The sequence below is a fragment of the Euphorbia lathyris genome, chromosome 10, assembly GCF_963576675.1.
Source record: "Euphorbia lathyris chromosome 10, ddEupLath1.1, whole genome shotgun sequence".
Classification (NCBI taxonomy): domain Eukaryota; kingdom Viridiplantae; phylum Streptophyta; class Magnoliopsida; order Malpighiales; family Euphorbiaceae; genus Euphorbia; species Euphorbia lathyris.
This window is the reverse complement of record NC_088919.1, coordinates 26,077,675-26,149,763: the sequence shown is the minus strand read 5'-3', so window position 1 is coordinate 26,149,763 and position 72,089 is coordinate 26,077,675. Positions and strand designations below refer to the sequence as shown.

At 39.1% G+C, this 72,089-nt stretch overlaps 1 protein-coding gene and 1 non-coding gene across 4 annotated transcripts; both read right to left on the bottom strand.

Moving 5' to 3' along the window:
- Positions 1-18,110: 18,110 nt before the first annotated feature.
- Positions 18,111-51,299, bottom strand: LOC136209400 (cyclin-J18). 3 transcript variants are annotated; one of them, XM_066000854.1, is made up of 9 exons: positions 51,159-51,296; positions 50,991-51,067; positions 50,426-50,525; positions 50,246-50,344; positions 50,141-50,158; positions 49,999-50,069; positions 49,738-49,864; positions 49,576-49,636; positions 18,111-18,576 (listed from the first exon to the last, which is right to left on the bottom strand). In XM_066000854.1, the coding sequence occupies exons 1-9, from the start codon at positions 51,228-51,230 to the stop codon at positions 18,497-18,499; spliced, it is 705 nt and encodes a 234-aa protein (XP_065856926.1). In that variant the 5' UTR covers positions 51,231-51,296; the 3' UTR covers positions 18,111-18,496. The 3 variants fall into 3 exon arrangements, with proteins under 3 accessions (XP_065856926.1, XP_065856924.1, XP_065856925.1); XM_066000852.1 differs by lacking the exon at positions 18,111-18,576 and adding an exon at positions 48,522-48,934 and having other exon boundaries at positions 51,159-51,298; XM_066000853.1 differs by lacking the exons at positions 18,111-18,576; positions 50,141-50,158 and adding an exon at positions 48,522-48,934 and having other exon boundaries at positions 51,159-51,299.
- A 16,952-nt stretch (positions 51,300-68,251) lies between these two features.
- LOC136210268 (small nucleolar RNA R71) lies at positions 68,252-68,358 on the bottom strand. The gene has a single exon (XR_010677973.1). It is a non-coding gene; the product is annotated as a small nucleolar RNA R71 (small nucleolar RNA).
- Between the last annotated feature and the right edge of the window lie 3,731 nt (positions 68,359-72,089).

The window sequence follows — 72,089 nt, the reverse complement described above, 5'->3', positions numbered from 1 at the left end:
CAGTTAGGATGATCATGGATTTAGCCCGTAGTTATAAGCCTAATTTAATTTTTCTTTGTGAAACAAAAATTCAAGAAAGCAAATTAGAAGTTTTAAAAAAGAAGTTGGCCTTCGCTGGTTGCTTAAGTGTGGACTCCATAGGTAGAAGCGGTGGCCTGGGCCTGTTGTGGCAGGATATTATGATGGTCTAAATATTAAACTTTAGTAAATATTATATTGATGCTAATGTTTTCCTTGGGTCTATGCATCATTGGAGATTGACTGGTTACCATGGTAATCCAGATAGATCTAGAAGACAAGAGTCCTGGAATATTCTTTGTGATCTTTCTTCTTTATCAGATGATCCTTGTTGTTGCATGTGCGATTTTAATGACCTAGTCAGTCTCGATGAAAAAAGGGGTATGAATCCTCACCCTCATAAACTGTACTTGGGGTTTAAACAAGCAATTGAGAAATGTGGTTTGGTTGATCTAGGTTCTTTTGGTCCATTCTTTTTATGGAAGCGTGGTCGTGGTACAACTGCTTGGGTGGAGGAACGCCTTGATAGGGGGATGACCATATTTTCTTGGTTGGACAAATTTCCATAAGCTCATGTACGTGTTATACCGTGTAGTTCATCTGACCATCTTCCTCTTCTTCTGTCCTTACACCTGAGAAAACGTAAAGTCTGGGTCAAACGTTTTCGCTTTGAAAATGCTTGGTTGAAGGAGAATGGATGTCATTTAATTATTGAAAAAGTTTAGAAGGATAGTTCTTTTATAGATTTACAAACTAAGATACGAGAGTGTGGACGAGCCCTCTTAAATTGGGGAAAAGATTATATTTCCAAGATTAAAAAAGAAATTACAGCAATTAAGCATGAGTTGAATTTTCTGCATAATCGGAGGGACAATGTAGGCGTGATTTTTTCAGGAAAATAGAGGTTCGGTATTTCGAGTTGCTTAGGTCCATGGAAATTGTTCATGATCTTTTCAATTCGGAGAATCAAAATTATATATTTAGTATTCCTATTTGTCAAAATCTGTTGCAGGATTATTGGTTCTGGTGTTTCAAACATGATGGAAACTATTCTATCTAGAGTGCTTATAAGAGGCTTTGCAATATTCCAGATGATACTGTAAGTAGTTTGTGGAAGAAAATTTGGCAGCTCAAAGTTCCCTCGAAGGTGAGAAATCTTATTTGGAGACAGGGGCGGATCCAGAGGGGGCAAGGAGGGTCGGCCGACCCTCCGGCCCTGCGGAACACCCTTGAGAAATAGTGGTTCAGTCCCGAGCAGCCCCCAAAATAGTTAAAATTAGTAGTTATAATATAAGACATGATAATATGACATAGATTTAAGTTTGCATAATTGGTTTTAGTAGTAAATAAAGAAATTTCCACATCCAATTGGTCCCATGTTTGAATCTCCCTCTCTCCATTTTTTATCCCATTTTAATTTTTTCCCATAAACCTCATTCTCCCCTATTATTTTTAATTGTATTTTTTTTAGTTTAAATTGACTATTTGTATCTTAGCTCTTAATTAGTAATATTAATTTATAGGGATAAAGTATGAAATGTACAGACTTGAGTAATTTTACCCCTAATTAGTGATAAAATACAGTATATTTTTTAAATTTTTTCGCGCTTAATAATATGTGAAGTATAAATGACGAGATTCATGACCGAGAAGACAATTTGATAAATAATTTCTCTAATTGACCAAACTTGTCAATGTTAGGGGTAAAATTGCTCTTGGCTGCCAATGTTAAGGGTAAAATTGCACCATTTTAGACGTTAGGGTAAAATTGTTCTTAGGTGTAAACGTTAGGGTTTTTTTTACTCCTTATCCTTACTTTATATTGAAGCTCAGTTGTTTTGCACCTTAACTTTTCCAATTAAGATCAAATATACCCTTAAGTCGTTATTAAGAAGAAAAAAATCATGTAGTAGAGCCCCTCCGGATTTTGAGCTCTGGCTCCGCCACTGTTTGGAGAGCCTATCACAATGTTATCCCATATGCTAATAATTTAATTAAGAGACATATAGAGTTAAGTCCCATCTGCTCATTATGTGGTTCAATTGAGAAGAGTTTTACGTGGATGCAACATTTCCATTCGAGTTTGGCAGATTGCAGGAATGGAAATAATTCTAAACTGGAGAGGTCACTGATTCAAGGAGTGGGTGAGCTTTATTTTTAATACACTATCTATTGACTCTATTTGTGTGTGGACCATTGTCATATGGGATATTTAGACATGTAGAAACAATTACATTTGGAACAATGTTAAGATGTCTCTAAGGGTGGTTTTTCAAAATGGCTAATCTAGGTTTGAAGGAATGGCAGGATGCACAAACCTTGCATCATGATAGAAATGGTTCGACACAAAATTCATTAGCACATAGATGGTGCAAACCTCCTCCCCAAGTTCACAAGTTAAATGTTGATGCTTCCCTGATTTCGGGTTTTGGTTTGTTAGGGATTGGGGCTATGCTTCGCAATAGTGAATGCTAGTTTTGTGGTGCATTTTCTGAACTTCTCCCAAGAAACTATCAAGTCATAGATGGAAAAGCGCTAAGTTGGTTAAAAAAATAAAGGTTTGGGAATATGTGAGATTGAATCGGATGCTGCTACGGTAGTTAATAATCTTAGGGAATGTCCTTTTAGGTCTGCTTATGGTTTTATATTAGAAGAGTGTAAATCTCTGATAGGTTCTTTAAATGACGTTAGTGTCAATTTTGTTAGTCGTTCTGTGAATAATCTAGTCCACGAGCTTGCTCGGGTTACCTACTCTATGTCAGGACAGATGGAATAATCCTTAAAAACTTCCGATTTTATTTGTTCTATATTGTATTCTAACTCTTATTAATGAAAATTTCTTTTTGCTTCAAAAAAAGAAGACCTATTTTGATTTAGACTTGTATAAAAGACAAACATTCTCTACATTAGTTGAGAGCTTACCTATGACTGTTGAGGTCATGGGTTCGAATCATACCAGGGTGGGGTGGGTTAAGGGTTTTCATTTGTCTTTAATGTAATTTTCCTTTGTCTAATGTCAGTGCATTGCGCGCAACTTTTTTTAAAAAAAATTAGTAGTATTCATATAGACCCTGATAACCAATTGATCATTTACCATTAGATCTAGACTGATTAAATTTAAGCTTTAGAATGATTTGAATTTCTACCCCGTGATTTTAATCAGTCTAAATCTAACAATGAATTGCTCATCAAAATCGATGTGAACACAAATACGAATTTATGAAGGACCTGCTTTTCCAAAAACCAATTTACTTTTTTTACATATTAATGTACAACAGTTGAAAAGTGCTAATGCGTTGTTTGACTTGAAAAAGAAATACAAAATTATCCTCAACATAAAGAGAGATACAAAATTATCCTCAACCTTTGGTGATCGGGAGTAATTTTATTTATAAATATTATAATTATATTTCCAATATTTGTAAGTTGAACCAATTTTATTCCTGAGTACAATTTTATTCTATGCAGTTATGAATTTTATTATCTCTATTTCACAGGTGTTTCATATTATCATTGATTAGTAACGGATCTATAAATATATGAAAAAATAATCTCACGTGTACAGATGAAAAGAATCTAGATGGAGTGGTAATAATACGTGTGATATGTGGGTGAAATAAGTAAGATGTTACGTGTGTGCTTAACTCTACTAGATGCTACTACGTAGGGGCAAGTGTACCCCGTCGTATCAAGTAATAATCCTGTTAAGATATGATATCGAATCCACATGATTTATATCTACAAGTATTAAACTACTCGGTTCTATACGTTATCTAAGCGATGAATACTTTAGTTTGGGTTGGGTGACAATTACAAACTACTCCTAAACTATGGTGAAACAGACTCGTGTAATTCAAACTCCTACTGAAGTGTTACAAGTGATGATAAGTTATAACATATGATAACTAATTCAAGACATATACGATTAATACTTTACTCTTGCAAAGACAACTATCTATAGACCGAACAACTTCGTGAGGTTCTAGGGTCGTGATTTCCTCTTAAGGCGACTCTAATTCTTAGGACCAGAAACTAGGGCCCTTAAGTTCCGTGGCTTGTCAATTCCTACGGTTTTCGGATTGTCAACTCCGGTAAGGCAACACCTATGTGAATCCTAGTAGATTTTGGAGCTCGTAAACGACCTACACGATAATCAATTATAAGTATTAAAACAAGCAATAAGTAATAACACGTATAATGGAAATGAAATCGTAAATCATATATTATAAATGTGGAAATATAAATACGGAATACAACCAAGCCTAATACATAGGAAGAGTGCAAGCTAGTTAACAAGTAGAAAAGGAAGAAGAATCGGCCCTTAGGACTAGTTAACCGGACTCAAAGCCGTCTCGCAGGTCTTGGAGGTGGAACTCTCGAGCATGGTGGATATGGATCGAACGTAACTTTGGCGGAGTAACAGAATGAATATACAAGCTCTTAAGGTAGTAGAGTTTGGTTCCACAAAATCTGAATGAGGAAATGAGTGCTAATCACTCTTATTTACACACATCAAGCTCGGGGGTAAAATCGTAAATACACAAGTCATAAGTAAGAATTCACACTATTTTTGCAGTTTTCACAAGGCACGCCCCGCGTGGAAGGTAGTACGCCCCGCGTCTTTGCAAAATTAACCCATTCCGTTGATAATTTCTTCTGCGTGGACCAGATTCAGACTTGTTGACTCAACCACGCCCCGCGTAAACTGGGGTACGCCCCGCGTGGTTGAGCTCTCTTGAAATATTTTTCTTTATAAATTTTCCTACCACCTTTGAATCGTTTGAGGGTAAGGCAATGGCTTCTACCCATTTGGAGACATAGTCAACGGCACTAGAATGTAGGCGTTGTTATGCGACTTACGGAAAGGTCCCATGAAGTCTATCCCCCAAACATCGAAAAGTTCACAAACTAGGATTCCTTGTTGGAGCATTTCATTTTTACGGGAGATGTTCCCGCTCCGTTGACAAACGTCACATGATTTGATGAAGTCTTGTGAATCTTTGGATAAGGTGGGCCAATAAAAGCCACATTGCAAGACTTTTGCCATAGTTCGACTTGGGCCAAAATGACCCCCCGGCTCTTGGGTGTGACACATTTGTAATACATGGTTTACCTCCTCCTCCGGTATGCACCTACGAATAATATTGTCAGCACAAGATTTGAATAAAATGGTTCTTCCCGAAAATAATTCTTATCATCGTGAAAAAATTTCTTACGTTGCTCGTAGGTAAGGTGAGGGGGAAGAACATTACCGGATTTGTAGTTTTCCATGTCGGCATACCAAGGTAGAGGGGTTACCGCATAAAGTGTCTCATCCGGGAAGATTTCCTTAATCTCCACAATTTCCGGAGATTCGGTTTCATCGATTTGCAAACAGGAAAGGTGGTCGGCCACGACATTTTCTACTCCTTTTTTATCTTTTATTTCAATGTTAAATTCTTGGAGAAAGAGAATCCATCGTATCAAACGGGGTTTGGCATCTTTCTTGGTCATTAAGTACTTAAGAGATGCGTGGTCAGTGTATACGATAATTTTTGATAACACGAGATATGATCTAAATTTATCAAAAGCAAAAACTACCGCTAGCATCTCCTTTTCCGTGATTGAATAATTTTGTTGGGCCTCGTTGAGGGTCTTACTAGCATAGAAAATTGGGCGAAAAATTTTATCCACCCGTTGGCCCAAACAAGCACCTACCGCCAAATCACTAGCATCGCACATGAGTTCAAATGGGAGGTCCCAATTTGGTTTCACCATAATGGGTGCGTTGATTAATTTTTCCTTAAGTGTATTAAATACGTTTAAGCACTCGGACGAAAAATTAAACTCCGCATCCTTGAGGAGTAGTTGTGTCAAGGGGGTTGCTATTTTGGAGAAGTCCTTAATAAACCTCCTATAAAAACCCGTGTGACCCAAAAAACTCCGGATCCCTTTCACATTACTTGGTGGAGGCAATTTTTCAATTACCTCAATCTTGGTCGGATCGACCGCGATTCCCTCCCCGGACACTTTGTGTCCCAACACTATACAATCTCGTACCATAAATTGACACTTCTCCCAACTAAGAGCGAGATTAGTGTCCTCGCATCGTTAAAGGACTTTATCAAGATTGTTTAGACATGTTTCGAAGGACGACCCAAAAACCAAAAAGTCATCCATGAAGACTTCCATGAAGTCCTCTATCATTTCAGAGAAGATAGCCGTCATGCAATATTGAAAGGTGGCGGGGGCATTACAAAGCCCAAACGGCATCCGCCTATATGCAAACATCACATAAGGACAAGTGAACATTGTTTTTTCTTGATCCGAAGGATCAACGGGGATTGGCATATATCCGGATAAACCATCTAGGGTACAAAAGAATTGGTGTCCCGCCATCCTTTCCAACATTTGGTCAATGAACGGAAAAGGAAAATGATCTTTGCGGGTGGCTTCGTTAAGTTTCCTATAATCTATGCATACCCGCCACCTCGTTACCTTTCTCGTAGGGATTAGTTCCCCTTGATCATTTTTTGTTACCGTTGTGCCCCCTTTTTTAGGAACACATTGAACCGGACTCATCCATTGACTATCGGAGATAGGAAAGATTATACCTGTGTCGAGGAGTTTGATTACCTCGACTTTCACCACATCTTTCATGTTTTGGTTAAGTCGTCGTTGTGGTTGCATGGAGGGTTTGACTTCGTCCTCCATAAAAATGCGGTGTGTGCAAATGGTGGGGCTAATTCCATTGATATCGTGAATGGTCCATCCAAATGCTCCTTTGTGTTTTTGTAATACCGCAATCAACGCCTCCTCCAATTCCGCTGTCAAAAGAGAAGATATAACAACAGATAAGAAACTAGGAGGTTGTAAAAACACATATTTCAAATTAGGAGGCAAAGGTTTAAGTTCCAAAGTTGGGGGCTCTTCGAGAGACGACTTTGGCTTAGCTTTACTATCCCGACCCAAACTCTCGAACCGGTTCTTTGCCCACAAACATATTCAAATGGCTTATTTAATGGCTCCTCATCCACGTGCTCATCACCATTTGAATCTGAAGAGGTTTCCATGGAGGTCCTATTACACAAATTCTCAACAAACATATCAATAGTATCCATATAGTTTAAAAAATTGCAATCTTCCATTGTATTAGAGGGAAATTTCATGGAATTATATACGTTGAACACTACCTTTTCATCTTGCAACCGTAGTATGAGCTTACCTTCGTGAACGTCAATGAGAGTTCTACCCGTTGCAAGAAATGGTCTACCTAGGAGGATGGGTACTGAATCGTCTTCCGCCATGTCGAGCACCACAAAATCGGCGGGGAAAATGAACTTGTCCACTTTCACTAAGACATCCTCCACAACTCCTTTTGGCCGGGCAATTGATCTATCGGCCAATTGAAGCGTCACATTGGTAGGCTTTGGCTCTCCCAATCCGAGCTTCCTAAAAACGGACAAAGGCATTAGATTGATACTAGCACCTAAATCACATAAAGCTCTACTAAACTCAACATTACTAGTTGTGCATGGGATGGAAAACCTTCCTAAATCTTTGAGTTTAGGTGGGAGTTTATTCATTATAATTGCGGAGCATTCCTCCGTTAGCACTACCATTTCATTTTGCTCTAACTTCCTCTTTTTGGCAAGCATTTCTTTAAGAAACTTTGCATAGGTGGGCATTTGTTCTAATGCCTCCGCAAATGGGATGTTGATGTGAAGCTTCTTAAAAATTTCCAAAAACTTGCCATATTGGTGATCCAATTTTTCCTTTTTTAATCTTTGTGGGAATGGGAGCTTTCGTAAATAAGTCCCAATTGGATCACTAACATTTTTATTATTATCCGAGGAAGTCAAAGTTTTCGGGTCCGAACCGGGGTTGCTTACCACTTTCGGTTCGTCACTTACCTTTGGGGCGGTTGGAATCGCCTTTGGAACCAGTGGCTCCAAACCCTTACCACTACGGAGCGTAATCGCTTGCGCGGTCTCCCGATTCTTAGGCCTTGGGTTTTGTTCGGTATTGGTTGGGATAGAAACTTGTTGTCTCTCTTGTTGATGACGATTCAATTGGGCCACTTGACGCCCCAAATCCCTACAAAAAGCCTCATTATCAGTAAGACGGGAAGATATTTCTTTAAGGAGATTAATTACCGTAGAGTCTTGCGTGTTGCTAGGAGGTTGAGAAGTTTGTCCTCCTTGGGCGTTGGGGGATTGACCCAAACCTTGCTCCTTGTATTCATTATTAAATCCGGATGGGGGCTTCAACACATTTTGATTGTTACCATTTGACAAATTCGGGTGTTGGTGTTGAGGCCTCCATCCGTTGTTATTATTATTACGGTGGTGATAAGCATTTGGGTTATGATAGGAGTTATAATTAGAATTGTACCTTGGTTGTCCCCCTACATAACTTACACTCTCGGCATCCCCGACAAAAGGGCTACCGGTGTGGCACTCTTGACCATGATGGTCACCACCGCAATGCGAGCACATCAGGACCTGTGCTGTATTTTTGAGGCTTACTTGTGCCATTAAGGCGTCTAGCTTCTTATTCATTTCGGCCATGGAAATCTTAGGAGCCTCGTCTTCCACGGCAAATGTTTGATGTCGCGAGGGTCCGACAAGCCGATCTTCTGGCCATTGGACGCTTTTTCTAGCTAGCTCGTTGATGACCTCGCTTGCTGACTTTCTAAACAAATCCCCACCTGCGACGGAGTCCACGGTTGCACGATTAGTAGGAGTTAAACCATGATAGAATGTACTTACAAGATCGTTCTTGGGGATGTCATGATGTGGGCAATTTCAGAGCAACTTTCAGAACCTAGCCCAAGCTGAGTAAAGGGCCTCGTATTCAAGTTGCCTAAAGGAAGTGATATCATTTCTCAACTTAACCGCCTTGGATGGCAGGAAGTAATAGGAAAGGAACTCCTTCTCAAGCTCTTCCCACGATGTAATTGATCCCGCCTCCAACGAGTGCAACCATTCCAACGCTTGACCTTTCAAAGAGAAAGGAAAAAGCTTTAGACGTACGGCTTCAACCGGAACACCATTTTGCCGAGAAGTATCGGCACAAATAAGAAATTTATCGAGATGTTCGTTAGGGTTCTCATGAAGTTCTCCTCTAAATTGACCGAGTTGTTGGATCAATTGGATCATGCTCGTCTTAATCTCATAGGTATTGGCCGGAATGGTGGGGGCGACGATTCCGTTGCGATTTTGGGGCCTATACGGAGCAAGGATCTCCATCATCGTTCTTGTGTCATTGCCTCCTCCATTTCGGATGTTGTTCACGGGTTGGACGAGTGGTCTTTGGTTTGCCTCGGGTTGGTTGGCTTCGTTGTTGAAATTGGCCATCTTTTCTCTTCGGATCCTACAAAGAGTACGTTCAATTTCAAGATCAATAGGAACGAGAGTACCACTCCGGGATCGGGTGTGCATAAACTAAAGAAGTAAATAAAGAAAATTTAAATACACAAAGAATGTTGTTAGTAGAAGTCGATATAAACAATTTATACAAAAAAATGCTTAGACTAACAATAAAATGTTTTTGTCTAATATTGCAAGAAATTATAAATCCCCGGCAACGGCGCCAAAAACTTGATGAAAAGAATCTAGATAGAGTGGTAATAATACGTGTGATATGTGGGTGAAATAAGTAAGATGTTACGTGTGTGCTTAACTCTACTAGACGCTACTACGTAGGGGCAAGTGTACCCCGTCGTATCAAGTAATAATCCGGTTAAGACCGGGTATCGAATCCATGAGATTTATATCTACAAGTATTAAACTACTCGGTTCTATACATTATCTAAGCGGTGAATACTTTAGTTTGGGTTGGGTGACAATTACAAACTACTCCTAAACTATGGTGAAACAGACTCGTGTAATTCAAACTCCTACTGAAGTGTTACGGGTGATGATAAGTTATAACATATGATAACTAATTCAAGACATATACGATTAATACTTTACTCTTGCAAAGACGACTATCTATAGACCGAACAACTCCGTGAGGTTCTAGGGTCGTGATTTCCTCTTAAGGCGACTCTGATTCTTAAGATCAGAAACTAGGGCCCGTAAGTTCTGTGGCTTGTCAATTCCTACGGTTTCCGGATTGTCAACTCCGATAAGGCAACACCTATGTGAATCCTAGTAAATTTCGGAGCTCGTAAACGACCTACATGATAATCAATTATAAGTATCAAAACAAGCAATAAGTAATAACACGTCTAGTGGAAATGAAATCGTAAATCATATATTATAAATGTGGAAATATAAATACGGAATACAACCAAGCCTGGTACATAGGAAGAGTGCAAGCTAGTTAACAAGTAGAAAAGGAAGAAGAATCGGCCCTTAGGACTAGCTAACCGGACTTAAAGCCGTCTCGTAGGTCTTGGAGGTGGAACTCTCGAGCATGGTGGATATGGATCGAATGTAACTTTGGTGGAGTAACGGAATGAATATACAAGCTCTCAAGGTGGTAGAGTTTGGTTCCACAAAATCTGAATAAGGAAATGAGTGCTAATTACTCTTATTTACACACATCAAGCTCGAGGGTAAAATCGTAAATACACAAGTCACAAGTAAGAATTCACACTATTTTTGCAGTTTTCACAAGGCACGCCCCGCGTGGAAGGTAGTACGCCCCGCGTCTCTGCAAAATTAACCCATTCTGTTGATAATTTCTTCTGCGTGGATGAGATTCAGGCTTGTTGACTCAACCACGCCCCGCGTAAACTGGGGTACGCCCCGCGTGGTTGAGCTCCTAGAATGTATTTGCTTGAATTATGCTTTGGACGCCCCGCGTGGTCTGGGTAACGCCCCGCATAGTTGAGCTCCTGGAACTTTTGTTCTTCAATTCACACATTGGACGCCCCGCGTGCTATGAATTACGCCCCACGTGGTAGGCGTTGACCATGTGGGAACGTGTAATTGACTGCCGTGAATCAGGGGGATCGTCTTATGCCCCGCGTCCCGGCTTCCGCGCCCCGCATGTCCTGTGAATTGTTGCTTGATTATTTTCTAACTTGTTCCTGCAAAATACGACTTTCGAGAACCGAATTAGCTTGACGTTTATTTTCTGAAAATTAATCGAAAATTAAGGAAATTAACTAAAAACGTAAAATTTATTTTAATTTTGTCATTTTATTGAAAACACGCTATTTTTGTAATTAAACTTACTTATTTAGTCCAAAATTAACCCATAAATCATGCTAAAAGATAGGGACAAAACGTCCCTATCATTTACATGTATCTATTATCTGGTGCAGAATATAAAATAATTTTTTCATAACATGTATACACATGTCTTTGATATGTTACTTATGAGTAAAGATATAACACACAAATAACCTGTATAATGTTTTTTGATAGAAATTGGGAGGAGACATATCTTGAGCGGGGAGAGCACCCATAGCCCAAGAACTGTCAAACCCACCATATATTAAAAAAAAGAAAAGGTGAGTGTTTGAACAAGAGAAGAGGAAGGACAACAAACAAGAAGAAGGGGAAGGAGAAAAGTTGAGGAAAGGTCAAGAAAATCGCAAATGAAAAATATTACAGATGTCATCATTGATAAACCTGTGACAAAAAGCATGAGTTGAAGGCCACCAATTGATCATTGAGGAAGAGACTCCAAACTTTGCCAAAGCATGAGCAACGCGATTTCCTTCCCTAAAGATGTGTGTAAAAATAATATTCATCCTAGAGCAAATGCTGAGACAGTGCAACCACTCTTGTCGAATGCTCCAAGGAACATCCATGGAACGAAGTCGAAGCAAATTAACTACGTACATGGAGTCTAACTCAACCCAAAGTTGATACCAATTTTTCTCTCAAGCAAGTTCAATTGTGAAAATAGCGGTTCTCAATTCAGCCATATAAGCAAAAGAATGAGGGGTAGAAAAAGCAAAACAACCTTTGGAAAAGTCGCGATAGTTACGAAAGTTACCGCCCTCTCCCGCCTCGCCAGGAGTACCAAAAGCAGAGCCGTCCACATTCACTTTAACCCAGTCCGGAGGAGGTTTAAGCAAATGGACTGGAATAATATTGGGAGCTGGAGGCGGCCTTGGAGAAGCCAGAAGATGGGATAAGATATCAGCATATCTCCTCGAAGAGCAAAAAGCTTTAGAAGAGGCAAAGGACTCTCGAATCATTCGAAAAAGGGTGATCTTCGAGTGTTGAATAGAAGGAGAAACCTCTTTAAAGGTTGCTTCATTCCTGCAATGCCAGATTAACCAGATGCAAGAGACAGCGGCAACACACCAGATCATCGACATATGTGAGCCAAAATGAATGATGCGAAGAGTGCTGAAGAAGTGGATGAATTGGGAATGACGTGGTAAAGCGTAGTCAAAATGAATCTCAAGGGCCCTCCACAGAGAATCTGCAAAAGAACAGCTAATGAACAAGTGGTTAATGGACTCAGCATCCCTACCACAAAGAACGCAACGAGAGGCAAAAGATAAGCATAGACACTGCAGGAGGTCGTGAGTCGGAACCCTTCCATGCAAAACTCTCCAGGATGTGAAGGAGCGAGAAGGGGGAGTGTGAGCATCCCAAACAAATTTATACTAGTCCACCGAGTAGGAGCGAGGACTGATAATCGAATAGTACTCTTTGGCAGAGAAAATACCCTTCGTAGAGGGTTGCCAAGCGCATAAATCTAAATCATCTCTACCCCTATGAATAGATCGAATACTGTCTTGAACAACCGAAGGCATAGTGCCTAAGCCAAACCATTCCGAATTGACCAAAAAATCATCAACAGAATTAAAGCGTGAACGCTTATCATAATGATCAAGACCCAATCTGTCCGTCACCGATGGAATGATCTACCTATCAGTCCAGAAATTGAGCATTGAAGACTGACCAATCCACCAAAATGTCTGGTCCCAAATGGATGAATAAACAAACTTACAGGAAGACCAAATTGAGGAAGGAGCAATGGTAGCTTTAGGCACACCAGAGACAGCCATAAATCTAAACTTCATCAGAGAAATAGCAAGACTGTTGCCTTGAATTAAATCCCAATACATCTTACCCAAGAGAGCCTGGTTAAAGATCCTAAAATCCTTAATGCCCAATCCACCACCCTCCAAACTTTTGCAACAAGTTTTCCAGGGAACCATGATTAACTTCCTCTGATCAATACAACCCGTCCAAAGGAAATTTCTAACACTTCTACTGGGCTTTTTCAACAAACCCACTGGCCATTTATAGATCAAGAATGAATGAACCAGAGAGCCAGTAATAGCAGACTTAATTAGAGTTAAACGTCCTACAAATGAGAGAGAGTTACCTTTCCATTTGCTAAATTGAGATAGAAATTTGTCTACAAGGCAGCTGAGGTGACGGGCCCTAAGAGCACCTTTAAATAGAGGGACTCCTAAGTAACTGAAGGGGAGAGACTCCAAACGGATGTCAAGACAGTTAGCAAGTCGAACCCTCCTCGGAGGACTCACCTGAGAACAAAAAAAGATAGCAGATTTATCCCAACTAACTTGCTGACCGGATATTTGTCCATAGAGCAGGAAAAAATCCTTGATAGCATGCACATTGCTCAAAGATGCCACTCCAAAAATGAGTATGTCATTAGCAAAAAGAAGATGAGAGGGAAAGTAATTTCCACCAGAATAATACATAGGAGAATAAGTACCCTCCCTTACCATTTTAGTAAGCCAATGAGAGAAAAAAATCCTCAGCAATGTCAAACAACAGAGGAGAAAGGGGGTCCCCTTGTCTAACCCCTCTAGAACAAGAAAAGTAACCCTTTGGAGAACCATTAATCATCACAGAAATACGAGCAGATGCCAGAATGTTTAGGATCCAATCCTTGAAAGTGAGAGAAAAACTAAAGAAATCCAACACAGCCAAGAGGAAGTTCCAATCTAAAGTATCAAAAGCCTTACGAATATCAATTTTTAAGGCCATGTGACCACCAAAACGTTTTCTGTCAAGCATATTGACTCCCTCAGAAGCTAAGACAATGCACTGATGAATGCTTCTACCTTTAAGGAAACCATACTGGTTGGGAGATACAATCCTTCTATCAATTTTTGAGATGATTTTGAAACCAAAGTTACTCATCACAATTGGACGAAAATTCTCAATTCTATCAACTTCAGCCACTTTAGGACTAAAGGTCATAATACTAGAGTTTAAACCAGGCAGGATGCAACCATGATCAAAGAAAGCCTGAACCATATTGCAAACATCCTTCCCAACAATATCCCAAAATGAGCGATAAAAGGTTCCCCCAAAACCATCAGGGCCAGGTGCACTGTCAGGATCCATGGAAAAGACCGTGTCTTTAATATCTTCAATGGAAGGTTTAGAAATTAATTTCTCATTTTCCAAAGAAGTTACTAAGTTGGGAATTACCTCATTAATTGGAGAAAGATCGATATGGTCCCTAGAACTACGGAAGAGATTAGAGAAATATTCAATTACATGATCAAATAATCTAGCCGTGTCGGAAGTGGGACCCTCATCGCCGATCCTTAAATGATGAATGCCAACCCAAGTCTTTCTAACTTTAGCAGACCTTTGGAAAAAACTAGTATTCCTATCCCCCTCTTTAAGCCACTTAACACGACTTTGCTCTCTGTACATCATCTCCTGCCGAAGAAGTTGTAAATCAAGATTGGAGCAGGCGGCAGAAGCAGCACTACTCAACTCAGGAGAATCACCTTACTTAGAAATTTGCTTTTGAATATCGGCAAGATGAACTTCTTCTAGGTGGATATTAGAATCAATTCTGCCAAACACGTTTTTATTCCAATCCCTGAGAATAGGCCTAAGAGTGCGAAGTTTATGACATAATAGTTGTGCAGGAGGGAGAGAGATGTGGGATGCAGTCTAGTGATTGGCAATTACCCCCTTTAAAGAATAATTAGTGGTCCACATGGCATGGAATCTGAACCTAGCAATCATTGGTTCCCCATTTCTGCATTGAAGAAGCATCGGGCAATGATCAGAACTATACCTTGCTAAAGTCGTACAGTAGATAGAGTCCCAAGAATCTAAAAAGCCCTCTAACACCAAAGCTCTATCCAGGCGACATTCAACATGAGCCGCCCCATGTCGACCATTGGACCAAGTAAACCTCTGACCCAAAGTATCAATATCAATAAGATCACAATCATCAATAAATTTCCTGAATTCCCTGCAGGATCCAACAGCAGGAGAGGGACCAAGCTTCTAATGAGAGCCCGTAATAGCATTGAAGTCCCCAAGCACCAACCAATTATTATTTGGAAAGGCACAACTATAAAGAGAAGACCACAACTCCCTTCTTTCCGAAGCTAGATTACTATCGTAGACAAAAGAGAGCAGAAAAGATTTATCACCCAGCTGGTGCTGAACAGTAACATGTTGAGCATGCGAAGAATGAAGAGAAAGAGAAGAAGCATCCTTAGTAAGAAGCCAAAGAGTCGGCGAATCCTTATCATTCCAGGCAAAAAGAGAAAGACCCAGAGATCTCCAAAACCTATCAGCAGTGTCACTGAAACAAACAAGAGGTTCTGCAAGACACAAAAAATCAAGACGATGTTGTAGGCACAGAAGCTTCAGGGCTCGTTGAGTGCGATCATTACCGATGCCCCTACAATTCCAATATAACATAATCATTGAAACCGCACAGGCGGTTTGCTATGCTGTTTACCACTGACCTTAAAGGGGATGATGTTGTCTTTTTGATTCTTCCTTTTCTGGACTTTAGTCCAAGTCTTTTCCTCTATAACATTAACCACCTGCAAACAGTCACCGTTTCCTGAATGCTCAATGATTTGCAAATTAAGAATATCAGAAACCTGAATATTGGGGTGAGAGGGTTGCCAACCCAAGACTCCCAGCTCTTTATCAAGTTGATAAGATGGAAAGCCAAGAGTAGGAGAGACGGGGGCCGTGCCAGAATCAGAGTCAAGAACCGACTCACTAATCCTGACCGAATTGTGAAGTACCATCTGCAAGTCACAGTTATTAGGTTTGTCAGATTCCCCATTGATAGGAGTCCCTTTAGAGGGTTCACCAGTATCCATGTGAACTCATGGCTTCTGTTTCCAAATCCGAGTAACAGACCTACCTCGGGGCTCAGGAGATCCCATCTTCTGCTTCCCATTTCTTTGCTTTAGCTCAACATGCTCTTCACGACGAATGTTCCTCCTACAAGCTCTAGCAGAATGGCCAATGGAATGGCAAATGGAGCATAAATCCGGAAGTCTCATATTCAAGAGAAATCCAATGCATTGAGGTATCAATATCCACCTTAAGCTTGTATTGAATTTCCTTAGAAAGCTCCACATCAATCAAGATACGAGCATAGTGACCCATTTCACCCTCCACAGTATTCTTATCAAAACAAAGGGGCACCCCAATCGCTCTTGTAATGCTTGCCATGATCCGCTTATTCCAGAATTCCCAAGGAAGATTGTAGAATCTTACCCATACTTGAGCAGAAGTGGATTTGTGAGAGTCCGGGTTAAATCCCGGGCTCCAAGGAATGAAGCGCATAATCCCTCGTCTAAGTGCAATGACACCACGACTCCAAACAGATTGGAGAGTCTCTGCAGACGAAAGAATGATGTGGTAAAAACCTCTACCCAAAGAAATCAATTTCCAATTAGGAGAACAACCCCAAATAGATGAAAGTTTGGCTTTCAAGTCCGACTGTTTCCATGGAGTTTCTCCTTTAGCAAGAGTGATACGCCCGATAATAGAATGCTTACAAAGATTGAGTCTTTCATTGTAAATATCCTGCTGTATTTTGACGGCTTTAAAGCCACCTTCTTCGGTTATAAGAGATCAATCTACATGGGGAGTAGCCGCAGAATGAGCATTACCAACAAGGGTAGCCGCATAGGACTTAGGTCCAAAAGAAGGCCCGAGTCTCGAAGTAGGGCTAACCGCAGCATTACTAGATCCAGGTAAGGCATTTTTCAAAAAAGATGATCTAGAAAAAAGGTGGGCAATGGAACAATCTATTTCCATCAGATTTACTAGAATCAACCAAGCGACAAGCCTTACAAACCCTAACAAACAAATCAAGCGGCCAAGCCAAAATTAAAAACAAATTTTTGAATACAGGAGTGGACAATTCCCAATCTCTTCCACTAGTCTTTTGTCTTATTAGCTCTTATAACCTGATTATATTATTATTAATATTGTTTTTTTATTAAATTAAAAAGCTGTTTTTAATAACAGCTTGCAACAGATCGCAAGCGGCAAATGAAAACGCAGCGGCAAAGGGAGAACGACGGCGGTGAGGAGCAAGGATCCGAGGCGGACGAACTCGGAAGGACGACGCCATGCAGAGACGGGCGGCAGGCGTAGATCCGCGAAGGAGAAACCGCGGCTAATCAAACGGGGAACCTCACCACCCACAGCAGGACATGTCGATAGGACCGCGACAAAGAGAGGCAGGGACGATCAGAGCGACGACGAGAGGAACGGAGGTGCGGCAAAAAAGAGAAGAGCGACGACAGACCCTAAGAGGAGCCAAACCCTAGCAGAGCCAACCTTACATCATTCTTTTCCTCAATAATATTCTTAAGTTAATAATGTTTCCATCTGTATAATGTTTTTCATTAATAATAATTGAAAATTAATCAAACTTGCAAACATTATAGATATAATTATACAGTTTATAACTTCAGCAGCAAAATTATTCTTAGTTCTATCTTTGGGAATATTCTTTTTTTGTATTTTATCCAAAATTCATTTATAAAAATTAATAAAATGATAGAAGCAGATTGACTGCATCATTAATTTTTTTTTTATCTGTTCACTATAAAATTATGGTCAAATACCTAATTTCAAATCATTATTTCGTTAAAAACGGGTTTTCTTTTATTTATATATATTTTAATGATAATACAATGTAAAACACAAAATGAAATTCTAAGAGCCATAATATTAATAATGGTACAGTTCCTTGAAAGTCCTAGAATGAAACAAGGGCTACATATGAAGATCATGTTAAATGTTAAGTTGACCCTTCTATAGGCATCCTCAATTATGATTCTGGCCCTCTAAAATCAAATCACCCCAAGATGAATCATCATACGTCAGATCAGGGTTTTGTTTATTCAATAATTATATGCGCACTAATGTATTTTAAAAACAAGGAAAAACATAATATATATATAAAAGAACATATCAATTTAGAGAGAGTAGGAGTGGCATATTTGCATTTTACCTTTCCCTCAATGGAACCCACAACAAAAAGCTTGAGAAGAGGGGATGTCCAAATATGGGAACTAGCTGGATGTGTGCTAGACCCCACACCAGAGGCTAAGATGTGTTGGAAAGTAAACTCTGGAATTAATCAACAAGGTCCCATTCATCTTTCCCACAAATTTAGTCTTTATGTTCCTCTTTTATAAACCTCATTAAAATTCAAAATCAGGAACTTCATCATATTAATGCTAGTAATGTTTACACGTACACTTTTTTAAGGGAGTAGGAGAAATACACCTTCAAAGATATGCTTCTCATTGTTCCAACACATGCTTAAGAATGTTCCTCACAATCTCAACAATCACCTCTTCTTTGAATGCGGTAGCAAAATTCACTGCATCCAACCAAAATATTCTCTATATTAATGTTTCGTGCATTTGTTGGAGAATCCACCACCAAACTTATACACAAAATCAATCTTTATCCTTTTGAAATTTAAATATAACTATAATATTGATGGCTACTAAAGATATTAAAATAGGTCTCTACACGTGGGGGTTAAGATATAATGTACTTTCCTCTACCTGAGAAATGAGAGGAACTCATACTTTGTTTGTAAAAGAAACAACACAAAATAGACATTCATTGTGGACCCCATAATGTGATCATGATCTAGTAAAAACTTTAAAAAGATTTAGTAAACTTAAAAAAGTTTGAATAGGGATTATGTTGGACAAAGGAATCTCCAAATAAGACAAGCTTTTACGTCTATGATTGGTATGATCACCAAATTTGTATATTTTATATATGTTAGACGCGTATATACAAATACAAGCATTGCAAATTTGTATAGAGCGGGAGTAAACTAGAGACAACAATAAAATAAAATTGACCAACAAAATATAGAAGAAACGCAGGGACCAAACAACTCACAGGGGATATGATACGACAGAGACAATATTAACTATTATTTAAAGTAGAAATACAGGAAAGCCCTAACAACTGAGTTGAGTATATGCTAGTGCAAGAAGGGAATTAATCTTACTTGAAAGCAAGAGAACTAAATAATAATAATAATAATAATAAAGGCTCTGGTGGGTCCAAGTAGAAATTCCTGTCTATTAAGATAATCCTGTAATTGCATAAATTAATCTGAATAAAAGTTTATTCTCACTTCTCAATGGCTAAAAACAAATATATATAATTTTCAGACAGACTGTTGAAAGAATCCCTTTTCCATCGGCACCAGCTCTAATCATTCTAGTCCATAGTATACATTCTTACTCATCATATTTCACACATGCGGTTCTCTATTAGGATTTTTCCCCAAATCCCTATACAAGCTGGCAATTTTTCACCAGGAATCCCTTGTCAATCATATTAGCTAACGACTACTCTTGTCTATCTATACAGAATCAGCCAAAAACTTACCTAATCATTAAATCAGAGACGCTTCCAGTCAGGAAACAGATTAATCATCCTATATAAACAGGACCAGAATTGGATCTAGTGGATCATGTAGACTCTATCCATGACCTCCTCAGTTCCTATAAAAACTAAAAGCAAGAAATATTTTTTTGTCTTTGGTTGAGCATACTTGGTACGGTTCTAGAGATGATCAATTTGAATTACATAAGAGACAAAATGATTCTGATATGTAGAAGAAAAAAAATCAGTAAAAAATGTGCCTAGGAATAATTCATCTTTATGAAGTTGAATTCTTTGAAATCGTTAAATGTAATTGATTGGTGTAATATTAGTTCTAATGTGACAGTGATCCTTATCACAAGGATATAATGGTAGGACGCTAGGGATTTTGATTACAGTTCTCTCTTGCTTTATGCAAAGGGTGCATCTCCTATTGAATTGTTGTCTTATGGAATACTATGCTCTACGCAAAACAGCAAATGAATCAAATGGCTAGCACATAATTCACAAAAGACACCAGAGAGTATACATATCTATATGTATTCGCATATACGGCATGGTTCATAATGTGAGAGGTCAACTCGATGAAGAGAAACAGATTGGGGCCCATAAATTGATTATGCTTATGCATTCCATAAACAGCTTGGAATACACCGTGGGAAGAATACCAGATAGATAGGGGCTGAAGAAAGAAAAGCAAAGACAAATAAAGGATTATTGCAACTGAATAGTGACAATAAGCTTATAAGTTAGTGATATTATGAGTCAGCAGAGATTTGTATAGATTGTACCATGGACCACAGTCCATAAGTGTTATAATCAGTAGTGGACCACAAAATCAGTGAAATATGGTCGGTGGCCTGTAGTCAATGTTTGTTGTCCGTAAGATCACAGATGATTGTATGGAAGAAGGACAAGTACAAGGCAAGAAACTGTAAATTGGTTTGCACTTCTAAGCAATATGCTGCGTAGGTCAATGAGTGCTCTAGTGTCAACAAAGCTAGTACTTTGATAGATGAAGCCGTTAGAATCAAATTCTTAGGAGAATCCAATCCATCAACTAAATTATGGAATGAAATTCTTGGCATAGAATATAAAACTGGATAACTCATGGATCAAATTTGTTAACGATAGTTTACAACATTTTTTATACGAATTTCCCACAAGGACTCCTTTTGATGTGCTCCAACAATGGGAAGCGAGGCCCACAACAAAATAAGCCCAGCTCAACGACGGACTAACTTAAGTTGACGCCCAAACAATAAACAAACACAGTTAAGACAGTTAATATACGACCAACAATGTCTATTGCCAGGTTTACTAGATCATGATCAATCTATTGCCTGGAATCATTTGAAGACAAGCATTGACATCTAAATATCCCATAATGTAACGACTTGAGGAAGTCTTACCATGATCAAAGTAATTGGTTTCAAGACTACCAGTAAAATCTACAAAATAGAGGACCAGATTCAAGCCAGCTATTCTCCACAGGTTTTGATAGTTATCTATTGAAAGACAATTCTGCAATCAATAAAGTGCCTCGATAGATCTGTGTAATGGAAGTGAAAGCAAGGCAAAAGACGACTACACAGCTAAAGAAGTCGTGTTCGGTGAAACCTAGGCTCAGTTCAACTGAACCACCTCAGACAAAATGGTCAAAAGCTGTGGTTTTACCGAACTGTGTGTAACAATCCCTGGCCTCTCTGCGTGGGTTATTGTCTCTAAATATGTGTTCACACCACACAAACTCGGTCGGTCGGATAGCAGCAACAACATGCACGTGGTGATCAAAAGTCAAACAAATATTATGCAGGTTCTTTCCCTTTTACAAGGGAGATACTCCTTGGAGCACATTGCAAGGGTACAAAACACCATCTTATAAACACTTACAAATGTAAATTTCCTATATGATTCTTAACACTTGTTTTATCTAATATAAAGACTCTAGTGGATATATAAATAGGGGTTTGAGAGGTATACTTCTATAAATTAGCAAAATAGGACCTAGGCTAACAGAAACAACCTAGCATTTTAAAGGGTTAGTTACGTAGAAGTCAAGAATGACTTAAATAAATATAATTGTCTCACATTTGTCAAAATAATTCTAATTATATCAAATTTAAACAGTTTTTACCAACCGATAGATTCCCTTACTATGAATAGAATAAGTCTAACTACTCAAGTAATTTCCTCCATTTTTAAATAACTGAATAAAAATATTAAAAAAATCATTAAAAAAATCAAGCGTATAAATTTGAAATACATGCTACAGTGCCAACTTCAAGAAATAATTTCACTACTTATGAGGACAGGGTCATAGTTATTAAAAGCGCAAGAAGTTAAGGTATCCTAGAGCTTAGACACAAGGCACAACTGATGACATGAGACATAGAAAATAAAAAAATATATATACAAAATCTACATATCAATATTTGATACTAATATCACTAATATTCTATTAATCAATATTTGATACTAATATCACTAATATTCTATTATTAGTTATATTACTAGTTAAAAGGATAAGTCACGATAAACCAAAAATACAGCATTATAATCATATAAACCAAAAATACACCATTATAATCATATAAACAACACAAAACCACGTAAAAACATAATAGTAATTGTCAAAAACACCGAATTAAGTTTATAAACATATACTTAACTTAAATACCTAACTAATGCTAATAAACTAATAAGCATTCATTGCCAATAAAAAAGAACTAAAAAAAACTAATAATCATCATCAAGATCCTCCTCAAAATGAATACCGTCCTCAAAAATATTAGTGGATAATGTTTAACTTAAAATGATCAGTTAAATATTTTGACTTATCAAAATAAGTGGTTTTTTAACTTAATTAACTAATTTAACATGGTGAAAAAACAACCGTTATCAAACACACTTAAATTAAATAAATGCTTAACATTTTAATTTAAACAATTAAGTGGTTTATCAAACAAGGCCTTAGACATTGAAGAAACCATATCCAACAAAGGGCGCCAATTACTACCAAAAGTAATTAAGTCTGAGGATTGAATGACAACCCGGTATGATAAAATTATTTCTACCAGTAAGCAAAACGAATTACCGAGCTGAGGATAATGTCTTTCTAATAAGCAGACCTTTTCCACCTTTCTAAATTACAAACAATACCTACTCAATCACAAAATAGGGTAGAGTTAACAAGTAGTTGAAACAGGCAAGTGAACTGAGGCTGATAATTGGAGTTTCAAGCTAGAAACATATAGGACTCCAAACCTCTCACAATCTTTCAATGAAGTAAGACCAATGGCACATCCAATTTTTATTTTCTTTTTTTTTTTTTTTTTTTTTTTGATAAAAGGCCATTTCATTCCATTAATTTAACAAGTACAAATACATCACGAGAATAAAGAGGAATAAAACCTCCAACCCATATAGGCTACATCCACAAAGGGAAGAAAATAAACTACAAAGAGCAGTAAAAGAACTACAAAGAGCAATAACAACCATAAAAGGTACAAATAAAGCAAACAAAGAAATCATATTCTTCTCGTACGTCGAATCGTTAAAAAACCTCTGTAATCCATGCTTCATCATTTAGTCCTTTCTGTTTTTACAACCATACATATCTATAGATCTACGGACAAGATGAACATTTTCCATTCTTGCTAAGATCGAAAAAAGATTAAATGAAAGAAATATAGCTTACAGATGTAGATCTGAGTCCTTTCTGTTTTTACAACCATACATATCTATAGATCTACGGACAAGATGAACATTTTCCATTCTTGCTAAGATCGAAAAAAGATTAAACGAAAGAAATATAGCTTACAGATGTAGATCTGATGGAAAAGAAGTTCAATAAGGAGTATAGATTTCAAACTAACCCGAAAAAGTGGATTTAAAACTAAAAACTAAAACTAAACATAAATGGGAGGAGGAAGAAGAAAGATCCTCTAGAAAAATCAGATCAGAAACAAAATCGGAAAGATTGAAAGATAATGATGGTGATGAAGATTTGAAGAAATGTAACTTTGAAAAAGAAAAGAGAAAAAGATAGAGAAGTTAGAGAAGTGAGAGCTGAGAGCTTCTCTCACTCACTCACCCGTGAATACTGCACACCCAATTTTTCTTAAGCAAAAGTTTTTAGTTATATAGTTCAAATACAAATAATAAATTCATGAATTTGTAGTGAGTTGGATTGTAATAACCCTCAGATTGTAAAATGGGAGTCAAAACCCGAGGTGTTACATGTAAAACAAAAAAGTAGAGGTAAGGTTGTCGCGAAGCTGGTTGTTAAATACAATTTCAAGACAGTTGATGATATATGCACAAACCAGTACTTTTTCCAAATAGATATGATTAAAAGATGAACTGAATCTATCATTGTTAAAAAATGAAGACCGACAGGACATTCATTGACATATGTAATCAACATGTAAGGAAATGAAATGCAAGTAGATGGTAGATATCTGGAAAAAAAAAATGTAAGCAACAATTTTTTGTACGGGCATGGACTGCTTCCTAGTGAGGAAAGCTGATTAATAAACCTGAAATATCCAATACCTAGTTACAGAAATGGAATCTGAAATCTGTTTTTTATTTGTATCCTATTTTTATTCAAAGAAATCACTAGGTTGTTCTGGACGGTAGAAATTTGAGAGCAGGATTACGTAACAGTTATGTCATGATAAATTCTGTCAGATTATAGCTCTGAGAAATAGAATTAGAATGGAATAAAGGGAAAGATAGGAGAATAGGGAGAAAGATAGACAGAAGTAGAAAGGAATAAGTAGGATATTTGTATATTCTTAATGATCCTTCATCCTTACAAGACACTACATTTATAGAAAAGAAAGGACTACCTGATGCAACAGATAGTACCATTTCCACAGTTGTGCCAGCTGGAAAAACAACTTTCTAACAACTAGCTACAGGACAAATGTGACTCACTGCAGAAATAGAATGATACCTTTCTAACAGCTAGCTACAGGACAAATATGACTCAGTAGAAATAGATTGAAACCAAAAATACATATAAGAGCAAATAAAGATGCTGATAACTAATTAAACTAATTTGAAGGCAAATATCTTATTTGATCCCTTTACTCTTACGCTGATACGTAACAATACCTCCCCCATGAGTGCATTCTTGACCCCAAGAATGAAAGAAGTCGGAAAATTGGTGGGCAATCTCAGAAGAATCTTCCCAGGTGGAATCAGCAGCAGAGAGACCTTCCCGCTGAATGAGTAATTGCGGAACAGAGACTTCATTGATGATGGCATGGCGAGTATTGAGTACTTTGAAAGGTTTGATAACAGCAGGGCCATCTTCCAAAGGAGGCAATGTAGTCAAGGGAGGAGTCATTGGATCTGGCCTGTGTTTGAGTAGGGAGACATGGAAAACAGGATGGACCCTGCAGCCTTGTGGAAGGAGGAGCTTGTAGGCAACTTGCCCAATGCGAGCCAGTACTTTAAAAGGACCATAGAACTTAGCAGTTAACTTAAGATTAGAGCGAAGAGCTATGGTAGATTGCCTATAGGGCTGTAGCTTCAAAAATACCCAATCACCGGGTTGAAAGGAACGGTCTGACCTCTTCTTGTCAGCGAATTGCTTCATGCGATTCTGGGCTTTTGCTAAACACTCCTTAAGAGTCTGGTTCAATTGTTGGCGTGCTGTCAACAACTCTTCAACAGCCGCAACATCAGAAGTGGCATTAGGAAGCACAGGGAGTGTAGGAGCAACACCATAGACAGCTTGAAATGGGGTCATGTTGATGGAGCTATGAAAAGTGCTATTATACCAGTATTCTGCGAGGCTTAACTAGGACGCCCATTTTTTTGGAGATAAGAAGCACATACTGCGAAGATACCCCTCCAAGCACTGATTGAGGCGTTCCGTCTGTCCATCAGATTAAGGGTGATATGCACTACTAAAGAGCAGTTGTGTTCCCAATAACTTCATCAATTCCTTCCAAAATATGCCAGTGAAAATTCGATCCCTGTCAGAGACTATACTCCTAGGCATGCCATGTAGCTTAAAAACATTGTCAAGAAAACACTTAGCCACCACAGGAGCAGAATAAGGATGAGTCAAGGGTAAGAAGTGGCCCATTTTAGAAAATCTGTCAACAACCACAAAAATCGAGTCATACCCTGCAGATTTAGGCAAGCCTTCCACAAAATCCATTGCAATATCCTTCCAGGCAGCTTCTGGAATGGGAAGGGGTTGAAGCAACCCTGGATATGGTGCAAGATCAGATTTACAACGCTGGCAAGTGTCACATTGAGCCACCCATTTAGTGACAGATACTGGCATAGAAGGCCAATAAAAACTTTGTTGGAGCTTGGTGAGAGTTCCCTTGATACCAGAATGACCTCCCAGTGGGGAGTTGTGACAGACAGCTATCAGCTTACTGCGCAATTCTGTGGTGCCACCAATGTAGAGTCTGGACTTGAACTTGAGAAGACCCTTGTCCAAAGTATAATTACCTCTTGAGTTTCCTTGAACTGCCAGCTGCTGCAGAAGTTGAGTAGCATGAGGATCATTAAGATAAGAGGCCTGGATGTCCTCTAACCAAGTGGGAACCACCGTAGTAATAGCAATAAGTTGTGAATTAGAGTCCGCTTGATCCTCAAATTGCCTAGAAAGTGCATCTGCCACCCTATTTTCCACCCCCTTTTTGTACTGAATTGTATAGTCTAGGCCAAGCAATTTAGAGATACCTTTATGTTGTAAAGAAGTGTGCAAACGCAGCTCTAATAAGTGCTTGATGCTCTCCTGGTCAGTTTTGATGATAAAGGTAGATTGCTCCAAATAAGGTCTCCAAGTGGTGACTGCATGCAGAACTGCAAGAAACTCTCTCTCATATGCAGAGAGCTTTTGATTTCTTGGGCAAAGTCCTTTAGATAAGAAACATAAGGGCTTCTGATTTTGCATTAGAACAGCCCCTATGCCACAATCACTAGCATCACACTCAATAGTGAAAGGCAAAGCAAAGTCAGGTAAAGCTAACACAGGGCCTGTGTCATAAGCTTTTTGAGTTGTTCAAAGGCCTGAGTGGCTGTATCAGTCCACAGAAATTTATCCTTCTTAAGAAGTTCAGTTAATGGCTTGCAAATACTGCCATAACCATTAATGAACCTACGGTAGTACCCTATGAGCCCCAAAAATCCCCTGAGCCCTTTAAGAGTGCTAGGAAGAGGCCATTGCACCATTGCTGCTACTTTTTCAGGGTCAGTGGACACACCAGCTGCTGAAATGATATGGCCAAGGTATGAGATCTGTGGCACCCCAAATTCACACTTAGAAGCTTTAGCAAAGAGTTGGTGTGTAGTGAGCAGCTCAAAAACAAGCTTTAAATGAGATAAGTGTGTTTTCAGGTCAGGGCTATAGATGAGGATGTCATCAAAGAAGACTAGGACAAATTTCCTCAGATAAGGTTTGAAAATGTTGTTCATAAGGGATTGAAAGGAAGCAGGTGCATTGGTGAGGCCAAACGGCATTACCAAGAACTCATAATGGCCCGAATGGGTTCTAAATGCAGTTTTGAAGATGTCTTCCTCTTTCATCCTTATTTGATGATAACCAACCCTCAAGTGTATTTTAGAAAATATGGTGGCCCCTTGGAGCTCATTTATTAGTTCTTGGATTATTGGAATGGGGAATTTATCTTTTATTGTGGCCTTGTTCAACTCTCGAAAATCGACACAGAATCTCCAACTTCCATCCTTTTTCTTAACTAGTAACATTGGAGAAGCACAAGGGCTATTGCTTGGCCTAATAACCCCGCTCTCCAACATTTCCTCCACTAAGCGCTCTATCTCATTCTTTTGGTGATGGGAATAGCGATAGGGTCTGACATTGACAGGGTCTGTGGACTGTTTGAGAGGTATTGAGTGATCATGAACTCGTTTTTTGGAGGTAAGACTGTGGTGTTGGTCCCTTGTAAGGTTGCAAATATAGTTCCAAAAGGGGGGGGGGGGTTAGGAACTATTTGACCTTTTTAATTGATTAGGGCAAATTTCTTTTTCTTAAGAAAAGATTATATGACAGCGGCGCTGAACAATCGACAAGACACTGGCTTAGTCAACTAGTGACTAGGTCAGTTTCGTTGCTTAGGTCAGGAAATAGCACTTGGAGTCTATTCCTGAACTAATTCGTTGACAGCGCACAACTCAGCTTGACCTCTTTTACTTGGTCAGTTTTAGTTTGTTTTAAGCAAGCAATATAAATAAGGAGTTAAGGTTTAGAAATACTTCACTCAGCAGATTTATCCAGGTTCGGCTTCTTCCAAGCCTACGTCCTGTCCCCGGAACACTTCCAAGATTTCAAATCCTCTACTGAGCTCTTTAAAGGTAGAGCCTCAAACCTTTTACAATATCAGCAATTGAGTATGACAAGAGTACCTTCCTCTATACTTCTACTCAATCCTAATCTCTCCGCTGAGTACTTAAAACCGAGTACTCAGCCTCTCCTTTCTATTCCTAGAAATGATTAAGATTTGTCCTAAACAACAATTGCTAGAACACCTTAGATGATTGAGGATCAATCACTCTAGACTTTTACACAAATGAATAAACTTGTAGTGTAAGAATTTGCTTTGCTTTTGATGGAGAACTTTTGTATATGTTTGATCAGCGTAACGGCTTTTGCTCAAAGTTCTCTGTCGAATGTGGATTCTGAATGCTCTATTTATAGAGGGCTGTGAGAGCTTCTGGTTATTTCGAATTTCGAAATAACCGTTGGAGGGAAACGGCTACAGGTCGTTTTCACTCAGTCTGTCAGCAGTTCTCTTAGCCAATCAGATTCCAGCATCTTCTGTTCTTCGGTCAGTGTGACAGTATGTTCCTCCATTTTGGGTAACGTCAACCAGACAGCTTGCTGTGTCTTCTGATCTTTACTCGAAGAGGAAATACTTTGTCTGGAAGCTGTCTTGTGGTCAGCGGCTGTCTTGTACGTTTTGTCGAGACAGCTCAGCAGCTTCATACCGAAGTTGTCTACGTGGATCTTCTCGATCCTTCTTTTCTCAGCATGCGTTTCATTACTTCAACGGCAGCGTTTTGGAGATACGCGGGCTGAGTGATCTTGGGCTTGTTTGACTTGGGCTTTGACTTCCATATAGGGCTTGAGCCTTATGATCTTTATATCTTATAATAAATTATAAACTCAACATTGAACAAACACATTAGTAACAATAAATCAAAGTATTTAAACTTAGTGTGTTGTAGAATATTTAATTTCACTTAATTAATTTTGTCAAATCAAAATCCTGTGGAAAGGTGTTTCAACAAACTCCCCCATTTTGATGTTGGCAAAACTAATCAGCAAAGAACTCAGCGTTGAGCTCCCCCATGATAGTTGACCTTTTTGATTAAGTGAACTCCCCCGTCAGGGCTGAGCTACTGACTTAGTTTTATTCTAAACATTCTAAGGTTTAATTGAATAAGTCTAAGGTCAGTTTTCAGGTATAGGTCAGCTTATGAGACATATTCTATTTTACTCAGTATTCAGCGGAAGTAATGTATAGTGACAGAGCGCTGAGTAATTTATTTGTTCAATGGTTTATATTAGACAAGTTCAAACATTAATTTTTATACGCAGCATGCATTTCATATAATACTTAGCATTTGAAGGACGGATAACTAATAGTTAAATAGTAATGCAAGTATTCCAAAAATAACAGAAGTTAGGCATATTGAATTTTTTTTAAAAAAAAGGATAAGGACAAGGCATAAAAATTCTTCTTCCTAACTTCTAACTCTCTAGTTTCTAACTTAGAGTTAACTTCTAACTCTGAACCGAAGAGAAGTGGTTGATCAAGTCATGGATTTCACGCAGAATTTGGTGAGTTACAGGTGGATGAGAGGACTGGTCATGGTTTGGTGGAGGATGACTTGTTCTTGAAGCAGATTGTTAGCTGAGGCAATGACACGCCGTCCTGATTCAGTAGCACCTAGGTGTGCAAATTTGGCAGGAGTGGGCTCGCACTGAGTGCCTTGAGTAGCAACAGGACTACGGGGTGTGTTGACTTCAGATGCTGAGTTGCTTTGAGATGGGAGTTGAGCTTCTTTTGGACTAGCAGGGGTTTTGGCTTGTTTCTCACTTTGAGGAACAGAGGCTTGTTTTTGTGGAGACCTCCCTTGAGTAATGTTGGGCTCAGCGGCAGTTTCTTCTTCTGTTCTCATTTTCTTCTGAGCTGACTCAGCTAGGTCCTGATCAGCTTTCTTCTTGTTTCTTTCCATTAGCCTTACCTTTCTTGGGACAGTACGAATATCCTTCGAGCAGGTTCCCTTTTTCTTCTTCTTCTCAGTTTGAGCAATCTCAGATGGCACAGTAGAAGTATACTCAGTTTGAGGTTCATCTGTTGGTTCTGTACCCTCATTAGTTTGAGCAGTTTCAGCCATAACATGAGCTATAGCATCATCCAGATCTGTTAGATTTTCCATTTCTCCAATGGGTTGCTCAGTCTCAGCCATAATATCCTCCTTCTCAGTGCTTCCATTTCCGTCATATCCTTTCAGGGGTTGACTATGTGATAGTCCATTCAGCAGACCTGCAGTGATAACACTTCCTGATGAACTTATTTCACCTACAGTTTCTATATTCTTGTCCTGTATTATCTTGGTGATGAGAGAACCCAAACGGAGCTTCCTTCCACTTCGTTGAAAAGCTCCGACCAAAAAGACAGGAAGATTGAATGGAGTGCTGGTCAGCATGTGCCAGATGAAGCATTGTTCAAAGGTGGAGGCGGATGAGGGTGAGCTGAGTTTAGGAAAGATGAAGTTGGTCAGCATGAAATGGACCATCTTCTGATTTTTGCCCATGCAGGTGCTGGGTACTTCTCCTTTGTAGTCTCTGGGTTTACAGAACCCCTTCATCTTTTCTGCGATGGCTTTTGGTATGGGCTCCTTTGTTGTCCTGAACTGTATTCCTGTGTTTGGTATTTCCAGCAGTGTTGCTAGATAATCAGGAGTGATCACTATCTTTTGACCTTTAACTGTGGTCTCTAAGTAGTCGGAGTCATCTGCATCAACGTGCAGGTTGGAGTAGAATTCTCTCACTATCGTGGGATAGGTTTGTCCGGAAAGAGAGAAGAGACCTTTCCATTTGTTCTTTTCTATCCATTCACAGAATGGTTTCTCAGAAGAGACGAAGCCAGAAGGAAAGTATCGGCTCCTTAGTACTTCTTGACTCTTGGCCCAAGAGTGTACTTTGATCATCCTTCTTACCATGCTAGTTGAAGGACCAGCCTGATCAGTGGATTTTAGGGTTGGAGAGAAGGTACTTTTGTTGAAGGACATTTTTGAAGTTCTGAGGCTCTTAAGTGCTTAAGGAAAATCTGAAGCTTTCTAAAGTTCAGTATGCGTGGAGAGTGGTAGTGGGAAAATACCTACTATTTATAGATTTTTAACTTAGGTTTGCGTTTGAATTTAGGTCGGTTTTGCCCTTAGGTTGTCCAATCGGCAGAAAACCCTGACATTTATGACACTTTTAAGACGTATTCGGCGCATGCGCAGTACAGGTGTCATTACGCGTGCGGTTGCATTAAATGCAAATGATTACCTTTACTCAGCGTTTGTTAGTATAAACGTTTCGTATTCTGAGTAGTCAGTTTTGTTCAACGGATAGTTATAGAGGTTTAGTTACTCGGCATGAGATAACTCACTCAGTGTGCATTTATTTCTAGGCATGTGATTTTGAATACAATCTTTAGACACACAGCATGGTATCACTCATTCATAGTGCATCATATCACATTTTTACTTAGGAATTTAAGACAGTAGATTAAACATACCAATGACTTCTCTCAGTATGCTAAATTGCTCTCGTGCTAGAGGCTTTGTAAAGATATCAGCAAGCTGCTCATCTGTTGGCACATAAGTCAGCTTAATTTCTTTCTTGAGTACATGATCTCTGATGAAGTGATGCCTTATGCTGACATGCTTCATCCTGCTGTGCTGGATTGAGTTCTTTGAGAGGTCAATTGCACTTTTGTTGTCGCATTTGACTTCAATTGTCTTTGTTTGAACACCATAATCTTCAAGCTGTTGCTTAATCCATAGGACTTGAGCAACACGGTTTCCAGCAGCAATGTACTCAGCTTCAGTTGTGGACAGGGCTACTGACGCCTGCTTCTTGCTGAACCAAGATACAAGACAACTTCCTAGGAAATGGCATCCTCCAGATGTGCTTTTTCTTTCCAGCTTGTCTCGGCCATAGTCAGCGTCAGTGTATCCAATGAGTGTAAAATCATGAGTATTTGGATACCACAAACCTGCATTAACTGAGCTTTGCAAATATCTAAGGATCCTTTTTACAGCTATGTAATGGGATTCCTTAGGGTTAGCCTGATATCTAGCACAATAACATACTGAGAACTGAATGTCCGGCCTACTTGCTGTTAAGTAAAGTAAAAAGCCAATCATACCTCGGTATAACTTGCTGTCTACTGACTTACCATTTTCATCAGCACAGAGGACAGTGTCAGTGCCCATAGGAGTGGATATTGGCTTACAATGTTCTAGTTCATATTTCTTCAATATCTTCTTGACATATTTAGCCTGACTGATGAATATGCCATTCTTTCCTTGTTTAATTTGAAGTCCGAGGAAGAAGTTGAGTTCTCCCATCATTGACATTTCGAATACAGTCTGCATTTGTTTGCTAAATTCCTTGCACATAGATTCATTAGTAGCACCAAATATAATGTCATCTACATATATTTGTGCCAGCAGGGTATCTTTACCCTTTCTCTTAATGAATAAGGTTGTATCAGCTTGACCCCTGACATAATCTCTAGTCAGTAAGAAGTTGGTCAGCCTCTCATACCAAGCACGTGGTGCTTGCTTGAGGCCATACAGAGCCTTTTTGAGTTTGTAAACGTGGTTTGGGAACTTAGAATCCTCAAACCCTGGAGGCTGATTGACATAGACCTCCTCGTTTATTACTCCATTAAGAAATGCACTTTTAACATCCATTTGAAACAGTTTAAAATTCATATACGATGCATATGCACATAAAATCCTAATTGCTTCTAGCCTTGCCACTGGGGCAAAGGTCTCACCGTAGTCAATACCTTCTTGCTGACTGTAGCCCTGAGCTACAAGTCTTGCCTTGTTTCTGACTACGTTTCCTTGTTCATCCAGCTTGTTCCTGAAGACCCATCTCGTTCCAATGGTCTTTTGGCTCCTAGGATGTGGCACTAGCTCCCACACATTATTCCTCCTGAACTGATTGAGTTCCTCTTGCATGGCATTCATCCAGAATTCGTCATCCTCAGCTTCGGCAAAGTTCTTCGGCTCCTGTACTGAGACAAAAGCTACATTGCCGAGATACTTCCTTAGTTGATTTCTTGTCATCAGCGTATTTCCAGCTGAGTCAAGAATTGCATTTTCTGAATGCCCTCTTGGGACTCTTATCTCCTTGGGTAGATTTATGTCTTGTTCTATCTGTGTTTCAACATTCTCTGCAGAAGTAGATTGGTCAGTGAAAGTAATCTTAGGTTCACTCTTACTTTTGGTCAGCCGTTTTGTGAAGGACTCAGTAGCTGGTTCTTGATCAGCAGGTGCTGAGTTTGGTTCATCTTCTATCAGCGGCTGGTATCTTCCTGCAGGGTCAGTTTCATCGAATTGCACATGTATAGATTCTTCTAATACTAGAAAGATAGCCTCATCAGCTTTTGAATCAAATTTGGCTAAGCTATCTTTGGTATTTAAAATAAAGCATCTACAGCCAAAGGCACGAAAGTATCCAATGTTGGGCTTTCGTCCTTTCCAAAGTTCATAAGGGGTTTTCTTAAGTATAGGTCTAACTAGAGCCCTATTCAGAATATAGCATGCTGTGTTAACAGCTTCTCCCCAAAAATACTTTGGAAGCCTATGCTCATCCAGCATTGTCCTGGCAATCTCAACCAGAGTTCTGTTCTTCCTTTCAACAACCCCATTTTGCTGAGGCGTTCTAGGAGCAGAGAAATTGTGGTCAATGCCGCTGACTTCACAGAATTCAACAAACTTTTGGTTTTTTAATTCTCCACCGTTATCACTACGGATATGAGCTAATTTTAGGTCTTTCTCATTTTCAATTTTTCTAACCAAGTTTGAAAATGTCTCAAAGGTCTCATCCTTAGTTGAGACAATGTTTTTACTGTGAAAAGATTGCTTGGTTTGTTTTCCAGCTTGGCAAGCATGGCATAATTGATCTTTTTGAAATTTAAGTTCAGGCAGTCCCTCAACCAATTGCTTTCTTGCTAATTTGGCCAGGAGGTCCATGCTTACATGACCAAGTCTCCTGTGCCATAGCCAGAAATTTTCTTCCTTTGTTACTAAGCACAGTTTTTGAAAACTTTTTCTCTAAGTCTAGCATAAAGACATTATCTATCCGAGGGGCAGTTAAAATTAACTCATTAGTTTTACCCTCGTATATTTTACATCCAGTAGTATCAAATATAACTTTTCTCCCATTGTCACATAGCTGAGCTACGCTGAGTAAGTTATATTTGAGTCCGCTGACTAGGGAGACAGATTCAATAGTAGGGTTACCTCCGATGATTCCTGAGCCTACTATCTTACCCTTCTTGTTGTCTCCAAAACTTACACTCCCTCCTCGTTTACGTTCAAACGTGATGAACTGAGTTTCATCACCCGTCATATGCCTTGAGCATGCGCTGTCAATATACCACATCTTTGACTTCTCGGCACATCTCAGGCTTACCTGCATTGTAACTAGTTACTTTTAGGTACCCAATTCTTTTTGGGTCCTGACTTGTTAGGTGCAACAGGTATAGCATCATATTTTATTTTATGGCGACATACATGGACAGTATGGCCATTCTTTCCACAGAAGTCACAACTGACTTTCTGTTTAGGATTTTTTACTGACTTGTCAGCACCCCAGTGCTGAGCGTGCCAGCACACTTTAGTAGTGTGTCCTAACTTCCCACAAAAGTCACATTGGACTTTTCACTGGGGATTTCGTCTCTGCTGAGTACCTTGGTACTGTGTACCTTGATACTGAGTTCTCAGCGGAAAATTGTTTTTGTTTGAAACCTTTAATTGGTTCTGAATGGTTGTGACATCTTTCCTCAGTTTCTTTGAAACTGACTGGACTTCAGAGACAGACTCATGAATGATTTTCATATTTTCATGCAAAACTGAGTTGTCTTGAAGAAGGTATCTGAGGTCACTCAGTTTGACCTCTTCTACTTCATCACAGCGCCGGCTGAGTGCTTTAATCTTCCTGTTACACTTTTTAACAAGTGTATAGAGATCACTCAGGGCGTTACCCATTTCATTTCTGAGTTGAGAGAGTAAGATTACCTCATTAGATTGCTCTTCATTATCTGACTCATCAGATTGGTCAGCATGCTCAGAAATGCATGGCTCAGCAAGTTCGTCAGCCATAAAGCATATCTTCGCTGACTCGGTGGCCTCAGTTTCTGTTGATGAAGATTCATCACTGTCACTCCAACTAGCCACCATTGCCTTCTTCCCACTTTTATTGTCTTTCCTCAGCGTGGGGCAGTTTGACTTAATATGGCTATCTTGGTGGCACTCAAAGCATGTAATGGGCTTTGAGCTGTCCTTTCTGTATTTGCTGTCGCTTGAGTCAGCCTTATACTTATCAAACTTTTTGTAAGGCTTTTTGGAATATTTGTCGTTCTTCCTGAACAGCCTCTTCATCTTTCTTGTGAACATAGTCATCTCCTCATCATCAGTTGAACTCCCGTCAGTGGAGTCAGCCTTCATGACAAGTGACTTCTGCTTCTTGTCATCAGATTTTTCCTTCACCTCAAAGTTTTTCATGGATATCTCATGGGTCAGCAATGAACCGATGAGTTCGTCATATTTGTAGGTGGTTAAATCCTGAGCTTCCTCAACTGCTGTCTTCTTTGCTTGCCAGTCTTTTGGAAGACTCCTGAGTATCTTTTTGACTTGTTCTTCCTCAGTGAAGATTTTCCCAAGTCTCTTGAGCTCATTAATGATGTTGGTGAACCTTGCGTTCATGTCTGAAATGCCCTCATCATTGTTCATCTCGAACAGCTCGTACAGTCTCATCTGCTGATTCACCTTGGATTCTTTTACTTTGTTTGTTCCCTCGTAGGTGACTTCCAGCTTCTTCCAGATCTCTTGTGCCGACTCACAACCTGAGATTTTGTTATATTCTGCAGCATCGAGCGCACAGTGAAGCATATTGATAGCCGAAGCATGGTTTTGAAGCTTCTTAAGATCATCCTCTGTCCATTCAACCTCAGCTTTAACAACTGACTGGCCAGCAACAACTTTCACAGGTACAAACGGGCCTTGGACTATAGATAGCCAGATACTCATGTTTGTAGCTTGAATGAAGTTCTTCATCCTATTCTTCCAAAATGTATAGTTTGACCCGAAGAATAGGGGAGGCCTGGTAATGGACAACCCCTCAGGTAATATCTGAGTTGTCTGGTTTCCAGGGAGAAACCGAGTGCTGTTTTTGCCCATGGTATAGATCAACTCAAGGTTGTTAGACCTTTAGTAATGAGCTTTTAAGCTCTGATACCACTTGTTGGTCCCTTGTAAGGTTGCAAATATAGTTCCAAGGGGGGGGGGGTTAGGAACTATTTGACCTTTTTAATTGATTAGGGCAAATTTCTTTTTCTTAAGAAAAGATTATATGACAGCGGCGCTGAACAATCGACAAGACACTGGCTTAGTCAACTAGTGACTAGGTCAGTTTCGTTGCTTAGGTCAGAAAATAGCACTTGGAGTCTATTCCTGAACTAATTCGTTGACAGCGCACAACTCAGCTTGACCTCTTTTACTTGGTCAGTTTTAGTTTGTTTTAAGCAAGCAATATAAATAAGGAGTTAAGGTTTAGAAATACTTCACTCAGCAGATTTATCCAGGTTCGGCTTCTTCCAAGCCTACGTCCTGTCCCCGGAACACTTCCGAGATTTCAAATCCTCTACTGAGCTCTTTAAAGGTAGAGCCTCAAACCTTTTACAATATCAGCAATTGAGTATGACAAGAGTACCTTCCTCTATACTTCTACTCAATCCTAATCTCTCCGCTGAGTACTTAAAACCGAGTACTCAGCCTCTCCTTTCTATTCCTAGAAATGATTAAGATTTGTCCTAAACAACAATTGCTAGAACACCTTAGATGATTGAGGATCAATCACTCTAGACTTTTACACAAATGAATAAGCTTGTAGTGTAAGAATTTGCTTTGTTTTTGATGGAGAACTTTTGTGTATGTTTGATCAGCGTAACGGCTTTTGCTCAAAGTTCTCTGTCGAATGTGGATTCTGAATGCTCTATTTATAGAGGGCTGTGAGAGCTTCTGGTTATTTCGAATTTCGAAATAACCGTTGGAGGGAAACGGCTACAGGTCGTTTTCACTCAGTCTGTCAGCAGTTCTCTTAGCCAATCAGATTCCAGCATCTTCTGTTCTTCGGTCAGTGTGACAGTATGTTCCTCCATTTTGGGTAACGTCAACCAGACAGCTTGCTGTGTCTTCTGATCTTTACTCGAAGAGGAAATACTTTGTCTGGAAGCTGTCTTCTGGTCAGCGGCTGTCTTGTACGTTTTGTCGAGACAGCTCAGCAGCTTCATACCGAAGTTGTCTACGTGGATCTTCTCGATCCTTCTTTGCTCAGCATGCGTTTCATTACTTCAACGGCAGCGTTTTGGAGATACGCGGGCTGAGTGATCTTGGGCTTGTTTGACTTGGGCTTTGACTTCCATATAGGGCTTGAGCCTTATGATCTTTATATCTTATAATAAATTATAAACTCAACATTGAACAAACACATTAGTAACAATAAATCAAAGCATTTAAACTTAGTGTGTTGTAGAATATTTAATTTCACTTAATTAATTTTGTCAAATCAAAATCCTGTGGAAAGGTGTTTCAACATGTGGGAGGTTGAAACAAATGGCTATGCTTTTGTGAAAGATCCTGAATAGGTGCAGGGGAGTGGGGAAATGATAGGCTGGTTGTTGTAGGTATGTCTACTTTATCTTGCAGGGCCATCAAAAACAATTTACTGGTTACCCCCTTCCAACCCTTAGTCATCAACTTATTCATTGACTTTATGGTCATCATTTTCAAACTCATCTCATCACTAATTCCCTTCAATTCAATTTGTTTATCATCTTTGCATACTAGCAGCCTGTTCTTAGCAAAATCAAAGGTGACAGGTGTATGACTCCTCATCCAGTCAGTGCCAAGTATTAAATCATAATCACCCAACTCTATCACCCTTAAAGTAAAGCTAAATTTGGTGTTTTGCATAGACCAGTTGCAGTCATTGCACTTTGAATTAACTGTAAGCTGTCTACCATCTACTACTGTTACAGCTACAGGTTTGACTTCAACTAAGGGTAATTTAGTTTCCTTTGCAACTTTATGATCTATAAAACTGTGGATACTCCCACTATCAATTAAAATCATAATAGGTCTCTTATTAAGAATACCTTTCAGCTTCATTGTAGAGGTTGAGAGTCCTCCATCCAGGGCATTAATGGAGACCAGCATCTGCTCAGGCTCCTCTTCCATCTCCATTGGTAAGACCTCCTCCTCAATTGCAGTGTCTGCTTCCTGGGTTTCAGTTTCTTCCCCTGCTGTAATAGCCAAAAGCTTTTTGGTAGTGCATTGATGACCAGGGAAGTAACGATCTCCACACTTGTAGCAGGCTCCAGGAATCCTTTTGGGTTGGTTATAAGGTATAAGAGGCTTATTTTCAGGTGGTTTGGCTGTATTTGTGAGCTGTGAGGTTGTGGTTTGAGTTGTAATAGGTGTTCTGCTGGTGGATGTATTGGAGGACTAGGGTTTGATAGTAAGAGGAGATCTGAAAGTAGGCTTGGGTTTTACCACCTCTAAGATTTCCTTGAGATGATTCTCTTGGAATTTGGCTTGCTTAATGGCAGAATAGATCTCTGTTGGCCCATGGGTTTTTACTGCAGTTCTGATCTCAGGTTTGAGACCGACTATGAATCCCTTAGTGAAAAAGGTTTCTGTGAGTTCAGGATGCTCTTTCTCTAGTTTAAGTTTCATCTCTTCATACTGATCTTGATACAAGGCCACAGTGGATGTCTGCCTTAGTTGCATCATCTGCTCCACAACTTCATTCACCTCAGTCTCTTGGAACCTCTTCTCTACTGCTTCTACAAACTGCTCCCAAGAGACTCCTGGATGACTAGGGATCCAATTCTTGAACCACCTCTCATCCTTTCCTTGCATATAGAGTCCTTCCTGCCAATTCAACCTTCTTCTCCGCAAGCACCTCAAACAGCTGAAAGTACTTGGAACTTTTGCTAACCCAGTTTTCAACTTCAGATCCATTAAAGGAAGGCAACTCACATTTGGGTAGCAACTTGTTGAAATAGGGACCCTTAGGTGTGCTCTGCTCAGGTACCTGTATGATTGTTGGACCGCTGCCTAAAATGCCTCGTTCAGGATGGAAAGCTGAGATGGGAGTGTGATTTAAAGGGTGTGAGGATTCAGGTTTGTCTTGAATGAGTTTGGCTAGAGAGTTAATGGATCTTTGTACCAGATCTTCCATGGCCTGATGAGAATCGATCTGGTCTTTTCGAAGTTGATTTTGCTCCAACAAAATGGAATCTAACCTTCGTTCTTGAGCAGCTTGTGCATCTTGGAATTTAGCATTGAGCTCCTTAACTTGTTGTTCTAAGGCCTCCATAACTCTTTTTGCTCTCTTTTTAGCTGCTCTGGTTTCTCTTTTGGTATTACTGACCATTCATGGGTTGGAGGGAGGAAAGAGTCTCTGATACCAATGTCAGATTATAGCTCTGAGAAATAGAATTAGAATGGAATAAAGGGAAAGATAGGAGAATAGGGAGAAAGATAGACAGAAGTAGAAAGGAATAAGTAGGATATTTGTATATTCTTAATGATCCTTCATCCTTACAAGACACTACATTTATAGAATAAGAAAGGACTACCTGATGCAACAGATAGTACCATTTCCACAGTTGTGCCAGCTGGAAAAACAACTTTCTAACAACTAGCTACAGGACAAATGTGACTCACTGCAGAAATAGAATGATACCTTTCTAACAGCTAGCTACAGGACAAATATGACTCAGCAGAAATAGATTGAAACCAAAAATACATATAAGAGCAAATAAAGATGCTGATAACTAATTAAACTAATTTGAAGGCAAATATCTTATTTGATCCCTTTACTCTTACGCTGATACGTAACAAATTCATTGTCTTGGATTGACTCCAAACCTCTCATAATCTTTCAATGAACTAAGACCAATTTGGCACACCCTTTTTCCCTTTCACAAAAGTTTTTAGTTATATAATTCAGATATGTTACAGACCATGTGAATACATTGGAAATACATGAGTACCATGTACTCTAAAACTATATGAATATATTTCATTCAAGGAGAATATATATATATACACACACATTAAGGAAACTACCTAGATAGCTACATCCCATACCTAGACAGACCCATACCATGCTTACATTATTACACTCCCCCTCAAGACAATACAACTCAATAAGAAACTCAAGATACTTTGGAATATAAAACATAATCCGGGAGACGCAACATAGAAGAACAAATCGGACAGGAGAGATGACATCGGAACATCAAGCTTCGTTGGAAAAGGACAAACAAAACTTCATTGCACAAAAGGAGATTCTCCGGAAAACTAACCACACAAACAGGTGGAAAACAAAGAGACGAAGGCGGCGGAAGAGGAATGGTGACAATCCGGTGAGATGAACTGAGACTTGGAGCCCTAGGTCCAAACTATCTACTTACAAGGGAGACAGTGATGCTGAAAAAAACAACCCAAAAATACAAACCCAGAAATTCTGCCCACAAGGACAGAAAATGAAGCCAAACTAGGCTCTGATACCATGTGGCAAACCATGTGAATACAATGAAAACACATGGGATCCCATATAGACTAAAACTATATGAATATATTTCATTGAAGTAGAATATGTCAGATCTGAGATTCTGACAAGAGAATAATCACGAATGAAAGAGAATAGAAGAGTGAGGTAGAGAGAGAGAGAGAGAAGAGAAGAATTTAAGAAAAGAATGATTTCATTAATCTTTGCATATCTAGCTAGTAAATAGTGACCTGCTTAAATAGAGAATAGGGCCAAAAGGAAACGGTTACACCAACTGCACTATAGCAGCCACTATTTAGGGAAGATAAACGAACCTCTAAAATAGAAATCAACATAAATCATAAAGCAAATACCAGAATATTTAACAGAGTGGTAAATAGCTAGATTAGTCATTCTTCTGCTTATATGTGACACTACCTCCTCCTTTAGCACATTCTTGTCCCCAAGAATGCATCAATACTGGGCATTCCAACCCACTGCACCAGTAATTGAGGTGTGATAACACCGTCCAAGTATGTGTTCCTGGAGTTGATGATCCTGAATAGTTCAATGAAGAATTCACCATCCTTGATAGGAGGAAGGGTAATGGTAGGAGAGTGCGAGGGATTCACCTTCTTCTTAAATAAGGAGACATGAAATACATTATGAATTCCACAATCTGGTGGTAACTGTAGCTTATAGGCAACCTTACCCACACGCTCAATCATAGGAAATAGGCCATAATACTTAGCCGAAAGCTTCATAGAACTTTGCAACGCTAAAGATGTTTGCCTGTAAGCTTGCAACTTTAAGTACACCAATCTCCAATTTGAAATTCCATGTCACTGCGTTTCTTGTCTGCTATCTGTTTCATGCGATTCTGTGCGGTAGTTAGACATTCCAGTAGATAAGAATTCAACTTGGAGCGGTCTTGAAGGAAGGAATTAACGGCTTCTACTGGCGTTGATTGAAGAGGCAGAATCGGTAGTTCAGGTGTGGTACCATATAGTGCTTGAAATGGACTCATCTTGATGTTGTGGTATGAAGAGTTATATTACCAGTACTCAACAAGGCTAAGCCAAGAGTCCACTTCTTATAATGCAAGAAACACATGCTAAGGATGTAATTCTTAAGGCATTCATTCAACCTCTTGGATTGGTTGTCTTATTCAGGATGATAAGCACTCATGAAGTGTAGCTGGGTGCCTAACAGCTTCATGAGCTACTTTCAGAATATGCCAGTGAAAATGTGATCCTTATATGGGACAATTATACGTGGCATGCCGTGCAAACGAAAAATACTATCTAGGAATATTTTAGCAACAGTAGCAACATTAAATGGGTGGGATAAGGAAATGAAATGTCCACCCTTGGAGAACCTATCCACTACTACCAAAATAATATCAAACCCATTTGAGTGAGGGAGCTTCTCAATGAAATCCATGGCAATATCTTGCCAAACGCCTGCTGGAATTGGGAGGGGTTGTAGCAGGCCAGGGTGGGCTGCATGATCAGCCTTGCATCTTTGGCAAGTGTCGCAAAAATTGACCCAAGTAGTAACGATTGAAGCATATGTGGCCAGTGAAAATGGAACTACAATCTGGACAAAGTTCCCCTAATGCCAGAGTGACCTCCAATTGGGGAATTGAACAAGCTACAATGGTTTGATCCTTTAAATTTGTTTGATTCCCAATGTAAAGTCTACCCTTGTACTTAAGCAAGCCGTTGGAGTAGGAGAAAGGAAATTGCGAGGAAGAGTTAACTATAAGCTGCTCTATAAGAGTTTGAGCTGTAGTGTCTCGTACATAGGAATGTTTGAGGTCTTACATCCAAGAGGGAATTGTCATAGAAAGGGAAAAAATGTGAGCAGTAGGAGTAATTACCTCTTCTTGTTGCCTGGACAAGGCATCAACAACCTTGTTGTCCACCCCTTTCTTGCATTGGATAGTGTAGTCTAACACCAGAAGCTTGGATACCCCTTTATGTTGCAGATATGTATGCAGTTTCTGATCCAATAGATGTTTTATACTCTCTAGTCAGTCTTTATGATGAATGTAGCATTTTTGAGGTAGTGCCTCCATGTGGTGCATGCTTGAAGGATGGCGAGAAGCTCTCTCTCATAAGCTGAGAGTCTTTGATTTCGAGGGCTTAAAGTCTTGGATAAGTAACAAATTGGCCTTCCGTGCTACATAAGGACTGCACTGATGCCCACACCACTAGCATCACACTCCAAAACAAAAGGCTTCTGGAAACTAGAAAGTGCCAAAACAGGAGTTGTGGTCATGATTTCCTAAAGTTTAGTGAAAGCAGTTGTGCCCAATTCACTCCAGCAGAATTGATATTTCTTGATAAACCTGCGATAATAACCTGTCAACCCTAATAAGCCCTTGAATCCTTTGAGAGAGATTGGCCTTGGCCAACTGATCATTGTTGAGATCTTGGCAGGATCTGTAGACACACCTTCTGCTGAGATAATATGGCCGAGGTAGGCTACATGTCAAACTCCAAAGTCACATTTAGATGTTTTAGCAAAAAGTTGATGTTGGTTAAGTAATTGAAACAAGTTGTAAATGTTGGTAATGAGCTTCTTCGTTAGGACTAAAGATCAAAATATCATCAAAGAATATGAGAACTAACTTCATTAGATACAGGGCAAAATGGTGTTTTTTAAGGACTGAAACGTGGCGGGGGCATTAAGCCAAAAGGCATAACCAAAAACTCATCAGGGTTCATTTTGATTTGGTGGTAACCAGCCCTAAGATCTATTTTAAAAAACACCTTGCTGCCATTTAACTCATCAATTAAATATTGCATGATTTTGGGATTGGGAATTTATCCTTAATGGTAGCCTTATTCAATTCCCTATAGTCCACACAAAACCTTCAGGATCCTTTTTTCTTTTTTACTAACAAGACAGAAGAAGCATATGAACTTTGACTAGGCTATATGACACTATTTTCTAACAGTTCAGAGACTAACCTTTCAATTTCATTCTTTTGATAATGAGAGTACCGATATGGTCTAACATTAATAAAGGTCTATGGAGTTTTTAAGTGGTATTGAATGGTCATGTGTTCTATTGGGGATAGTTTGGTAGGTGTTTGAAACAGTGACTGAAACTTAGGGGGTACCTTGGGAACTGGATCCTCCTTGTGGACTTCTATTGCGACTGGAGTGACAGATATGAGGAAGAACCTTGATGTCACGCCTTTCCACCCATTAGAGACCAAGTTGTTGATGGACTTCAAAGTCATGGTCTTCAATTTAACCACCTTAATTATTCCTTTTGGAGCTATCTCTTTCTTATCCTTGTGAATTGTAATTAATGTAGAGCGTGTCCAAGGCTGCTCAAGGGCTACTTAGGTTGCTGTTTGTCTAGGCTACTGTAAGGTAGATGTCTAGAATGCGGGTAAAGGTGTTTCCTTGTCATTAAGGGTAATATCACTAGCTAGTTGTATATAAATGTATGTGTATGTCACACCAAAAATGTAGAAAGACCATTACAGAAATTACATGGTATCAGAACTTAAGGTTCTAAGATTTTTTTGCTTTTGTTTTTGGGTAGTATTTCCCAGAGTTTCAATTTCTATTAAGAGCTTGAGTCTCTTGCGTTGTAATAGTTTCTGTAGTCACCTTATCTCACCACCCATCCCATTCCTCTTCTCTGCCTCCGATCGGCATTTACCCAAAATCCGGCCACCATCTGACCAATGTGTGAGGCTCACACGCCTCCGGCGAACATTTCCTCCACCCACATGCGCCGGCACGTGGCGCCTCCTCCTCGGCTCCGTCTTATCTTTCCGACGTCGACACTTCATTTCCAGCTACCGTGTGTGCTCACCTTTGTCGGGAAAGTCCTCCCTTGAATCTTCCTTTCTTCTTGCCTTTTCCTTTAGTGTACTTGGTTGTTGGTTTTGACTATTTGGTTGTGGGTGTTTCATTGTAATGCTGCTATTAAAAAAAAAAAAAATACCTTACTCATTTTGAATTAGTTCAATGGCAGAGGGAAATGAAAAGAAAATTGTCACTGAACTCACATTAGGCTCCTCTAAAATTACGGATAGAAAATTACTTGGGAGTCAAAACTATACTAAGTGGCAACGCACTATCTGTAGGTTTGTCAACAGTGTTGACTTAGCAAACCATTTAACTAGTAATCCTCCATCCACCGCAAATGAAATGGTTAGTGGAGGATTATAAATTGTTTAATCAAATTCAAAACACTCTTGATCCCATTGTTGATGATGTTATGACTCATTGTGAGACTGTTAAGGAATTGTGAGAATATCTGGAGTTTCTGTATGCTAATAAAAAGGATATGTCTCAGATTCATATGTTACTGTTAAGGATTTATTGTGCAGAGCAAAAAAATCGACATCTTCTGCAATACTACACTGAGCTGAAACAGGCATAGGAATAAAAGAGCAATATGTTTCCCATTCTGTTTGATGTGAAACAGATGCAGGCTCAGAAGGAGCAAGTTGTTGTTCAGTGCTTTCTGGCGGGCTTAGGTCTTGAGTATGATATGGCTCGTACACAATTGTTGACTAGTGGGGCACTCTCGTCTTTTGCGGAAGTCTATTCTTGTTTACTTAACGTCTGTAAAGATGGCGTAATGGTTTTTGGTACATTGTCCTCTGACACAGTCGCATTCGTATGCAATGTCGGTCCAGGTGGTAGAGGAGGAGACAGTCCTATTCCTAATGGTAACCGTAGTTCCCCTCGTACTTGCTATCATTGTGGAGGAGAAGGGCATGTTAAGAAAAATTGTTGGAAATTGCATTGTAAACCGCCTCAGCACTCGGGACAGAATGCTCCTACGAGATCTGCAAATATAGCAACTCAAGGTGGCATCAGACCAATCCCGTCCTCTGTCACTATTTGTGCAGATGAGTATGCTCGGTTTCAGCAACTCTCTGCAACTTATGATGCAGAACAACCATCAACCTCCACCTCCACTTTGACTGATACAGGTAATCGGGTTCATTATATATATACCAAGTTAATATCTATGCTCCAGCTTGAGGGAAGTGTGATTAATGTAGAGCATGCCCAAAGATGCTCAAGGGCTACTTAGGCTGCTATTTGTCTAGGTTGTTGTATCTCTAGGCTGCCGTAAGGTAGATGTCTAGACTACTTGTAGGGTAAAGGTGTCTCCTTGTCATTAAGGGTAATATCACTAGCTAGTTGTAATTAAATGTATGTGTATGTAACACCAAAAATGTAGAAATACCATTACAAAAATTACAAGAATGAATCAACAACAACAACAACAACAATAAAGCCTTCGGCTAACATGAACCATCATACAAAATCGTGAAATCAAGTCGTGTCAGCGACAAAAATTCTCTCCCTCCACTCCGTCCTATCCACTGCCATATTTTCCTCAATCTCCAACAAACTCATATCACTCTCGATCACCCTCTTCCAAGTTTGCTTAGGTCTTCCCATACCCCTCACCATTGCATTCCTTTGTCACTCTTCAGTCCTTCTAACCGGTGCATCAAGCGCTCTTCGTTTTACATGGCCAAACCACCTTAGTCAGTTTTCCCTCATTTTATTCTCAATAGATGTAACCCCTACTTTTGTCCTAATTATTTCATTATTCACCCGATCTTTTCTCGTATGACCACATATCCATCTCAACATACGTGTCTCCGCCACCGACATCTTATGAATGTGACAGTGTTTCACTGCCCAACACTTCGAACCATATAACAATGCAGGTCTAATTGTCGTGCGGTAGAATTTTCCCTTCAATCTATTAGGCACGTCGAGGTCACAAAGAAAACCCGTAGCACTCTTCCACTTCGACCAACCAGATTTAATCTATGAGCAACATCTCCGTCCACTTCTCCATCCGTTTGAATAATAGACCCTAAATACTGGAAGCAATCCGAGCCCTGAACAACTCTCCCATCCAGGGTGATTGTCCCTGCCTCCCTATTCCTATCGCCGCTAAACTTACACTCCTCTAGATTCCAAAGTTTGTCTCCATAATTACAAGAATCAATAACGTGTGAAATTCAAAATCAAACGTAACTGGGGTATGTTGTGTTCATCCAATCTGACCTAAGAATCATGTCATAATCCTGCAATTCCAGTGTCCCCAATGGGAAGGAAAACTTCGTTCCTTGCATGGTTCACGAGCAATCATCACACCTAGTGTTAACCAAAAGTTGTCTGCCATCAGCAACAATGACTGCTACGGGGTTAATATGTACTAAGGGCAACTTTTCTGCAACTGCCAATTTATGATCCAGGAAGCTATGAGTGCTTCCACTATCAATGAGGATCATAATTAACTTTTTGTTGATTAACCACTTCAATCTAAATGTGTTATCAGAAACTCCCCTCCCAAGGCATGAATGGAGAGTGTAACTTCTTCAAGAGACTCCTCCGAGATTTCTTCCACTTGTTTCAATTCCTCTATCTCCCCCAATTCTCCTTTCCATGGTGCAATTCCTCGACATTCATAGCATTGAGCTTCTTAGCAGCACATTGTTGCCCTGGAAAAAAATTTCCAACAAGCTTCAGGGATGTTCTTAAAGGATGTGTTATAAGTGAGTTATTTTGGTGGAGTTGGTTTAGGTAAGGAGGTGTAAGGGGCACTTGGTTGAGTGTTTGGCTGTGTTTGGCTTATAAACAGATAGAGGATTGGGTTGCCAAACTCATAGGGTAGTGGTTGGCTTAAAACTGGATTTAGGTCTCATGATTTCCATGACTTCTTACAGATGTGTTTCCTAATATTTGGCTTGCTTAATTGTTGTGTATATGTCTTTAGGTTCATGGGATCTCACAGCTGTACGTAATTCAGGTTTGAGCCCTGAAATGAAATAGTGACGAATTGAAGGATCAATATCACTCATTTCCTTCCAAGCATTTTCCATGTTTCCAACACATGCAGCAAAAAACAGCTCAAATCGAAGAATAGCAACCAAAATAAGAAGAATATATGTGTGCAATGAACTCCTCCTCTCATACACCAAATTGTTATGTCCCATAACTTGTTTACAATTTTCTACCTTATACATTTGATGAGACCAGACCAAGTGCATGTCTTCATCAATCCTGATGGCCATATGTCCTAAAGTTGGAGGAGGTAGTGTTAGTGATGGAAGGGCCACAAATTTACCCCACCCAATCTTTAACTCATTTTCGTTCAGAACCACTCCTTGCATTTCATCTTTTGCTATTTGTCCTTCAGCTCGATTTATGAATGCAGCAAATCCACAATTTCTCTGTCGCCATCGTTCTTTAGTTGCTCCAGACCACTTCATCTTCACTCTAGCAACAGACCCAACTTTTCCAAATGTCCGTAGAAGAAAATTCCCATCAATAATACCATTTATTGACAAATTCATACCAATTAAAACAGCTGATACATCTATAGACTCGTTCATGCCAAAGGAAACACCCGTGATTAATTTTGAGTCATTAAAACCTCCTTTTGCAGAAGCATAAGGTCTCCCTTGTCTAATGGGAGTAGTGCAAGGGCTTAGAGCCTTAACATCAAGTTGAGCATTAGGAGTCACACTCCTTGGCAAGGAAGAACCAATAAGAGCATAACTATGAGAACAAGGAAGCCCAATTGTTTGGCTAGCCGATGGGCTCACATTTGCTCCAAATAGTAGTGTCTGGAGTTTTCGGGTTTGGCCACTAGTATCAGATTGGTTTCAGGCAGAAGTTGCCGTTTGATTGGGGTGTTTTGGGTGTAAGATGAAGTAGTTAATGGAGGTGTGAATGTAGGGTTAGGTTTCTGAGTTGTTACAGGTGTTGGATTTATTTAAGCAGAGGTTATGGTGTAGGAATGGTTAGTTTGGTGCCCTTGCTTTGGAGCTAGGGGAGATCTAAATGTAGGATTTGGCTTAGGAGCCTCAATCACATCCTTAAGATGGATGTCCTGAAACTTAGGATCATTATAGAGTTCTATGGGTTGATATGAACTTGGTTCAAATTTATTTTCAGGTCTCAAACTATTAATCAAATAAGAATCAGTAAGGATGGGATTTACCTTCTCCTTTTGAGGCTTAAAGGCTTCAAACTGTCCCTGATTAACAATTACATCAGTGGTCTGCCTACTTAGCGAAGGCTGCTCCAGCACAACTTCAGTTTTTTCTTGCAATTTGAAATCTACTAGCCTAGCTCTATCTTCCTCTTAGGCATTTCATCGAACAGTTGGAAGGTGGGTTGGAAGGTTTCCTCTTCTTTGTTAACGAGCATTACACCAAACAGTTGGGAGTCAACCAAAGCAAGATTTGAAATTCCTTTCCTTTATAAAATTACTTGAGCCAGATATGAGAGAGATCTACGTAATTGTTCAAGAGAGTTTTGTTGCTCCTCACGAAGAAGTTCCCATCGCTGATCAGAGTCTTGTTGCTCCTTGCAAATCAGTTCCCATCGCCGATCAATTTCTTCGATGGCCGGAGGAAGGAAATCTCTCATACCAATATCAGAACTTGGGTTCTGATGAACTAGAATTTTAGAATAGGAAGAAAATGAATGAGAATACAGAATAAAGAGAAGAATATAGAGAAGAATTTAGAAGAAAGAAATAAAGGTTTCATTAATCAATTGGTACAAAGTGATTCTCTTAAATAGGAAAAAAGGAAAAGGAAAAGGAAAGTATAGATGACCTCCTAAATTCATGGCTCTAATAATTCTAACTTACCTTAAATCACCCTATTAATTCTAACCTACCTTAAATAAGAATAAGAAATATAGCAATTCCCTCTAAATAGGCATAACAACTATTGGTGGCAGCAATTATAATTTCCCACGGCCGTAAATATTCCTAAATAACATCTATTAAAGCTAAATACAACTTAATGTAAAAATAATTAACCACCTAATAATACCTAAATAATCCCTATCTATAATCGTGACAATATCTAATACCAGAAATTGAATCTGAAATCTGTTTTCTTATTTGTATCTTATTTTTATTAAAAGAAAGCACTAGGTTGTTTTGGACACTAGAAAATATGAGACCAGTGCCGGGTAACAGTCTGTCATGATAAATTCATTGTCTTGTCTGTTCATGTTAAAAAGAAAACTGAGGGAAAAGACATCTAAATGGAAAGAAAAGAAAAAAGGCGGTTTGAAATAATCTTACCCCAAGCAATAATAGGAAACTCCCATCTCTGTTTAGGGACTGAAATAACGTATGAAGCAACCTGGAAAAGATTTTTCTCAGTTACATCTTGCCGAAAGAATAAGAAACATATGTAAATTTCTATAACAAAAAATAAAATTAGAAAAGAATAGTATAACATGCCAAGGTGGATGCAGCAAGAGCATGAGGAGAACTATAAAGATTTGTTGTTTCCTCTTTTTCATAGAGAAGATCCATGATATCCATGCATGCCTCAACGTCAACAAGTTCCCCAACTTTAGCAACTCCCCTGAAGACAAAGATACAAAAAAAAAAAAAAAAAAAAAAAAAAAAAAAAAAAAAAACACTTAAAGCTAGATGCTAAGTACTCATTCATTTGAACAAGAATAAGTGACATCTTTGATCACTTACAAAGACAGTTACCTAAACTGAGCTAGAAGATCTTCAAGGAACGTAAAACTAATATTTCCAGCCCCAATCTCATAATTCAACACCTTCAAATTGAATAATCATCTGAATTGAATTAAAGTGGTGCAAGAAACCCCAACACTGCAATGAAATTTACCTGCAAAAATATCCTCTCCTAAAGAATAGCCTAATTAACTGCTTGATTTAAGGACAACATAGAGCAAAAAGGCTCGAACAGCATAGTAGAAGATAACCAACTTACTGCATCCAAGAAGTCTCGAGCAGTAAAATGTTGTTCCTTGATGCTTTTGTTAGCCAAGGTCTTCAAACGTTGGACAGAAAGTGGACGAGAATCATGTATCTAAAGAATATGAGCAAGGTTACTCATGTGCAGCAGTTAACAAAGAATCAATAGTTTAGAACTGAAAGCATGATTACTTACTTTGCTGGAAATCCATATAGAAATGAGTGCAAATAACTGTAAATTGCTCTCTCTCATGGGTTGCAAAAGCCAGTTTTCTGTTTTTAGTCTTTCTACAAATCTGTTTAGCAAAATGTAAGGTAGTATAGCATAAATAATAATAATAAAATCCAAACCCCTAGTCCAGAAAAAAAAAGAAATAAAACAGAATACATAAATCAACTCTTATAGGGTTGTATAATAGTCCAAACATATTACTTGTATAAATATCTGATTCACAACAAACCATATATTCACATGCATTGTCATGATTGCAAGTTGAAAATTTCAATGATGCAAAAAAAGAAGATGAAAGATGAAATAGAAAACTGATGCTCTAAAACTAAAAGCAGGCTTACTGACTTAGAGTGCCCTATGATTCAAAGCACAGAATAAACCTCGGTCTTTTTTAGGAACACGCATGAAACAATCAATTTAAAATTGTAATATAGATAAGAGTATCAAAGATTAAAAAAAAAAAAACAGACCTTCACAATTGAGAGTATGAAACGATCAATAAAATAACAAGAAGAAAGCAAAGTAATACCTGGAAAGAGATGCACAGAATCGATGAGCGAATAGAGACAAAGCAGTGTATTTGACGACTGGAGTAACTTCAAGCAGCTAAATAGTTAAGTAAAAAGAGAAAAAATCTATCAATATAGGGAGGAAGCCAGTATAAAATAAAAAAGAAAACATATGTGTAGATAGAGACAGGAGCAGATTCAATTAGAAATTCAAGAGCTGGAAGCCGCAGATTGGAGAAGGAGCTATCGTTCCTCCACATCTTCAATTTCTGCAAATGTAGATTTTTTGCGGGAATTTTGAAATTGGGGAACGCGTCGCTCTCCTTTTATTTTACAATTTTTGTTTGTAACGTGGCTCGATTAGCGTCTCTTTTTTTTTTTTAGCGTCTTATTAAGTGAAAAGTGCAAGACTGGTCTGTCGAAAACATGAGAGGGCTTTGGACGTCTCAATTTTCTAGTCTCCTCCCCTAATTTCCTTTTGTCTTTACTTTCGGAAGATAATCTTGGGGTTAGCTTTTCTAGGCTAATCTCAGACTAACTTGTTATGGTATTTTGTTTTTTCCTTCTTTTCCCTATAAAAAAAGTGCAAAACTTGTCTAAATTGAATGCTGATTTACATATTTAAACCCATTATTACAAAACATATTATATCTTTTCATTTAGAAACTACCTATATACGGGAGACACTATTGTTTTTTTTTTTACAAAGTAACCATTACTTTGTTTTTTCTCAACATTAGATGGTGACTTTGTTTTTTTTCCCACAATTAGATTAATTTTCTATCTCATCATCCAATGGGGAAAATCAAAGTAACCATAGCTTGCATCATATATATATATAATACTTAGACGCTTTTTCTATTTTCTTCTTCCTCTCTTCAACTGAAAACTCGATTTTTCTTGTGTTTCTCAACATCTGCGAACTCCAGTTTTCTTTCTCCTTCTTCTTCTAGTTTATTCTCTTCGATTTCAATGGAAAAAAAGCGGTAAGAAGGTATGTATCTACTGCATTTATACTTTTTTGACTTGGTTTTAGGGTCTCACTTATCGTTTTTCTGTTTTTACGAGTTTGGTTTAGCGTTTAGGCTTTTGTTGTGTTTTTTCGTTAGTTTATAGCTATATTTTGCGAGATGAAACTTAGAAATAGTTCAAAATGGTAGTGAAGAGTTCATTTTGCACAGAAAAATGAGTTCACAAATCTGAATTTGTTCGCGTTTTTTTGCAAACTGTGAAGCTAAATCTTCACAGATTAGGAAAAACCGTGAAGCAAACTCATATTTTCGAACTCGTTTTCCCTTCACAGATGCTCAAAAACCGCGAAGCTATGAGCATCTGCAAAGGGAATTACACTTAATTTGCTTCGTGATTTTAGAAACCGCGAAGCAAACAACGGAACCGCGAAGTCTTTTTATTTCATTATTTGACTAATTTGAGTTACATTTTGTTGGAGGTTGATCCATCTACTGATTCAAAGAAGAGGAAGAGGGTCTCACGTCATAATAGTACAAAAGGCATCACTTTCAAGTATCCATATAGCTTGAATACAAAAGAATCAATCACACTAAAGGGTGATTGAGAAGTGATGAAGAAAGTGAAGACCAGATTATCAACAAAACAATTGGGTATGTTTAAGAAAACATGTTTTGAGCATTTATTAGATATGGATGTATGTACGTTATCCACGCCTCTATGTAGGGGTGACAATGGAATAGGGATTATTCGAAAACCACGGGTATCCGAACTGACGGGGATGGGAAATAACCGAAAAAATTGGGGATGGAGACGGGGACGGGAGGAATTTTTTTCCCAAACCTGAAATGGGGATGGGGACGGGGATTACTTTATCCATCCTGTGGGGATCCCCGCACCGACCCCGTATAAATCCCCATGGGGATTCCTGAAAAATCCCCGAATAATTATATATTATAGTCATTAGCCAATATAATATTTGTTGTGCCATTTTTCTCACAGAAACTTCATTGGGTTGAGATTTGGTGATCCGACACCAATTTTGAAGCAATTAAGTAGCTACAAGAAGGCAAACAGATTGAGAAATCTGTATTTCGGAGGTACTTTGAACTTAACTCACAGGCAAATATACGAGAACTTCGAAAGTAGAGAATGGAACGATGCAGAAGATGGTGATGCGATCTTCATGGCTATATTGTATGTTATACATAGGCTCTTATTCACCACATATCCAAATCATTTGGTTGATCCTAATATCATGGGCCTCACTGATTTTCCTAAGTTGTTTAATGAGTTTCCTTAGGGTGTGTTTGCTTGGGAGGAGACGTACAAGACGTTGCAACAGGCCATATCTGCTAAGAGCAGAAAGGAGAAATTTAAGGTGTTCCACAAGGGTACGTACGACAAGGCCCTTCCATATCAGCTAGTTGGTCTAACACAAGCTTTTTAGGTATGCTTCATATATTTATTTGAGCTACTTGATGTTAGATTTCAACTAGATTGATTTGAATTGAAATGTTTTATAGGTTTGGATACTTGAGCTATGGAGTGCGCCTCATAAATTCTATATAAGAAAAGACAAGAGTGTGCCCCCTCGTTTAAGTAGATGGATAACTTCCAAAAATCCAGCTTTTAAAGAATCAGCAGACATTTTTAATGTAAGTATATATGTTTTGTTTACGTAAGTAATATGTGCTTTGGATGTAAGTAATATGTGTTGCTCAATTTTTATGTAGGAAGAGATAATCAAAGAATAAGCAGCAAAGGAAGTAAAAATAAACAAAGACGATGGAAATGGGTGTTTGATGGAATAAGAGAGGAAGGCGAAAGGCGAAACGATAATAACTAAGGGCAATAAATGCCTATGATTGAAAAGACTAGACATTACAAGCACCCTGACACATGCCAGAAATGAAGCCAGACAAAAAATACCGTGCGGACCACACATGCTGTAAAGAGAGCATATTTTTTAAGAGGCACAAAAGACATGTGTCAATAAAGAAAATATGCCCCGAAGCAGCCGACAATGAAAACAGATGGTTTGCCTCTCCATCTGAATTAAACCCTATAAGGGTTCAGAAGAATGGGCGAGGGGACATGTGATATCGTATAAAATGAATCAGACATATGACATCTCAAGAGCCCTCAGATCAACCACTAGTGTCTCATATCAGGCCTTCAAATATGTCGAGAAGCTTCCATAGTGTTGGGGTTTAGTGTCCTATAGTCAATTGTTCTAGGATATAAACCAGCTGTAAATGAATTGTTCTTTTATATCATTTGTTTTAATAAGATATGGTTTTCAACTACATAAAGGCAATTACTTTTAAGAACTAAATAAGTCTAATAAAAGGAAATCCCTGAGTTTATTTAAAGTGATTATAAAGTGTTCATACAAGCATGAAGTGAGACAAAACATTATAATAAACTAGTAAACTTAAAACCACCCCAAGTCAAGTAATATGTTTTGAATATGGATTGACATAATACTGTAAAGACTTGCATGTAACAATGTTTTCTGTCGAGACAGAGAGCTGATCTCACAAGCTTCAGGTATGTGGATATCTAGACAGTTACATGGATCCCGTGAAGGAGTTCAATAGGATTGGGGACCCGACTTGAGATAAAAGGATGGCTGGATTTATCTTGTGTCACATATTCATCACATTCATATTAATAGGTATAAGTAATCATCAAACTCAAAGGAATGTTAATTGGTGATTCTGGATTATAGAATGTGATACTTTGACTCTGTTCAAACACGATCCATAACAGAGATGACTCTGGGGTGTGTGTACAGGCAGGCGTTAGGTATCGCAGGAAGTAATTGCAGAATAGTTAACATTGGATTGAGCATTTGTCACTCTTGATAAATAGGAGATATGTCCAAGGATCGCTTGTAGAAGACTTGACTTTAAATCCTTGCAAGATGATAGCTTAAGAATTGAAATAGAGATTTCACTTAACTTATCTATTCGGAGTTAACTCGGCATGTACAAGTAAAACGAACTTCTCGCTATATATGACTTGACATAATTCATAGTCATAAGATTCAGTTCAAGGATGTAGTTGATAAAGGATCGAATTATACTGTAACTAATACGGAAAGGTCAACAACGGAATCAACCTGTCTTCTTATAGCTTTGGGGGAATGTTTACGGTTCTGATATTCATAGTCTTTGCACTCATTCCGTTATACAAAGATTAAATGTAATTTTGGGAAATTAATTTAATGGTTGTATACGACTAGTAGCAATAAGAACCTAATGGGTCACACATAAGACTTAGAACCAAAAGAGGAATGGATAGTAATTAATAGATGGAAGCCCAATATAGTTCATTAAGGCCCAATAAATGAGGGGGAAAAAATACATGTATTAAATACATGTGAGAATTAATTTATTTTAGACAATTATGATTAGATAATAATTGTGGTTAAATTAATTATAGGATAATTAAGTTAGAAGGTTTAATGTGATTAAATTACTTCTAATTATTATTCTATCAAACAACTTAATATTATCTTTATATTTAGATATAATTGTTGATAATATATATAGAGTATTATTTAGAATAAAACTCTAAATAAGTAACATAATTATATCTAACTATGGTTTAAATACAAGAGGCTATTTATATCCCCCTTATAGGAGAATTTCGGCCAACCCTAATCTAGGAGAGAGAGAGAGAATTTCGACCCCCCTACCGTAGAGGACGAAATCGCTCCGCTTGCTTCCATCCGATTAATTCTATCTCTTCATTTTCTCTTTGATCTTGTGTTGATTTATTAGAGATAATCTTTATTGATTGTTTTCTTTTGGTTAAAATTCTGACTTATTTGATCTTGTGTTTTCTTTGTGCTCGTGAACTCGGAACTAGAGTTGAGGGCACTTCATTAGCAATGGTAGATAGTACGTCATATAAGGTATTTCCTTCTATCATTCTTTCTATGAAATAACGATTAACAGATATTGAACTCGGTAAACTATCAAAGAATGAAGGACTGGCGTATTGTGAAGCCGAGTTCTTTTCCTTTATCTGTACTAAACTTTTGTCGGTCTTCGACCCATTAATGCAATTTCTCTTCAAAAAAAAAACGATTAACAGATATTGGTTTAAGGAAATAGGTAAAAAAATTTGTATTTCTGCTGCCCTATGATTGCCTATTTTCCTTAAGTGGTATCAGAACCTGCGTTAAATCCGTTATTTCATATATGAAAATAAAAGGTTTTCAATCAGATTGAATAAATATTTATTGTTAGGTTAATTAATAAATTGGTTTGTTTAATTAATCTAAAAATAAATGAGTTTTGATTACCTGATAATTAAAACTGATTATGCATAAGTTCCTGATTAATTTGGTTGATAATCATTATAACAAAACCAAAAGTTTTATAGTTAGATTAATAAAAGTTTTGTTTTATTAACTCTAAAAGATAAAACATAAAGTTTTTGAAAATTTCTGATATTCTGAAAATTATTTTGAAACAGTTTTAAAACAAATATATATATATATATATTGATAACATCGGGATATTATCCACGGGATCAAGGAGGATATTTACCAAAACGGCCGCGTATTTGGGCGGTCTGGAAAGCAATGGCGTATCAAGCAAGTCATTCGAGTGGCGAATCACCTAGACTCCGCCACACACTATCCGTAGTCGAACCTACGTGAGACCCGCCATCATGCCTTGATCCGCCCGCCGAATGGTTGAGCCGATTCCCAATAAAGACAATTAATGGACCGTTAATGAGCTAACGGCCACACTTAAAGGAGATCCGTAACCGCCATTAATGAGGCATTAATGGAGACTTTCTAGTTACTGGGAGTTACAACTACATGAGTATAAATAGCTTGCACCCCAAGCTATTGAGGTACACATTCGCATTCTCGCTCTAAACCCTTCTCTTGTCAATACAGTTTATTCATTATTCCTATACTGACTTTGGCATCGGAGCTTCCCCCCGTCGAACCCAACGACGCCCCCCACAGGGAAGGAATCCGATCAGAAGTTCATCGCTAGTTATTAATTGGTGCGGTGATTGTGGAAGTCCTAATCAGAGAAGGACTCAGTTCACAACCCAAGCATGGAAAGTGGAGGGTCTAACCCCTCAACGGGAACTACAATACCACCCATACCACCGTCAATTAACCCCACCACAAACGCTGGTCGCGTCGATCCCAATGCGCCAACTGTCCATGATGAAAGGGACATGTCGCCAGAATCCTTTTGGGATATTTGCGTAGGTACCGTAGGCATAGAGCATGGACCTATTATGGAAAATCGATTAAGGGCTTACCTAGTGAACCGAGATGTAGGTGGAGCAACGACAGGGATTGTTAACCCACCGAATCGCCGTCAACCGCCAAGACCGACCCCATTTCAATGGCAAAACACCTATGTGGGACCTAATGCTCGCCGTGACTCGTCATTTTTTCTCTCTCAATCTGGGGCTCGGTGATAACCCGCCATTAAACCGAAGGCTATTTCATGATGTACCAAAAGGAAGTCGTAGGAATGTCCAACTTCCCTTGGGGAACACAACGAATCCAAGGATCATTATTGGCGAACCTCGAGCTCCGCCAGTGCAAGCGGATCAGGGACGGAATAACACAGCGATAGAGCAGTCAAAAGGCAGACGTGATGGTCACAGGCATAAGAAGCGGACTCGATCACATAGGGAGGGACGGTCTAGATCCCGTTCTCATCGCAGACACAAAACCAGATCCCCCCGGCGTGGAAGATTACCTCCACCCCCTGAGCGAAGAGAAAACGAACGCCAAGCTGGATCACCTCGCCAGGTTATACAACATCCGCCGCCAAATGGAGGCGATATGGGACGATCTCCACCAAGGGGATGGACTCCACCAAGGGGATGATCTCCACCAAGGGGGCGTGACGGCGGTGGAAGAAGGTCACCATCAGAACCTTCGTCAGGATCCAGCTCCTCCTCCTCACAGCGGAGCAGATCACATAGCAGGGGACGTCCAAGAAGGAATCAAGGTTCTATTGCGGATCAGATCAGGGAAGAGATACGCAGACAAAACGAAGAGAATGCCAGGCATAATCCGTTCGCCAATCGAGAATCGCCTTTCACTGCGTGGATTGAAGCCGAGGAAACGGATAGGCATTTTAAGATTCCAAATATACCAGCCTATTCCGGCGAGGATAATCCTGAAGCCCATGCAAGGAAGTATCATATGTTGCTCGGACTTAACCGTGCAAGCGAGGCAGTGCAATGTCGAATGTTCATCACCACCCTAAAAGGTCCAGCCTACGACTGGTTCCAATCTCTTCGTCTCGGATCGATAAATAGCTGGGATCAGTTGAGTAGGGAATTCTGTTCAAAATTCGCAGGAAGCATTCCTCCAGTGGTTAAATCACGAAAGCTCTTTGAGCTAAAGCAAAAAGAAAATGAATCTCTCCGGGAGTATGTCGACAAATTCAATAAGTTGTGTATCCGCATTGTTGATGTAGATCTCTCCATGGCAGTGGAAGCACTTGTAAAAAACACAACATGCAAGAGCTTGTAGGAGGATCTAATCAGAAACAAACCAAAGAATATGGCGGAGCTGATAGAAAGGTGTAAAGACTTTATGGAAGTCGATGACATTCGAAGAGAGTCGTTGTCTCCACCAAAGAGAGGAAAAGGCGAATCCCGAAGACGGGATAAGGAAAAAGAAAAGCTCACTGACTCATCCTCCCGAAACAGGCAAATAGGCTCTAGGAACAAATTAGCATATACGCCATCGTTTACGCCGTTGAACGCCTCTAAAAGCGAAGTGCTAATGTGGATAGAGAACATCCAGCATAAGCGGAGCATTTCATACCCCGAACCAAAAGGGGGAGAGTACACCAACATGGGGAAAACCCCCCAAGAATTATTGCAAATACCACAGGAGGAACGATCATGATACAGATGCGTACTGGGAGTTAGCTAGGGAGATTGAGAGGCTTATCGAGAGAGGAAAGCTGGACAGGTTCGTCCAGAATGACAAGAAGGGAGATGGTGATAAACCCAGAAATGAGCCGAAGAAAAAGGCTAAGGGGGTCATTAATGTTATTGCTGGCGGACCAGGATATCAGCCTGCGGTAAAGAAAGCAAAAACCATTGCTCTAGATTGAGCATCACTCAACCGTCCCTTTGCGGACGTTGGTCCGGCTATCTCCCCACATGCAGACGCACTTGTCATCACTATGATGGTGGAAGGATGGGAAATGAAGAGGGTAATGGTAGACACTGGCAGTTCTTGCAATGTCATTACTAGGGGAGCATTTGCCAAACTCAAAGTCGACCCTATTCAGATTGAGACCACCATCGTGGATATTCTGGGAGTGACAGGTCACACAATCCAGACAAAGGGCCAAGTAACACTGGAATGCGAATTAGCGGATGAAGACCAAGTATGGATGGGAGATTTGGAGTTCTCTATCATGGATGGTCAATTGGCATACAACATCATCTTAGGGCGGCCTTTCATCTCAGAAGTGGCGGCTCTCATATCGATACGCCATTTAACGATGTACATCCCTACTGCCAAGGGAGGTGTGATGATCAAAGGGAACCAGAAGGTTGCTCAGGAGACATATTCTGCATCCTTATCGATTTGCCCCCAGTCCAAAGAGGATTAAGAAGATGAACTCATCACAACGGCCCTGGGAGACACAGAAATGTTCCTCATTTCAGATGGTAAGCAGGTACGGATCGCCAAATGGCTAAAAGTTGAGGTTAAGGAGGATGTTATGAAGGTTCTCCTCGAGTCGGAAGATGTGTTCACTTGAAAGGATGAGATCCTCACAGGGGTCAGTCCAGACATGATCACTCACAAACTCAATATCGCCGAAGATGCGGTCCCAGTGGCTCAAAAGAGAAGGAATCATGGGCCAGAGAGACAGAAAGTAATAGAGGAAGAGATATCTAAACTGAAGAAGGCGGACGCCATTGAGGAAGTTATTTACACCCAGTGGCTAGCGAATGTGGTCCTGGTTAAAAAGGCAGGCGGATCGTACCGAATGTGTATTGATTTCACGGACCTTAATAAAGCTTGTCCCAAAGACAACTACCCTCTGCTTTGCATTGACATCCTTGTCAACGGAACCACATGACATGCAGTATATTCCTTCACGGATGTGAAGTCGAGTTATCACCAGATCCTCATGGAGCCATCAGACAGGATCAAGACCTCCTTCGTAACTCACCAAGCGACTTATTGCTTCAAAGTCATGCCCTTTGGGCTTAAGAACGCTGGAGCTAACTACCAGCGGATGATGAACAAGATATTCGAAGGCAGAAAAGGTGACAACTTCTCAGTCTATGTGGATGACATGATCATCAAAAGCACCACCATGGAGAGACATGCAGAGGATATAAGGGAAGTCCTTGGAGTCCTTCGTCACCACAACATCAACCTAAATCCTAAGAAGTGTACGTTTGGGGCAACTTATGGAAAATTCCTGGGATACATAATCAGCCAGAAGGGATTAGGTCCCAATCTAGATAAAATCAAGGCGGTGCTGGACATGAAGGCGCCACAAAATGTCAGAGAAGTGCAACGCCTTAATGGGCGGATCATAGTACTTGGTCGATTCATCTCATGCTCTGCTCGTAGATGCCAACCTTTTTATGAAGTAATCAAAAAGTAGAAAGGCTTCGAGTGGAGTGAAGATTGCAAGCAGGCCTTCGAAGGGATCAAGCGCTTCCTATCAGAACCGCCTCTAATGAGCAGACCTTTGGAAGGTGAGAACCTGTACATGTATGTTTCTGTTACTGATAAAGCGTTTTGCACGGTCATGATAAAGGAAGAAGATGGCCAACAATATCCGATCTATTACGTAAGCAAAGTCTTAAAAGATGTTGAAGCCCGGTATTTAAGATTGGACAAGATGGCCTTGGCAATGGTCACCACTTCAATCCGCCTGAGACCTTATTTTCAGGCCCACACGGTCATCGTTCATACCAACATACCTATGAGGAAGGTATTACAAAAGCCAGAAACTTCAGGGAGGTTAATGGAGTGGGCGATCCGCCTGGGCGAGTTTGATGTTCGTTATGAAGGCAGATCCGCCTTAAAGAGCCAAGTCTTGGCAGACTTTGTGAATGAATTCACCGAAGAAGGCATAAACCTTCGCAAGCCAAAAGTGGAAGAATGGACAATGTACGAAGATGGTGCCTCTTCGGCAAAAGGTGCAGGAATCGGCGTAGTGATCAAGGGGCCTCACTACATCAAGTTGCATTATGCTGCGAAGTTAGAGTTCCCTGCAACGAATAACGCCGCAAAATATGAAGCCTTGATATTGGGACTACGCCTGCTGAAGGAGATCACGCCAGAACGAGTTGTGATCTATAGCAATTCTAAGCTGATGGTCAATCAGGTGATCAAAAACTTTGATGTAAAAGATGAAACTTTGGCCAATTATGTAGAGGAGGCCAAAAAGCTATTGAACCATTTGGAGACTAAAGAAACCAAGTGGGAGCTAGTTCACGTATTGCGAGGATCAAACACAGAAGCGGATCACTTGGCTAAACTAGCTTCGAGCAAGGATCAGTGGGAGGACCTTCAATGCCCATTCGAGGTAAAGGACAGACTGGCATTTGCCCTTAAAGTTGTAGCTCTTCTCTCACCTGCCCTAGGGGATTGGAGATCACCGATCCAGTAGTATCTCTCAACTGGGACTTTGCCTCAAGACAAAGAAGAGGCTAAGCGAACGGTGAGAAAGGCCGCATACTTTTCTATAATAAATGGCTAGCTGTACAGGAAATCTTTTGGTCACCATTGGTTGAAGTGCGTAATGACAAAAGAGGGACAACAGATCCTCAAAGAATTGCATGAAGGTACTTGCGGAGCTCACGAAGCATCCGCCTCCATCTTGAAAAAGTCCAGATTGGCAGGATTTTATTGGCCCACAGCGGAACTTGATGCTCAAAAGCTAGTGGAGTCCTGTCATAATTGCCAGGTCCATGCAAATGAATCTCACACGGCCAAGCACCTACAAAAGCCCATTATCGAAGGACGACCCTTCGCCATCTGGGGGATTGACATTGTTGGCCCTTTTCCTCCTACCAAGAGGCAAAGGAAATATGTTGTAGTAGCTGTGGACCACTTTACGAAGTGGGTAGAGGCCGAAGCTGTCTCTTCCATAAACGCAGAGCGGATGGTCGAGTTTGTTAGAGACAACATAGTCGGAAGATTCGGGGTTCCCCACATGATTATCACTGACAACGGGACGCAGTTCAATTGTGGAGAGTTCAGAACATTCTGCGAAAGCCAAGGCATTCAAAACAGGTTCGCCTTTGTTTACTACCCCCAATCCAACGAAATGACCGAGGTAACAAATTGAACAATTGTCAATGGCATAAAAAAGAGATTGGGCGAGCATAACAAAAAGTGGGCGGATCAGCTAATGAACATTCTGTGGGCATACATAACCACACCTCAGACAGCAACAGGTGAATCACCATTCGCCCTTTCCTACGGCGTAGAAGCTGTGATCCCCATCGAGATTCAGGTCCCTAGCGACAGAGTCTTATTTTATTGTGAAGACAAGAATGGCCAAAGGTTGAGGGAAAGCCTCGACCAACTGGAAGCAAAAAGGGAGAGAGTATGTACGAATGGCCGCCTACAAACAGAGGATCGCGACATATCATGATAGACACGCCAAGCTCATGGATCTGAACCCAGGAATCTAGTGCTCCGAAAAGCAGACAAGATTCAATCCGCAGAGGGCAAAGGAAAATTGGGGGTCACCTGGACGGGGCCATATAAGATAATCACTAAAATTGGACCCGCCACCTTCAAGATCCAAGATATGGAGGGAAACACATTGCCACGGACGTGGAATATTCAGAACCTCCGCAAGTATTTCGCCAGAGAGTAAAATGTAACCAAGGTCTTGAGTACTCTTTTTCCTTTAGTAAGTTTTTATCCCATGTGGTTTTTCTTATTAAAGGTTTTAACGAGGCTCACACATAAGACCAATTCGTTGTAATAAGGCAAATCGCCATTTAATAAAGAGAAATTTTCATCTTGCAAATTCTTTCTTGAGTATCTTTCTTGCAGTAATATAAATATTCCAGATTCAAAAAAGGGGGAGGCAACAAACGCATTCCCATAGTAGAATAATGCTATCATGGCATAACTACTTTCTCCTCAAAGATAGGAGAATAATCTCAACGACGGATCAATTCACCTCAAAGATAAGAAACAATTGATCACCGTCAGAGACAGAGTTAAAACATTTCTCAGACGTGAAATCTTTACACTCTCATAATCTTTCCAAAGAAGAGTTTCAAGTCCTAGTGGCGGATCGATTCACCTCAAAGATAGGAAGCAAATCGATCGCCTAAGGCAGCTTAACTTCCTCTAAAGGAATAAAAGCTTCAAAGCCTTAAAAAAGGCTCACATTCTAGGGTACGGCTGGCCACCTACCTTGAACCAACAAAATAAATCCTAAAACCTATAAATTTACTTACTAAAAGATATAAAGCGTAAAGTAAAGATAATGGTTGGAAAAAGGATTAAAATAAATTGTACTTAAGTTACATTTAAACATTTACAGGAGTATCCTCCTTAGCATCTTTCTCTAAAGATGCGCCCTCTAGAGGAACCTCCTTCTTCGTAACAATAGTTCCTTCCTGAGGAACCGTACAATCAATTATCAAATCATTGCTCTTATCACCCGCCCACTGGGATGCTTCACCGAGGTCACCTGGTTCAAGATCAACAACAGGCTTACTCTCCTCGACTGATCCACTCAGCTCCTTCCGAATTTGATCGCGGATGAAATACTTAACGTTCGGGATCTTGCGATATTTAAGGCAATCCTTGATCTCAGGGACCACGTACTCCGGGTCCACAAAATCAATTTTAGGATAGGAAAGCTTAACATATGCCATAATCCATTCACCATAGTAATAAGCACGTTCTCCCGCCAGGATCTCCGCGTTCAACAAAGAAGCCTTGTGATTCTTAGCATCCTCCTCCATCTCCTCCATCTTCCCCTTCAGGCTGCGGATCTCTTCGTCTTTACTCTCATTAAGGGCAATGGCGGAAGCAACATTTGCATTAGCGACAGCCACCTCTTTTTCCAACCTTTTTATGGTCGCCTTATTCGCCACCCCTTGGAGTAGATCCGCCTCTATAGGACGCATGTGCGTATCCGTCTATCAAAGCAAAGGATGACGTAAGAAACAAAAGTCTCCCCAAAGGAGATCACTCTTTCATCCAAAAATGTAAAATAAAGAAAGCTCACCAAAAGGAGGTCCCTTTTCCCCATTTTGGCATGGGCACATCCAGAGAACTTGTTTTGGTTCTCCTGTACTTCACCAAGCTGACCGAGGGCCTCGTCGAGATCATTGATAACTGACTCATTTCTCAGGGACCCTTTATCACCATACTTGGCGAGCCAATACCCTCCTAAGTCAGGCTTAACCACCTATGTAAAAATTAGAAGGCCCAAATCAAGATCCATGACAAAAGAAGGAAAAATGGTAAAGTAAATGTACCTGCTCAAGCTCCATCCTAGGTTTCTCGGCTCTTATGGCACCCGCCATTAACTTTTCTCCACCAGCAGTGATAGATCCCTTTTTCTTAAGAGGGGGATCCGCGATGCCTTCAGAAGGACACTTCCCGGAGCTCTTACGGGAATCCACCACCTGCGTATCTTTTTGGGGCTCCTTCTGTTTTTTACGCATCTCTACAAGGGCGCGACTGGCCTCAGACAAACCTGTTAAACCCAAAATATACCTAAAATATCATTAATATTTACATCAGTTTTGCTACGAATTTGTGCTATTTATATCTGTTTAGAATACTTTTACGTTCGAATATGTTTCTTTCTTGCAAGGTACCTAAATATTTGGTAAAATCCAAATAGGAACGAAAGAGGTTAAAAAAAGAATAAAAACCCTACAAAAGGAGTCAAAAACGACGAAGATCGATTACACCAAAACGAGGACAAAGACGAAGTCAGAAACAGAGAAAAATGCCAAAATTCTCGGTTGAGGAAACCAAATTCTCGGTAGAGAATTTGTGAGTCGCGACCGAGAATCTCAAATTCTCGATCGCGACATGCATCGTCCAGATCTCCCTCCCTTTCGTCCGAAGACCAAATATTTTCTCCCCCATTCTCGACCGAGAATTTGCATTCTCGGCAAGTTCAGAAATTCCTGGAGAGTCATTCGCACACATTCGTTTTCGACGAAACGCGTTCGTTCGAGTGGATAAAAATATCTCTTCGTAGAGGATACGTCCCTTCACAACGGACACGACACTTCAATCATGACTCTTCAACATCTATAAATAAAGAGTTGATGGAGAGTTGGAGATATAGAAAAAGAGAAGATTAGTATAGAATTAATGCAGAAATTCCGAGTCAAGTGATTCAGAATTTAGAGTTCATTTCTGTAAAAAGCAATATGATGTACACACATTGTTTATTCAATAATTACAAACACAGTAGAGTTTAGATTTGTTCGTATTAGTTTACATTTTGGTAGTAGCCGACTGTATCTCTATTACGAAGTTACAGCGAGAAGATTGAGTAGAGGATCCGCCCTGAGTCTGACAAACTCTAACGAAACCCAAGGAAAGGATTGACAACCCGTTCACTTGCAAGTCGTCAAATGTTTTCATGCTTCTTGTTCTCTGTAAACTTGTATCAAATTCATATTTCATCTAATAAAGTTCATTCTATTCGATAGATTTTTATGCAGCACTTTGGTAAAGGATCCGAAGTGGATGCTGGTGTTTTCATTAAAACGTAGTTAAATTCAAAATCTTTACAAGGAAACTTTGTTGAACACTTAGGCAAATTGATATCATCAGTAGAGTATCAATTTGGTTAAGGTAGCGATCTAACCCGACCGTAGGAGGATTGACTGCAGTTCAAAGCCCTAAAATTAGAGGAATCGACGTTTATTTCATTGTTTTAATTTAGGGAAAAGTACAAAAATAAACCTTGTGGTTACACCCATTTTCGAACAACACCCATGTGGTTTAAAAGTTTACAAAGTGGTACCATGTACTTCATTCCGTTAGCAAACACATACCAAATTGACTAACGGTGTTAAAAGTCAAAGGGAAAAGAGTTAATTTGGTCCTTATACTTATTTATTTTTATAAATTAACCCCATTATTATCTAATTTCACAAACAAACCCCAAAATAAAAAATAAAAATCAATTAAACCATCTTCTCCATTTCTCAACCTATAATTTCTTATTTTTCTTAAAATTTCTCTCACCTCTCCCTCTCCTCTATTTCTCTCTTTTCTGGATTGGACTTATGAAATGGTAATTAAACCCTAAACCCACAAATGGATTGGACTTACAAAAGATTCGAGATTTATAAGAGCATTATCTGCCTCCTCAGGAGATCCCATTGTCACAAACGCCAAACCCCTGTTTCTAGTCTGGCTATGCATTGAAAGCTACACAAAAAAAAAAATAGAACATAAGTGGAAAGTGAGATGAAAAATGAAGTGAATTGAATTGCAGAGAAAAGAACCTCAACGTCTAAAACGCTCCCAAATTTCTGAAACAAAGCACGAATGTCCTCAGTGGTACAAGTCCAAGGAACATTTTGAGGAAGCAATCTCGTTCGAGAAAATTCATCTTCTTTCCCCTTTTCAGTATTTGTTCGGAGTTGAGGTTGGGACTCGGAGGAATCAACAACTGGGTCTTGAGTTGTGGAAGAGAGATGCAAAACCAAGTGACTGGTTCGTATGCGAGACAGTGAGAATGGAAGGAAACTGCGGTTAGATAGGTTCGACTGTCTACGAACAAATGATGGAAGATGTGTTTTATGATGTGAGCAGAGATGAAGGGAAGCCATGAAAATTGGGGATTTCTCTCGCTTCTGCAACTAGATTGGATAAGCAAAACTATTGACTCGGTTTTTTGTTGGAAATAAGAGATGCTACGGACGAAAATAAAACATCATGATCTGAAATAGAATATTGAAATAGAGAGAGAAGTGAGAGAAATAGAGGAGAGGGAGAGGAGAGAGAAATTTTAAGAAAAATAAGAAATGGAGAAGATCGTTTAATTAATTTTTATTTTTAATTTTGGGGTTTGTTTGTGATAATTAGATAATAATGGGGTTAATTTATAAAAATAAATAAGTATAAGGACCAAATTAACTCTTTTTCCTTTGACTTTTAACACCGTTAGTCAATTTGGTATGTGTTTGCTAACGGAATGAAGTACATGGTACCACTTTGTAAACTTTTAAACCACATGGGTGTTGTTCGAAAATGGGTGTAACCACAAGGTTTATTTTTGTATTGTTCCCTTTAATTTATACAAAGTTTAAAGTTGTTTTCTTTGCTTAATGCAAACGAATATAATGTTCACTTTTCTAAAGAACTAAACGTTTTTGTTTTGTAAATTTATCCCTAAATCAGAAGTATTTTCTAACATTTGTTATACTCTATTCTAATTCTTATTCTAGCAATTTCAAAACCAAATCCGATTTAACGATTTTCCATATTATAAACCTTAAAAGTAAATTTAACCAATTCAAAATAAGTTTTTGTTAAAAAACGTTCCCTGTGGGATCGATATCTTTTATTACTACAAGCGTATACCGTGCACTTGCGGAAATCACTCAACAAGTTTTTGGCGCTGTTGCCGGGGAACGCCAAAATTTTTGACAAAAATTTAGATTTTTCATGTTTTATTTCGAATCTAGGTTTATTTATACTTATTCAAAATTTTATATTTTACTTATTTCAAATTACTAACATATTTATTTTTCAAATTCTGTTTTGAAGGTAGTTTCGGTTCGTGCGAAATTTCAAGTTCATGCGCAGTTCTCGAAGTTCAGGCATTCTACCAAAACTGCTAGACCCAGAAATTGAAAAAACGGTTAAAAAGAACAAGAAAGACAAGAAAAACAAAAACAAAACTCCAATAAGAACCAGAGTTACTGAGCCAGAAATTATGGCCACACTTATGGATTACGCTAGGCCAGGAGTGGCCGGTGTAACAAACAGCATAGTTAGACCCCAAATAAATGCAAACCAATTTGAAATTAAGCCAGCATTGCTTAATATGTTGCAAAATAACGTAACATTTTACGGGTTACCTAACGAAAATCCTAACACCCATTTGACAAATTTCTTAGAAATTTGTGACACTTTTAAAATACCAAATGTGACTGTGGAAGCAATCAACCTTCTCCTTTTTCCTTTTACTTTGAAGGATCGAGCCAAAGAATGGTTAACTTCTATGCCAGCCGCAACATTTGAAACTTGGGAGCAATTAGCCCAAGCATTTTTATCAAAAAATTTCCTTTAGCAAAAACCGCAAGAGTCATAAAAGAGTTAACATCTTTTTCTCAAAATGATAATGAAACTCTTTATGAGGCTTGGGAACGTTTTAAAGAACTTCAACGTTTATGCCCACACCACCAATTGCCCGCTGAACTTTTAATGCAAACATTTTATAATGGATTAAATCCTACAACTAGAGGTTCATTAGATGCTATGTCTGGAGGGTTATTCATGAAGAAAACGTCGGCCCAAGCAAGAGAACTTTTGGAGGAAATGGCAATCAACAGTAGTATGTGGCCCGCGGAGCGTGGACATATACCAGTGGCGAAACCATCATCCTCAAATACGTCATCAGTTAAAGGTATAGTGAATCTTGATCCAGTTGCGATGTTGCAAGCCCAATTTTCTGCCTTATCGCACAAAATTGATAGGTTTATGGCACCGTGTGATCCTAATGGTAAGCCAATCCAAACGGATGTAGACTATGAAGGTATGAGCGAAATTGAACAGGTAAATTTTGTCCAAGGGCAAAACCAAACTAATAACCCTTATTCCAATACATATAATCCTGGATGGAGAAATCATCCTAACTTTAACTGGAGAGATAATAATAATAATAATAATGCCAATGCTAATCAAAATCGTACCACTAATTATCAAAATCAATCAAGAGATACGATTAGCACTTTATCTTCTAAAATCGACAAATTTATTGATGCTATGAGCGGAAAAATAAGTAATCACGACGATGGTTTTAAACGGATCGAGAATAAATTCGATCAGCTTATTAAAAACCAATCATCTAGCATCCATAATTTGGAGGTTCAAATTGGACAACTCGCTAAATCAATTCCATCCCACAAAGAGGGAAGTCTTCCAGCCATACGGAAGAAAATCTAAAAGAGCATGTAAAGGCTATCACTCTTCGCTCAGGGAAAAATTACTTAGGCCCGAAAATGCCCGGACATTCAACTTTACCAGGAACTGATTTACCAAAATCCAAAGAAGATATATTAAACCAAAAAGATACACCAAGTGACTCAAGTACAAAAACTTTTGTACCCAAACCACCTTTTCCACACAAAGTCCGCAATAAGGACTATGACAAACAACTTTTAACATTTTTAGACAAACTTAAAAAATTTGCATATTAATTTGATGTTTATGGATGCGATTACGCAAATTCCCAACTACGGTAAATTCCTAAAAGATTTAATTTCAAAGAAAATAAGTTGGGAAGGAATTTCATCTATTTCACTAACTGAAGATTGTAGTTCAATTGTGTCAAGTAATTTGCCCACTAAACTCAAAGATCCCAGATGTTTTACCATTCCGTGTAAGTTGGGAGATATTGAATTCCCAAGTTGTCTTTGTGATTTAGGAGCTAGCATAAACTTGATGCCATTATCAATTTTTAATAAGTTAGGCTTAGAAGAAGATATCAAACGTACCAATATGGTTTTGCAATTAGCGGACCAAACCACTAAAAGACCATATGGTATTATCGAGGATGTTTTAGTTAAAGTTGACAAATTTATTTTTCCTACCGATTTCGTTATATTAGATTTTGCTTATGACGTTAATTGTCCGCTAATCTTTGGTAGACCGTTCATGAACATGGGACATGCTCTAGTTGATGTGTCGGAAAGGAAAGTAGTTTTAAGAATAGGAGACGATAAGATCGAGTTTGATATGAACCAAGCAATGAAATATCCTATGGAGGATTTCGCTTGTATGAAACTTGATTTAGTTTAAGAATGTGTAAATGACATTGTTCAAAAAGAAGAAATAATAGAACCTATAATGAGTGAAGAATTAGAAGATAAGGACCCAGAGCCTTTGATTCGAGAAGATGGACCAGTTCCGCCTTCAATTATAGTTCCACCTAAATTAGAACTTAAAGAATTACCAAACCATTTGAGGTACGCTTTCTTAGGCGAAGGCGATTCTCTACCTATAATTATCTCTAACAAACTAACACAGGTTCAAGAAGAAAAATTATAAGATGTTGTTAGAAATAGAATAGGAAGTATGGGGTGGCAAATTTCAGACTTAAAAGGAATTAATCCTAGTATTGTAATGCACAGAATTCACTTAGAAGAAGATAAGCCACCTAAAGCGGATAGGCAAAGACGCCTCAATCCGAATATGAAAGAAGTAGTCAAAAATGAGATTACTAAACTTCTAGACAATGGGATCATTTATCCGATTTCGGATAGTGAATGGGTTAGTCCAATCCACTGTGTACCTAAAAAATGAGGCATAACTGTTGTAAGGAATGACGAAGGTGAATTAATACCTACACGAACCACCACCGGTTGGAGAGTTTGTATAGATTACAGGAACCTTAATAAAGCAACTAGGAAAGACCATTTTCCTCTTCCTTTTATTGATCAAATGATCGAAAGGATAGCTGGTCATGCTTTTTATTGTTTTCTAGACGGTTACTCTGGATTCTTTCAAATATATATTTACCCGGATGACCAAGACAAAACAACTTTCACATGTCCTTATGGAACATTTGCATATAGGAGAATGCCATTTGGTCTATGTAACGCACCAGCAACATTTCAACGTTGTATGACTGCGAACTTTAATGATTTCATTAAAGATATCATGGAAGTTTTTTATGGATGATTTTTCCATTTATGGAGATTCTTTCGATTCATGCTTACAGAACTTGGATAAAGTTTTGTCTAGGTGTGAAGAAACAAATTTAGTTTTAAATTGGGAAAAATGTCATTTCATGGTTGACGAGGGAATTGTTTTAGGTCACAAAATATCTGAAAAATGATTAGAAGTGGATAGAGCAAAAACTTCAGTAATAGAAAAATTACCCCCTCCAACTACTGTTAAGGGAGTAAGGTCATTTTCAGGACATGCAAGTTTTTACAGAAGATTTATTAAAAATTTCTCTGTAATTTCCAAACCACTCACTAATTTACTCATGAAAGATTCGACCTTTGATTTTAATGAAGATTGCGTTAAAGCTTTCGAAACATTGAAAACAGCTTTAGTCAGTGCACCTATTATTGCTAAACCCGATTGGGATTTACCTTTTGAAATCATGTGTGATGCAAGTGACTTAGCCGTCAGATGTGTTTTAGGTCAAAGAAAGGATAAGAAACTTCATGTCATTTATTATGCAAGTCACACACTGTCCGGTGCACAATTAAACTACACCACAATCGAGAAGGAAATGTTAGCTGTAGTTTTTGCATGTGATAAGTTTAGGTCATACTTGTTAGGTTCGAAAGTTATTATTTATACTGATCACGCAGCTTTAAGGTATTTATTTGCTAAGAAAGATGCAAAACCACGTCTAATTAGATGGGTTTTATTGTTACAAGAATTTGATATAGAAATTAAAGATAAAAAGGGAGTAGAAAACCTTGTCGCCGATCATTTATCAAGACTCAAAGATGAAAACGGTCCTATAGGTGAGACTATCGGTATACGAGATGATTTCCCTGATGAATATCTCTATCAAATAAAAAGTGTCATGTCGCCATGGTATGCGGATATTGCAAATTATCTTGCAGCCAACATTGTTCCGGAAGGATTAACTTTCCAACAAAAGAAGAAATTCTTCTTTGACATTAAACAGTATTTTTGGGAAGATCCTTTTTTGTTCAGAACTTGTGGTGACGGGATAATTAGGAGATGCGTTAGTGAAAATGAATATGAGTCTAAAATGACGGAATGCCATTCTAGCTCTTATGGGGGACATAACGGCGTTAGTAAGACAATAGCCAGGATATTTGAATGTGGATTCTTTTGGCCTACATTGTTTAAAGACGTCCGTTCATTTATTATTCGTTGTGACAAGTGCCAAAGAACAGGAAATTTAGGCAGAAAAGATGAGATGCCCCTC

Bases quoted from the DNA above. Each gene is read 5' to 3' on its own strand.
- LOC136209400 (XM_066000852.1), bottom strand. From the start codon at position 51,230: ATGTGGAGGAACGATAGCTCCTTCTCCAATCTGCGGCTTCCAGCTCTT. The intron at 51,068-51,158 runs GTCTCTATCTAC...TTAACTATTTAG, and splicing joins TTCTAATTGAATCTGCTCCT to CTGCTTGAAGTTACTCCAGT. The intron at 49,865-49,998 runs GTAACTGTCTTT...CTTTGTCTTCAG, and splicing joins GATCTTCTAGCTCAGTTTAG to GGGAGTTGCTAAAGTTGGGG.